This window comes from Medicago sativa, chromosome 5 (genome assembly GCF_051527215.1).
Source record: "Medicago sativa cultivar Bolivia chromosome 5, Bolivia_mono, whole genome shotgun sequence".
Taxonomy (NCBI): domain Eukaryota; kingdom Viridiplantae; phylum Streptophyta; class Magnoliopsida; order Fabales; family Fabaceae; genus Medicago; species Medicago sativa.
In genome coordinates this window covers 54,134,695-54,206,783 of record NC_140753.1, presented here as the reverse complement: position 1 = coordinate 54,206,783, position 72,089 = coordinate 54,134,695, and the positions used below count along the sequence as shown (strand labels likewise).

Sequence of the window (72,089 nt, the reverse complement as noted above, 5' to 3'; positions counted from 1 at the left end):
ACTTAAAAAAAAAAAGTGTAAAAACCATTAAAATGCATTGACCACCGTCCAAAAAACGTGTTCTTGAGTTCTAACAACCGGCCAACTTGCGCGAGTTAACTCGCGCAGAGGCTCAGTGGTGCGTGACTTAAGTCACGCAGAGCTTATAAGGTGCGTGAGTTAAGTCACGCTGTGTGACTTAACTCACGCTGGAGTATATTTGGAAATCATGCTGGACGCGAGTGGTTTATGCCGGGGGAAGAGCAGAATTCAACTTGTTTTTCTAATTGTCAATCATTTCCTTTGAAATGAATTGGGCTTTCTAGTTGTAAAGTTGTCTCTTTGAGGATGGTTTATAATTATAACCATCTACGACCTTACTCCTACAACTTTGTTTCTCTGTAATGCGGTGTAGCATTTCGTTTTACATCACGTAACTTCTTGATCTCAATGTTAATGTTTATTCATTTCAATCACAAGTAGATTGTCGTATTTAACCACCAGTATTCGACATGGACAGTAAAACATCAAAACATTTTTTAACTATCCTTTCAAAAGGCCTAATTTAGGTCGGTGATGACCGAGAAAACATTACCACGACTCTATTGCTGTTAATGGACAATACTAGTTCTTAATCTTAAATCTGGTTTTTTTTTTTTTTTTTTGAGTGAGTGTTGTTGAATGTTTGAAAAATACAATAATTGTTCACTTGGTTCCAAGTACACGCTGTGACAAGATAACACTTATTGCAACTCCCCGCTAGGTACAGGGAGTCTTCTACAAGTCCCATTACCTAGTTACGAACTATTACCCCTTATGTCACCATATACAAAAGCCCCTTTTGTACCTTTCCCATCTCTTTAAAAAAATCAATAGTATAATTAATTTGTATATAATATTACTAAATTATCTATCTTTAAACTTCTTAGGTAAACTGATAATATTAATAAGAATTTTGTTTGGAAAAATAATAACAAATATCTAATCTAATATTTTAGAAAGGTAGTTATAATTAAGGACGGAGGGAGTAATAAGTTTAGAGACTTGGTTATAACTTATTTTAATTTAAGAACTACTTCAAAATCATCGAGTAGATTAGAGACCTCCAAAGTAATTTATCAACACCACATTTCTTTTTTTTGAAGAGGTCAACACTACATTTCTATAATTGTACATGCATTAATTTCGAAAACTAAAGGTCTCCAAAGTTTCCTCTTAACATATGATGGCCACACTTCAAACTGTTCCCACTTAGCAAACCATTTGGCTTCACTATCTGAGCAAAAAGCAAAAGAAAAAAGGCACGACAATCAACAAAAGCATCCAAATATAAAATAGGGTCTTGCTAAGGGCACTTGTTAGCATTCCTTTTTATAATATACCAAATATAAAATACAAAGTACCAAAAAGAAACTATAATGATTAATGAAATGGTGAATTCTTAAACTATGATCAAAATACAAAGTAGCAAAAAACATCAAATGTTATATATATCCCCTAGTTATTAATTATTCTTTAGCTATTAAGAAGGCGCCAACTTTTATCGGACATGCCATCTACTAAAATGTCAAAATTTGATCAAATTTTGACAAAGAGACTAATCAACAGCACATTATGAGGGACGAAATAGAATTTTTAAGATTGTTTGAAACATATTTCTTCTTTCACTCGTTTTTACCTATAGATGCAACACTAGAGTATATGATGATATTGATGAGTATATTGATAAAGTGCTTATCAAATGTTGATGAATGATACTATTGTTGGGTCTTTACCATCTTGTGACATACATCATATGGAACAAGATGGAATTCGGAATTTGGACTCTCTGTTGTGCATAGGAGGTTGTAGATATGACAAATCTAAGGCAACATTTTGTGTTGGTTGGACATTTTCATGCTCAATAGTTTTGTGAACTTTACATGAGTAATAATATGTTGTGATGAAGATTTCATGTTCTCAGCCTGATTTTTGCCTAGACTATTTTGGAAAGAACACAGTAATTGATATTGGTTGTATTGTGTTTCTCTTGCTTGTGTTCTGAATGTTGTGGATAATAATGAACACATCATCAAAAGCCAAAGGGGACCCGTGCTTGTTTGGTTTAGCTTTTCAAAAACAATTCTCTTGTCCAAAAGCAATTTTCTTTGAAGTTAGAAATCCTAGCTTTTGAGTTTGGTAGAATCAATTCTACATTTAATTTTTATACTTTGGTTATTAGAGCTCATTACTTTCCAACATTGCCCTTCATCAATTCTTATTTCCTTCTTTTGCCTTTCACAAAGTCTATAATTTTTGTTGGGCAGCCGTGTTGAATAAAACGAGTCATATAGTCCAGCAATATGAACGCTAATTTTCTTGTGATTTTTTTTCTGGCCATTATTTAGCTAGTGGTTTAATGATCATATTTATTATTTTTAAATTAATATATAAAAAATTATTTATTAAAATAAATAATATATTTACATTTAGTATTAATCAACATACACATTTAACTATGTCCATTTATTTGTATTTAGCTATGTTCATTTTAATAATTATACATTCAAAAGCAATTTTGATCAAAACTATCCAAACAACATTTAGTTTGTTTAATCAAATCTACATTATTGTATCCAAACATAAATCAATCCTCTCAAAATCAATTATGTTAGAATCAATTCTGGCATAATCAATTCTATCCAAAGCTGAACCAAACACACATGATGTTGACAAAAGTCAAAAGGTACCCACCCCACCCCTTATAAAGAATCGGCTAAAATATGGTTTTAGTCCCTGCAAATATGCCTCGTTTTGGTTTTAGTCTTTGTAAAAATTTTTTGTAGTTTTTGGTCCCTGCAAAATTTTTTGTTTTTTAAAATAGTCCCTGACCCCATTTTTGTGATGATTTGCATACGTGGCACATGATGACTGCAACCATTTTGTAGTTTTTGGTCCCTGCAAAATATTTTGTTTCTTAAAAAGGTCCCTGCAAAATATTTTGTTTTTGTGAAAATAGTCCCTCCAGGGACTATTTTAAAAAACAAAAAATTTTTGCAGAGACCAAAAACTACAAAATTTATTTACAGGGACTAAAACCAAAATGAAACATATTTGTAGGTCTAAAACCATATTTTAGCCTAGAGAATTTATTTTCTCACTAGTGTAAAGTAGTCATTGAAATACTGCAAAACCATTACACTTTATCACTTTTTGCATCAACACAAACACAACATAACCTCTTTACCTTTAAACATCCTATCAAAACCATTGTTTTCTATACTCTCTATGGTGAAAATCTGGGTTGAAATATGCATAATATCAGCTCGAGGAGTAAGAGCATCACATTCACTATGGAAACGTCAATGGTATGCTACTGGTTGGATTGATCCAACCAACAAATACATAACCAAAGTTGATACTTCAACCAACACAAACCCTCTTTGGAGAACAAAATTTTCTATGCAAGTTGATAACTCTGATCCAAATCTTCATGATCTTGCATTGAACGTTGAAGTTTATAGCAGAGACCCTTTTTTCTTTTCAGAGAAACTTCATGGTTCTGCTACTGTTCGTCTCAAAGAGTTTCTTGCTAAAGGGTTGCTGAATGATGAGGGTTTAAGGCAAGGGAGTGAAGAAGTTGGAAGCTATCAGTTAAGGAAAAAGAAATCTTGTTTTTTTGTTTCTCTTATGTGAGTGAAGTTTTTATTCAATATGCTCTATTGGGTTCAACTATTTAGTGGAAAAATTGAAAACTTTGATTGAAGTTTAAGGTCCATTTGGATTGGATTATTGAGGCTTATCTGCTGACTGCTGACATAAACACTTGTGACTTTGTGAGTTATGAATCACGGACATAGACACTGAACACGACCTGGACTTATTGACCCTAGTAATAATTTGAGAAAATAGAATAGTTGAGTGTAACGACATGTGTCGTGTTGGTGTTGTACACGCTTTTAGTGAGACATGTTCGAAAGCTATTTTCAAGCTCTCTAAGATATCTTAGGGAAAAGCCTATAGGTTACACGAAAATAGTTTAACTTGATGTTATTTTTATCATAAAAATAGCTTATACATGAGCACTTTTATGATAAGCTTTTATTCTACGGTGTCTTTTAAGAGGTTTATCCAAATAGTCTAAATTTTTAGCTTTCAAAGAATATCAAGGTCATCTGAGGCACTTATGTGTGGTTGCTTATTATAATTTGAATGATGTTTATTTTGTGGTGTTTGTGTAATCTGTAGGTTCAACGGAGTTGAGTTTCTGATGAAGATGAAAGGAAAAAGTGTGATGTTTGTTGGTGATTCGTTAGGAAGGAACCAATGGCAGTCTTTGATTTATATGATATCTGCTGCAGCACCTCGTGTGGAGACAGAATTGGTTAGGGGAGATCCTCTCTCCACTTTCACATTCTTGGCGAGTATAGAAAAAATTCCTGAGCTTTAAGTTGATTGCTAACAAAAAGTTTTAAATTGTGGCTGTGATCATTGATATATTTGGAAGAATTGCGGTCAAATGTATCTGATGCGGCCTTGATTGCAGTTGCGTGTCTTACCAGTGCTAGTGTCTCTGATACTAACACCTGTGATTACATTTAATTATACCATTTTCTTAAATTATTGCCATTGTCTTGTATCGGTGTCGTGTCCGTGTGAGCGTGTTTACGTAGGTGCTTCATAGGTATAGATAAAATAAAATACTTTGTTGATAACTACCAAATACCAATACCCCATTTGGCATTTCACGATGTTTCTATTGCTAGTAAGATTTAAACCATAGTGCCACTACCCAAGTTTTTTTTTGAAGATTTAGATTTTGGTTCAAAAGGAAGAGGTAGATAAGAGCTAATAACTTGCAAATTTCCAGCAATAAAATAGTCGGTGTCAATTGAATCATTAGATTCAATTCACAAAGGGGTAGGGTCATATATTTTTGGTATAAGACAAAGAAGTTGAAAAAGTTTTTGTAAGACGGTGTCAGTTGAATCATTAGATAGATCCAATTAAATAGTTTGCATATGAGGGGATCCAAAATATTTTCAAGAATTTCGATACTTAGTTACATACTGCATACATCATTTCTATTATTTATCCTATAGAATGTTGACTATGCAAACAAGAAAAACATTTTAGTGATGTTAAAATTGGTTATGATATGATATATTCAGGACTATGGTGTGAACATTTCATTTCATAGAACTCCTTATTTAATAGATGTGGATGTGGTCCAAGGGAAAAAAATTTAAGGCTTGAAGAGGCAGATAAGAATGGTGACACATGGAAGAATGTTGATGTGTTCAACACAGGACATTGGTGGAGTCATCAAGGATCACTTCAAGGTTAGGCAAGTATAGTATCTTCTCTTTTTTAAGCTTATTCAAGAAAACACGGTAAGAAAATGACATTTTGAATTTGTACTTAAAATAATTGAGTTTTGAAAAAAAAATAATTTTTTGGGCTGATTTGTTGATTAATTGAGTGCAGATGGGATTATGTAGAATTAGGAGGGATTTTTTACCCTGATATGGATCGATTGGTAGCTTTGGAAAGAGGTATGAAAAGTAGAACCCATGTGTTACTTCAGGTAATTTCTCCCACATTACGAGTAAGGACTCTTCTATCTCTCTCTATTTTGTGCCAAATATGATCTTTTATATACTCTCTCTGTTCTAAAATAAATGTCATTAAGAAAAGCTATAATTTTTTTTTTTTTTTTTTTGACTAAGCTATTATTGATTATTAATAACCTGAAAATAGGGCAGTCAATATCTAGTCATTTAAAAATGGTTAAAGCTAACAAGTTATAATTTAATCAGACACTTGAAGCAAGATTCCAAATTAACTTTTTCCGTTAAGGCAAACTAAATTTTCATTTTTTTTTTTTTTCCATTTGCATTCATCTGATGAGTTGCTTCTAGATCTGGTAGTGGGACCTTTCTTTTGACTATCTTTGGCAAGTATGCCCATATCTTGTTGCAATTTGATTATTCTATTTCTATACTGAGGTTGAAATTTGTTGGCTTGTTTGTTGGTGCCATCTTGTCACAGAATTATGAATCCGCAGTTCAATATGCAGAGCTTACAAGAAAATATGTCAGCCTAGCTAGGGAAAATATTTTTTAATGATTTTTTAGTATAAACAAGTAGTATAGTAAATAAATTGGTTAGAAAAGAAAGTATGCTGAATAAATTTCTAGGCAATTAAGTTACATTTTTTACTAGCATCAATACGAGATTCTTACCAAAAAAAATATAATTATCAAAACTATGTCTTAATCTAATGAGCCAAGGTGGCAACGTCACACATGAAGATGTTCAATTATATAATACTGAATGAAAGATTCATCCCAATTGAGTATAAAGAAAACACTTGCTTCTTTACTTGTGGCATTAACTCACTGAGGCACTGACCTTAGCTAAAAATAGCTTCTTTAGCTTTTTTAGAATACAAGCATTGATATGTAATAAGGGCGTTTGGATTCATTTATTTACTGGGATAAACACTCATGAGAATGTTGGGAGAGCTTATGAAAACAACTTACGACATGCCCAATTGAGTTCCCAGCAGAGAGCTTACCCTGATCACTCAGCTGATTGTAGCCATTGGTGTCTTCCTGGTTTGCCTGATACTTGGAATCAACTACTCTATGTTGCTTTATTCTATTGGTTAATTCATTAGGTATTTTACACGGATTTAATCTACACAACATAATACTATATGATAACTGTGAAGTAGGTATTTTACACGGCTTAATGGTTAATCAGTAGTATATATGTTGAAGTTACTGATTAATCATATAGTGTATATACAACTTCACAAAGAAACTTTTTTTTGAAGTTACTGATTAATCAATAGTATATGCCTAATGAATTCACACAACATATTCCTAATGAAGTATTTTACACGGCTTTTTTATCATTAGGTATTCCTAAGAGTAGTTGCTTCATTTAATAACTGTGAAGTTGTATATGTACTATATGATAAAAAAAAAAGTTTCTTTGTTGCTTGATTAATTAATGTAAAGAGTAAATTATACCACTACAGTGTAAATTCCTCAAAAGGCATAGTAGCTATTGATTAATGTAACAAATAGTAGTTTCAGGATGAATTGGGACAACTTGTGATGAGCTCAAATTGGAAAAAGGACTTGCCTAGTTGATATTCCATTAGTGGCATTTTCATTACTTGAGGTTGTCTACAATTGTTTCTTGTTTTCAATTTGTATATTATCAGCTTGTTCCAATGGATCTTCTGAGTTAGATAATTAGTTAGGTCTGATCAGCTTGTTGGTCAAGTTAATTGGATATTTTTGTTATAACTAGCTTGTTACTACTTCGTAATGGGGTAGTATATAAGCTAATATATCCTTGTGAAATGACAGAGGTGTGACATTTCATAGAATCATTTTGATCAAGAGAGAAAATAGAGAGTACAACTGAGGGGGTTGAGATTTTCCTTTCCTAGAAAGTCTTGTACAAACTGTTGCTGCATTCAGCTTGATCATAGTGATCGGGTCAACCTCAGTGAGGATATAAGAGACAGTTTCTCCAAACCTCGATAATCTTTGTGCTTTCAAGCTTTTACTTTCTGCAATCTTTCATTCATAATAAGATTTGCTTAGCCGTTTTCTACTTCAACTTGTTTCATTAAAGAATTCTCAGTCTTGTTCAAAACTCGTCTATTGTTTCATAACATTATCTCGGTACAAGTGTTGTGAAACATTGTCTGGAAACTCAGAAAACCACAAACAAGTCAATGTCGCATGATTTTATCTCTGGTGCGCAAATCACCTAGGATATTACAGGCACATGCCAGCCAAGGTAAAGGTATTGGATAAATTAAATTATAATTTTCATGTGAGCATCAACAAATTTAAGCCAGCTCGGTGTGACAACAAAAGTTGCAACTGGTCCAATAAATAAAACTTAATGCAATTTGTATATAGGCAACACATTGCTTTGAAACCAAATCGATTAAGATAACAGTTCAAATTACAGAAATCAAAATGATACAAGATGCAATACTTATTTAAAGCCTTAATTATATTATATAGCATCATTTCATTGCCCCAGATAAAATAATACAGCAGGCAAATTCTTCATTCATGTTAATTATTATCATCGTTCTAGCGCAGTTGCTTCTTGCCACAGCTCAACTTAGCTCTGAATGGCAACCTCAATAGGAGAAGCTTCCAGTGGTATAATCTTCTCAAATTCTACAGTTTGGTTGACCAAGGTTTTCTGATTCTCACAAGCTGAATCATGAACTCCAAGTGCTGCTCTACCAGAAGGATCAAGGTTCTTGGACCAAGAAGCATCCCACTCAACAGCTTTTGCTGTGCTACATGCAACAGTTGGTCCTCCAGGAGCAGTTAGCCTTGCTGAGTTCTGCAAAACAATATAAAAAAACATCAATATTTGTATTAACCCTTGTTAAATTATGTTGTCTTATGGTCTATGAAGCATCAACACAAACACAAACACCAAATACAACCTGATACTGACACGTAAACACCAATAATGATTTAAGAATATAAAAGTGATTGAATGTAATCATATATGTCACCATCATGTGTCGAACACCAAACACACCTTCAATCTAAAGCATCAATGCTTATATGGTTACAACAAATTAAGAAGTGTTGATTGATTAACTTGCCTGAGGGAAGAACCTCTCAAAGATCATTCTATAGTAGTATGCTTCCTTGGTGTTTGGGGTGTTGTGGGGGTAGATATTGCCAGCATTAAGCATCATCCTATCAGTCACCTATTGGAAAATGTCAAGAACCAATTATAATAAACATAAATTTTGTGACAATAGAAAAATCCATCACTAAATTGTAGAGTAAAAAGGTTGGATTCAATACATGTTTTGCAGCATGAGCTTTAAGGCCGTCAATCCAACTATAACCAATACCATTACTGAATTGTTCCTTCTACCTGTATAAAACTAGTATTTCCACCCGTGCAACGCACGGGCGAACAAATATTTTTTGTGGCATTAACAAATTATTACTCTGAACGTACCATCAAAATAAAAACATATAATGCATTTGTTAGACAAATCGGATTATGTTGTCATCATCAGATTAAAGATGTCATCTTTTGACATATAATTCAATTTAATTTAAAGCAATTACATATCCCTGACCAATAATAATTAATGACAGCATATGTTATAAGTGACACAAAAAAGTAGTCGACACTTGGAAGAGAAATTAATCCAACAAAAAAAAAAATCCTTCTTGAAGATAGACGCATCATCGCTTGATAGCTCAAAAGTTATCTACAAAATTAAACAAAGGTTTTTGCGTGTGATTAATGTATATTGGATAATTCAAATTGACCATGAAGCTTAAATATACACATATTCATACCTAGCATGAAAATGAATGTTTCAATGTTAGTTTAGCAAACCAATTTTGCTACAAGGTCACAGTTCGAAACCGCGCACATGCTTTTCTTTATTTTTCAATTTCGGCCAAAATTTATTAAAAACAAATTTATTAAAAACATTTTTCAAAATTCAAAATGTGTCTTGGGCAGGAACTGAACCAGTGAAAAACGAAACCAGTGACCTTATTCATTTTTCCCATCCAGCTTGTATTACCACTAGATCAATCAACAAAGCTCCTATAAACTTACTTCACAACAAGTATTTAACCAATACATATTAACAACCTTCTAAATTTATTATTTTGGAAATATCTCTCACACTAGAAGTGATGGATGCAACCAATGATGAGTCCAAACCTTCAGGGTAGTAGAACACCAAAAGGCACATCAGTCATCAACCTCTTTATCACTGCTTGCAATCAGCGTCATTTGAAATCATGAAGAACTTTCCAATCCAAACAAATTGAGCATAAGTTGCTTTGGTAATTTAAAGTTCGGCCAAAAGGTAATTAAAATCTAACCAAAAATTGTTTCGGTCAGAAATTGAATTTGAGTACTCTCGACCAATACATTTTATCGTTTTTAGTCAAACAAGGTTTGACAACAAAATCAACTGACATAAACCAATCACCGGTGTTTTCACTAAAATCATGTATGACATGACACGCAAGATCAATCATGTAAACAATGCACCGTAAATCTAAACATGCACTTAGAGAAATTTCAATTCCAATTATGTTTTGAGACATTTATGAATCATACCTTCTCAAAGGCATGCCTCAAAGCTTGAGGATCATAAGGAGGAGATGGAATAGCCTCAGAGTACCAAGGAGGATTATACCATCTTATAAATCCACTATCTTTGCTAGAGTACAAATGACCAGGTGGAAAACACTCACAATCATCATTCAATGATTTCATTTCTGATGAAATCCAAACAGAACCTGAATCCATACATTCCAAAATATGTTCAAGTAAAAACTAAAAAAACCATAAATTATTAAATTCAAAGGGTGGATAAAATATAAAATTACCATCTAATCCCCAACCAATGTATATTACTCCTATAGCATCTCTAGCCACTATGTAACTGTCATCACGAGTATCCAATGGAACAAAGGAAAAGATACCATCCAACTTGTCCACAAAGTCTTCTCCATATTCCTCGTACTAATGAAAAGTTTAACACCAGTAACAAACAGTTCATAAGCACATGTTCAGTCATGAATCCAAATCAAATAATTCATTAGATCAAAGATGACTAACCAAGTGTGCAATAACATCACAATCACTTCCAATTCGGAATGTGTGATTAGATAGCTGTTTCCTGAGAGCTTCATGGTTGTAAATCTCTCCATTGACCTGATTTTCCAGTGTGACGCAATTTACTATCATTAAATCAGTAAACTACTAACATAATTATTACTGTTATGGACAAAAAACTAAGAGAACAACTACTTAAGCTAAAGAAACATCATGCCGGTGCTGGTGCAAGTAGGATCACAACCATATTCTATGAAACACTCACTTAGACATCAACATCAGATACGACAAAGACACAAACATATTTAACCATATTTTTTATAAATTACATTTTATATGAGTTGAGTTTGGACTTTATAATGTTGTAGCATATATTACGGACCAACTATTTGCACTAGAAAATCTTTATAAGATGAGTCACATAATTTTTTTTGAGAGGAGGATGAGTCACATAATTAGTAATTGAACCAATATTAGTTTGACAAAAAAAGTTTGAGGTTATGGAAAATGTAACTTTCAATAAATATATTCTATTCGAATAAGTATTAGCAAAAGGAAAAGAGAATATAGTTCTACAACCCATTTTTTGTTGTTCAATTGTCATTTCTTCTTTGAATTGTTAATAGTTTCCACTAAATTTTTTGCCAATAATTCCATTTTAAACTGGACCCCCACATACCACTTGTTGGTCCTAATTTTTTGACAAATATTTTATGTTCTCTATAATAATTCCCTCAAAAAAAAAAATGTTCTCTATAATAAATTAAAGAGTGACTTTTAAATAAAGTGGAGTGTTTTTTTTGGTACAAAAAGCTACTTATAGCGTTTCATTCATAATAAGAGTATAAATATAATCGGGTATATCAAAATGAACAATGAGACTAGCTGAATCACTGCCTTCACAAGCAAGAGCATGTGTTACCACGTTAACTTATCGCCGATTAAACTTCACCCTAGAGTTTGTGAAAGAGGAGGACAGAGTATTCTGACATGCTGCAATTATTTGGCCGAACTCAGTAACATCCACTCTGTTCGATAAGATAGCATATGCTGTAATTTTTGAATCGACTACAAAATCTACATTGTCAAACCACATGTCACATATCCATCGTAAAGCATGAAAAATAGCCAGTGCTTCCCTACGTTGACAGGTGTTATGATTACAACTGTTTAAGTTTTAATCATATTAAATATAAATAAATTATAAAATTAGTTAAAAATTTCAATCATTTCATTGGTTATTTTTAATTAATGAATATGACATGTCACTTGTTTTAGTATAAAATACAACTACGACGATTTTTTTGTTTTGTTGAAGAAGTACAACTATGACGATTGAAACGAGGAATATATGTGGATTAATAGATTATGTCACTTGTTTTAGTCTCTCAAAAAAAAATGGCACTTGTTTTAGTGTAAAAAACAACTGGTCCCACATTTATTCTTAATCATCATCCAAAATGACAAGATCATCACAACCTAAACAGAGTACCCCTGTCTTGCTATCCAAATCAGCCACTCTCAACAAGGAATTTGCTGCTGCAGTGCATATAGTAATATTCAGCACCAATTTGCAAATAGAAACAGCCAAAAAAAATAACGGTTGGATATAAATTTATTTACATCATCTAATATATTTAATTTAATAAGTAAAAGTCTTCCTGGTTGATATTAGAAAGTCCATAATAAAAAGATAAGTAAAAAATTAAGAAAGAACAATTCGATCTGCAAAATTAACAATTTTAATGTAAAATAAATTAAATATTCGTTCATCGGTCAATTTATTTTTGAAATTGTCGCGAATGACTAATGTGATCAAGAATTTTTCATTTGTGAATAGCAAACAAAATGAGTTTGCACGTCAAATCTAATTTGATCAAACTCCCTATAGATGGTCTAGTTGTAAGAGATTAGACAGCAAATGTAAGATTTTCGTATCATTGCCCCTGTATTAAAAAGTTAAATTTACCATAAATTAATTTTAATGCATGGTTAATGTATTACACCGTCAACTAATCACAAGATCATCATATGTATGAATTTGAGGTTAGATACGGTGAAAGTTATACTTTTATTACAGTTGACTAACAATGTAAAAAAAATAAAAATATTATACCCACTCGTGCATATAGATTGGTTGCAAAAGGAAAGTGAGAGGAAAGATAGTAAAAAGAAAGATTGTATGAGGAAAGAAAGTGAATGAAAAGTAAGAGGATTAATTTGGTTGTTTGGTATAAGAGAAAGTGGATAAGAAAGTGAAAGGAAAGAAACATGCATTTTTAGTAACTAGATCGTTGACCCGTGCGCCGCACGGGTCATATTGACTGTATAATACAGTTTGTATTGTATAAAATATGTCATAAAAATAAAATAAAAAGTTGATGTTAGATAAGGCCAGACAACAATTACCTAAGGTCTCCAATTTTTATTTTTATTTTTAAATTTTACTTGATTAAAAGTTCTCATTAATTTTGGTTAAATATAAAGGTCTCATATTTGAAAACTTCTGCTTTTCTGAAAGTCTATTCCACGTCTATCATTATACAATCAAACTTGTTATTTCTTTAATTTTTTTTTAATAAGACAACAAATAAATTCATTAAGTCAAGGCACAGTAATATGAGTCTAATGTATTATTTTAATATCATCAATCGTTGGTTATAAATATTGTTGAGATACAAATTAAACCAACGTCAAACCATGTTAAGTTATTCAACTTATCTAGCATATATCAAAGACATGCCTAAAATGATCATTTGAAGTTCTGCTCATTTAATATACTTCACTTTTTTTATAAAAACTATAAGGTTTTTTCTAGATTACCTTTGAAGATAGTTAATGTTCATTGGCTGAGGTAAATTACTCACCATTCTGTCATGGGTACCTAGTTGTCACCAAACTATAATCTTAACTTTAGCATAAAGAGTCCAAGAAGACAATAATCAAGTATGTAGCAGCATATGAACTGGAATATGTCACTAATATTAGTTATTAATAATGAGTGTCTCAATATGTCACTAAGATTAGTTATTAATGATGAGTGTCTCAAATTGCAATCGTTAGATTTCAAATTGTAGTATCTACCACAAAAAAAAAAAAAAAAAGATTTCAAATTTTAGTATAGAATAATTCATTCCAACATATTGGTAATCCAGGATGAGAATCCATCTTTCCATATTTACTTTAAAGTAATCAAGAAATTTATAAGAGAACGCCAGCTTTATTAACTGATTCAACACAATATGAAACTTATTACCTTTCCAAGATGATTGGTCCTATGATTCAAAATGACATAACACACATCAAAGACAACCAAAAAAAAATTATGTGAGACATACAGCTCCAAAAACCTAACACTGAAAGGTAACAATGATCTTTTAAGCTAGAAGTTCAAGAATAAACACGTGATCTGAACAATTTGGCCAAATATCATCTTTTTCATCATAAACATACTTATTCCAAAAGCATCTATTAAGCTTACTATACTTGAATACATGAAAATTTTGAATTTGTAGGAGTAATATAACATGAAGTCTACTGAGATATTGTTAGATCCTCCATGGCATTTGTGTGAGCCAATAGTCATAACATACTTCACATGAAAATTGGACCATACAGACACTGAAATGTAACGAAATAAAATCACAAAAATATACTTTTAAGTACACAACATCCTTATCCCGAAGGGACAAACCAAACCCACCTAAATTGAAAATACAACATGAAACAAATACAAATAGCCAGCTGAAACAAAAATTAAAATCATGTATGTACCAAAGCAATTGCAGAAAAAACAAAAAAAGAAGAACGGAAGTCATTCTACTTCAGCTGGATCATGCGGAGATGGATCAATTACAATGGATCAACTACAATGGACTTCTCTTTGCTAAATATGTTCCTGGATCATTCTCTTATATGTAGCTTGAAAATTTTGACTTCTCCTTGCTAAATATGTTCCTGGATCAACTACAATGGACTTGAATTTGTCCCTCCTGCATGTGCAATTGAATAAAAACATATGAAGACAATTTTCAAATTCTTCATCCAAAATTTCAACAGCAAGCAAAATCAAATGAAGGCAAGCCACCAAATTTATTCATCTATGTATCTATAGCAAGCAAAATATAACAAATCCTTAATCATTCATTACCTTAACTTCGTTTGATGCGGGATTCTCTTTTCGCTCTCCATCTCACAGTTCTTGCAGCGATTTCGGGTGAAGTGGCGGAATTAGAAATTGAACGGTGGAGAAGCAAGATTACCTATCACATACTTAGAGAAGTTTTTATTTTTGAAGAATATATTTATAGAAGTTAGAAACACTAAAACTTCAAAATAAGCTCAACTGTATAAAAGTTTAAAGTAAAACTTATCAACTCAACAATATAGCAGACAACTTAAGCATTATTACCTATTATATATTTAGAGAAGTTGGAACCTAACTCTAATGAAATTAAGATCAATACCTTTGCAAAATGATGTCCATATGCCTCTATATTCTATACTTTTTTTGTTAAAACATCATATTATATAACATGCCAACTGCATAAGCACATCAGAAACTACCAGATAACAGGACAACAATACAACCTGGTGCATACACATAGGCGCTCCACAACCTAAATGAAAAAACTGCACAAAACACGAGAAACTCGAACAAAAGAGCACTTAAAAACAGGACCGAAAACCAGACCAAAACAGCCTCTGCAGGTGCCAAAACCGCAACCAGCAGCACAAGCCTACACAGACAGGGTCAAAACAGCAGCGCAGCACGCCTAAACACAGCCCCTCATTGAGCATCCCAACCACAGTACCTCAATAAACATGTTTCTTCTTTTCAATGAAAATTGGTTAAAGAAAATATCACTTTAGACCTCAAACCAAAAACAATTGGAGTGAAACCTACAAAGTTGGAATATAAAGTAAGGCGTTTAAAAATTGTGCATAGACATAAATTTTATATTTCATTGAGCAATTTTTTGATTGATCAAGAAGTCTATGCATGTACTTATACAAATCTTTTCTTATATAGTTATATATGATTTCAATACTTTAATACATGAAAGTATGTACTAAACAACATTAGGGACTGATTAAATGAAACACATATTTACACCTGTATTCTTCCATTTGTGGTAAAAATTTGAATACTTTTGTGCTTCTTACCTTGTTACAATTACCAATCTAAGTAAAATTGAGATTAGTTCAGGGTCAGTTAATTATTTAGAAGCTAATTCTTGAAGCTGCAAAAGGATATATATATAAGGTCATAGAACAAAAAAAAACTTGCATAGATTGTAAGTCAACCTAAATTGAATTAAAAATATTTGTAGTCAAAATCACAGGCAGGGTGACAAAATTACAATTGAAATAATATCTTTGGAACATGAGTATTTGCAAGACAGAAACCGTTATCAGATTATCAACTTAGCAATATCATGACTTCGATTGATTCCAAAAAGCATGTATCATATCTCAAATGTCATATAATTTGTCCATATTGACAGATTGGACAATACAAAAAAAAAAAAAAAAAACAAACAATAGTGCTGAAAGTGAAATCCAATGAGACATTCAATCAAACATGTAATAGAGAAGTAATTAAAGGTAAAAAAAGGTAAAAACCATAAACAAAAGTGATTAATCAAAACTAAATATGCATGGAAGAAGAAGGAAACGACTCACTCTAGATCAAGATTTGAGCCACTGCCGACAATCACCACCACATAAACCGTCACCACGAGCAATCCAGAAAACTTTTTCGACAGCCTCAGCGAGCACTCAAATCGATTTCAACAATCACCACTGTAAAAATCATCATCACAAAGGAGGCGCATTGTCAGATCTCGGATCTTTGATTATCTGCTTGGGTGGAGGATCCTGAATTATGGCGAGAGAGGAGGAAGGTTGCTGCGGTGAAATTGGGTTGAAAACAGGGGAGTTGTATTCAATGGTGGCGAAGGAGAGAGGGGATGTAGGTGATGTTGCTGCCGAGGCATATACGGTTGATGAGAGTAGGGAGGAGATGAAAATGGAACAGATGATATGGCATGGGTCGGTTGAAATTAGAGAATGAATTAGGGATGAGTGACTTTGGAAAAAGAGGGAGGGTGGTGTAACAATAGCATCTGCATGGGAAACACGCAATTGTGTGCTGAGTGGAGAAATGTGCGGTTTTCAACGGGTATCACAATATAGACAATTAACTGCAGTGAGTTTTCTCTAGCATCCATTATTCGAAATTCAAAAACGCTAATGTATCACGTTTTACCACACTGATTGGTTATTGTATCTTTCCAAAAAAAAAAAAAATATCAAATTCAAATTGTGGAATTTAGAGGGAATTTTTTAGGGTTAACATTAACAGCAATTAATGCATTAGATTTAGAGGGAAATTTTTAGGGTTATCAATTGCTTAACGTAATAAGCTTTACAAGTAAGGGATTGACATATATAACCCTATATAAATATAATTGATTGGTGAAAAGAAAGATGTATATTCATAATTATATTTAGTTAATTACTTCTACATGTTTGTTTTGAAAAAAGTTAATTACAGTTACATATATTATTTAAATAAAAAAAATTATAATTTGAAGAGCATGGGTTTAATTGTAGCAGTTTTTAAAAAGATAAAACATGTAAGTAAGGGCTATATTGTCTTTTTAATCAAAAAAGTTTGCCACCCCCACTTTCTCCTCAAATTTGAACGGAAAGCATTTTTGACATGGGACCCATGTGTCTCATTCTTTCCTTGGTTAGTTTCACTTGTTCCAAACCATGGAAAATGCTTCTTTCCCTTGTCTTTCTTTCCCCCTCACTATCTTTCCATAGAAACAAACACACCCTAAATCCATGAAAATATCATGTGTGAAGCATGAAATTAAGAATACTAAATAGGAAGAGAATAATTGCCTGCATGAAAGCTCAAGGACACGAACCCTCTTAGTCTTAGCTCTAGTAGGATCAGAGCAACCAATCACAGCAAGTATACGTTTATATGTTTATATGATTATATGATTATGAAATCAAAGAGAGAAATAATTTAGAATAAGCTTAGAGAAAGAAGAAAAGATAAGTGAAGAACACAACCACATGTAGTAGTTGTAGTAATGGTTTTGAAATTGAAGGCTTAAAGGAATTTATAAGGCATAATATGAATGATAGACATAATGCTGACGGTGAAACGACGTCGCTTTTCTATCATTCAATCAATGTACTGTTATTGCTACTAGTTGGTCCATGACACTAGACATGGGCCCACATCTTGTCCCAAGTATATTATGCCATGTGGTGAAACGTGGTTCGTTCTTGGTATAGACTTTTTTTTTTTTTTTTGAAGGAAGGTATAGACTTTTTTTGTTATTTAATTTTTTTTAAGTGTAAAATAAACATATAGTATTATATCATTATTATATTTGGTTTTTTATTTTAGTTTGTGTTCACACTTTACAGACATACAACTACATGCTACAATTTTTTTTTTTTTTGAGGGACGCTACATTTTTGTTCGTTACCAATATACTATATGTTATTAATTAAATTTATTAGACAGCTCGTTGCTAACTTCATCTTTGACAATTAACTAATGAACGGTTTTTTTTTTTCTTTCAAAAGCTAATGAACCTTTTAAACCATGTTAGATTTTTTAATTTGATCCTTATGTTTTTGTTTTTTTGAATAAATCATTCAACAACTAAAAAAAATCATCATAGATTATTGTATTTATCAAATACTTGATTGTATGAGTAGGTCATCATACTTCACCACTCAATTGAATGGGCTAATCTTTTATGACATGAAGAATGAATTTTAAATTGTGTTTGGAAGTGGTCATATTTGTTGTTAACAAGAGCTTCAAAAATTATTATTTATCATGGAAGAAAATGTGAGAAAATGGATGACTTCAATAAATTAAGTCTTTATCGTGAATGAGATCGTTTACAGAGTCCTTCTCCTATTTAATATTATGCTAAAAAGGTGTCCTCAATGCGGCGTCAAATAATTTAGTGCGATAAAGATTGATGTTTTTATAGACACCATCTTTCCTATTATTTGTGGATCTAAATACACAAATAATTATAAATCTTTTTTTTGTTACAACAAATAATTATAAATCTCTTCCATTATTATATTATTTTAATATTAAAATAAAAAAAATAGATGCAAGTGTTCGTTTATTTTAGCAACATTGTATTTTCATTTTCATTCAAATACTGGGTTTGTTTTTCTTTACTACAACGTTGATGAGATGCAAGTTGTTATTTAAATTAAGTAATATCATTTTAAATTATTATTTTTGCTTTTTAATTATTTTTCAAATTATTAATAAATAGAAAAAAATAGTACAAATTTTTAAAATGGGTTAAATAGTGTTCACCACTTGTCATTTAAACGAAATTTAGTTTAAAATAATTTTTTATTAAATTGAAAAAAGTCTGATTTCATTTCAATATTATTCATATTATAATTAGAAAAGGGGAATACCAAAATAATATAGTGAGATAGCATGTATTAGGGACCAAAAGAAGTTAATCATCCCTTTTTTTTTTTTCTTTCATCTCAACTTATCAATATTTTCCCTCTATTAATCAATATTTCAAAACATATCGAAAGGACACTTATACCCCTAATGGTTTTCAGCGTTTCTTCGCGCCCAAAACACAAATCTCGATTAATCTTCTTCAACAAGCTTAACCGACTTGAACAAGCTTAACCGAATCAGTTACATTTTCTGTTAAATCTCTCTCTCTCTCTCTCTCTCTCTCTCTCTCTCTCTCTCTCTCTCCATTGAGCTCTGTTTCTAACAATGGAAGCTTCACATGAAAGCGATCGATGCTTCAGTCTTTTCCATCAACAACAAGAACCCACCATGTCATTTTCCATCAAAAACACTTCGAAGAAGCGAAAACGATGGACGAAGATTTTCCCTCTACAATCTTTCGCTAACCCTCGCTGTCCAATTTCACCGTCAGGTCCGTTCCGTGAAAACGTTCAACTTTTTCTTCAAGAAGCTGGTGAGCTTGAAGATTATACGGTTATGGGGAATTCTCATTGGTGCACGTTTCTGACTCATGAAAAGAAGAATCTAATGGTTCCTTTCTACACTCTTGAAGAAGTTTATAACACTTCTCATCCTTTCTGTGATCATTGCCGTTGTGTAGGTTCGTTTTCAAGTTCTGATTTTTATTTCTTCTTGTTGTTTTTTTACCGTTTCTTGATATGGGTATGTTTAGTTTTGCATGATTTTTATTTTTTTGTTTGTTTTCTGAATTGGGCATGATTTAGTTTTGCTTCTTTATCAGGTTCTCTTGAATTGGGTCGGTTTAATTTTGCAAAAAAAATAAATTGATTTTTCAGTTTGTTTTCTGAATTAGGGTATACTTGAAGAGTTCAACTTTGGGTCTTTTTCAGATTTTGGAAAAAATTGGTATTTTGTTGTCTTGATTAAGGTCTTTTGATAATAATGTGATTGTTTCCCAAATGCCAATTATGGATTATTGAGTTTGTTTCTGAATTCGGTATGCTTGAATTTTGAGTCTCATGCATGAATTTTATGCATATATGGAATTTTTACCAAATGCAAATTTTGGATTTTTTCCCTTTCTGTTATGATCTAGATTTAGCTTGTGATTTGTGAGTGAAAATGGTCCAAGAATTTTGATTTGTCATGAAAAGGGTTAGTTAATTAAAAGTGTATGATTTGTACTACTTTAACTTGGATTTGTTATTTGGATTTTTGGGTCTGTTATTAATTTAGAAACTGAAATGGATTTTTGCTGATATTGGTAGTGGTATATGATTTGATTATGTTTATGATTGATAGGCTGGAGCGAACATTTGGTATCAAAGAGAAGGTACCATTTTATAATCCCAATGGATGATGGGTGGCATAAACCCTTAAATGAAGAAGCTCTTGATGATCAGAGTCATCTATTACATGGTGTGATTCATTGCAATGGTTATGGCCATTTGGTATGTCTTAATGGCATTGAAGGTGGTTCCAAATTTCTTAGTGGGAGAGAAATCATGGATCTATGGGACAGAATTTGCACCAATCTTAGAGCAAGGTAATAAAAATAATTCATGCTAGTTATATCATATAGTATGTAGTATACAGTTGGGTTTCTGGTATTTATGAGTTGATGTTTATCTGGCTACTTTGTTTAATGTAGGTACATTGCAGTGGAAGATGCTTCAAGGAAAAGGTCAATGGATCTTCGCTTAATTCATGGAGTTGCTTATGGTCACTCTTGGTTTGGTAGGTGGGGTTATGGTGTTTGCCGTGGAAGCTTTGGTGTGGCAGAACAAAACTATAAAGAAGCTATTGAAACTCTTGGTTCATTAGTTCTTGATGATATTGTAAGAGATTTGAGTAAGACAAAGTACCACAAAGATGTCAAGCAAATGATTCGTTTCTATAGAGATATGAGTGAAACTCATATCATCACAATAAGGGAGCTTCTAAGATTCATGCTCACTGTCAAGTCTCGTCAATCAGTTTCGAAAATGACAGCCACTTGTTCTTCTCCTAATGCTGTTTCTGATACTGATTCACCTTGCTCTACTTCAGCATTTATGTCAAGAAATGCAACCAAATCTGTACTTTCAAGTAGCAGATCAAATTTCACAATGAAGGAAAAATCAGCTAGGTATAAGAAATTCAGCACTGCAGTAGCTGATATGGATAGTAGGTGGCCAATGAGGAGACTAGAGTTTGCAGCTCAAGTGATTGTCGAGGCATTAGCAAATGACAGAGCTGGGAACCCAGGCTCTAGTGGCATGACAAGAAAATACGTGAGGGAGGTTGCTAGACTTCGTATTGGTGATACTGGTTTACTTGATTATGTGCTCAATTCACTTAACAATGTGATTGTTGGAAACTATGTAGTTCGCAGCGTGGTTAACTCTTCCTCAAGGATCCTTGAATATACCATTGATGAGGTCAGACAAGGACTCCAAACACCTAAAATGGAACATGGTGTAGTGACAATTGCAGATGAACCTCAAGTCAATTCATCAACATCATCTGTGGTTAATGATGTTTACAGTGATGTAGTTTATCTTTACAAGAATGTGTTGTTGGGTTATCCAGATTCAGAGGCAGTGGAATTAGCAGTTCAAACAATTCTTGACTGCAGACACTTTGTGAAAGAGTGGAAATTGAGAGATGAAATGGAATTTAATTTCGTTGAGAATAAGTCTGATTTAAACGGGCCATCTTGTGGTGAGATTGTAACTGTTCCATTGTATGCAACAGTTAGAGACTTAAAGCAAACTGCTGAGGCTACATCAAGGGACACATATTGCATAGCTGAAAGACTCATAGTGACAGATATCAAAGAATTGATGGAAGATGAAGAAGTGAGTTTTGGACAGATTGAATCTGGTGTGAAGCTTTCTGTAAGGGGAATTGGCATTGATTTGTGTACTCCATTGCCAGGAAGGATTGAATCAAGGTGTTTGTTATCATCAATGGTTGATAACAGACCCTGTGAAGGAGGCCGGAGTAAGGAATTACCAGATATAAACCCAAAAATCATAGTATCCTTTGACAATGAGATGATGGTGACGACTACCGAACCTAGTTTCTGTAGTGTTGGTATATTTGGATTTCCAAATCCAGATGAACCAATAAATATAGGTAGTCATTATCCCATTTGGGAAGCTACCCTAAACATTGTAGTGAAGGGGCTTTGTTTTTTAATTGGACGCGATTACTTTCAGGTTATCAACCCCTATCTGGATTTATGTTCTGCTAGGGAAAGAGCTCCCCGGTTTCGAAACATGAAAGTAACAGTAGGTTATGACGCTTCTAGAGGTTTGTATAAGATGTTGGGATTAAGAAGGGAAAGGCTCGGAACACGAAGATTTATTTTTGATGTCGGTCTTGCAAGACAGTGGAGAACTAATGAAGGTGGTTCTTTTGTCCCAGTGCATATTTTAGAAGGACACTGGTTTTCTTACCCAGTGACTCAGATATGTTCTCCAAGCAGTATAGTATATTTCTTAACAAGGCGAGCATCAATGCCCTTTGAAGATGAAATACTGAGTTTTAACTTTGACACTGAGCAATTCAGTTTTCTCCCTCTTCCTCCTGCTGCTGCCAGTGCCAACAACAGAGTTCTTTGTATTGTTGAAAACAGGCTTTCAATTTCCTACAGTATACAAGATAATTTTAGGTTGCTGAGATGGGTGAATGGTACATGGGAATCGGTTTTTACCATAAATATTAACCTACTACATGAGAGAGTTAGGTTCCTTCCTATCCATTCACATGGTAATAAAGTGTTGGTGGCCTTCATCCCAGAACAGCTTGAAATGTTAGAGGTGGGGGAGTATGGCACAGGAGTGTTGGTTGATACTGAGACAGGCGCCGTTGATTTTGTTGAGAGTGACTTCAATGTGAATTGGTTCAGTGCCAAGTTTTATGTCCAGTCAAGAGAAGAATTGCCTGTATAAAATTTGCTTGTTAACTGTTTGAATTTGTGTAATACATATTGGTTTAGTGAATTGATTTTTTTTTTTTTTAAATTTGCTTGTAAGTTTGATTTTGTATAATACATTTTTTGCACTCTCATATATTACCTCCATAAACTCATATATTACCTCCACCTCATTATCCAACAATCAGTATTATTAATATTTGCAAATAGTATTATTATTATTTTTTATAATTCCACTACACGAAAACCATATAATATAATTACTACATTATATATTATTTTTTATTTAATGTCATTTAATACTAATATAATGATGGAAAATAAGCTCAAATAGGAAGGAAAAGAAAAGACAAACAGAAAGAAAAGAAAGAGCAATTACACACAAAAAAACACAACTCACTCCCTCATACACTTTGGTTTTGGTCTCTCTCTCTCTCTCTCTCTCTCTCTCTCTCTCTCTCTCTATATATATATATATATATATATATATATATATATATATATATATATATATATATATAGACACACACACACACACTGAGCACTGAATATCAGAGAGTGGTGGTGGGTTTAAGGCTTCAATTCCAAACAGTGTGAAGAAAACGATCCAGAATATCAAATAGATCACAGGGAATCACAGTGATGAAGATATCTATGCAATGCTTAAAGAATGCTCTATGGATCCCAATGAAACCACTCAGAAGCTTCTCCTTCAGGGCATAATCACTTCTCTCTTGATTTTAATACTTGTTTTCTTTGTGATCCATGTGTTTTCTCAAATAGGTTTTGTTTGAATTTGATTTTGTATGCTATAATGACTATTTACTGTTGATACACATTTGTTAGGCTATGATGGAAATTATTTTTAATGACCCTTTTGATTTATGAGATTTTTTGTAGCTTGGATTAATTAAAGTTTAGTTTTTTAGGTGGAATTATGAATTTATGAAACCCTAGAGGTGGTGGCATTCGGTTGTACCTGTTCGTAACTAGGACTAGAAGTCGAACCCTAGATTTGAAATTCGAGAATATGTTACATGACTGTAAGAGTAACCAAGTGATAGTACAGCATTGTGAGCAAAATAAAAGAATACATAGGTCTTGTTGCGGTCTTTAGGTGATCAATTTTGAATGTCGTGAACCTGATACACAAATCACGAATCAATAGATATTAGGTTGGTTCGAGTTTGACCTAAACGTGAATTTAAATTGAATCAGCTTAATTGATTTTGATTGGGTTTTCTAGTTGAACCAAACCAACTTACACCGTGAATAGCATATAACAGGGCAAAGCTACAATAACAAGAAATAAATGGAATGAAAACGCTTTAAAAAGTTTTAACAGAATACTTAACTGATGTTGTAGAGACAAAGAGTACACGAGTAACCCGAAAAAAGCGATCAAGGTTAACTAATTTTACCTAAGAATAGCAGTTAAAACTAATATCATATTTAACATAGTTATTACAAACTTAGATGACTGACAAAGAGGGATAGGTCTTTTGAAGAAGGACAACAATTGCAGAGACAACTGCATACAGAATTGCAGGCGACTGTACCTTACAGATTTACCTAGTTGGGTGCGGCACTGAATGAAGGGTTGAAGCCTGAAGGAGGGTCAAATTGATTCAAAATAAATTTATTGAGAAACCCTAAATTTGGGTTAAGAAAGCAAGATGTTAATTGTCTAATTTGGTGTATCCTATTTGTGAAGGTGGTTTACAGGGATTGTGATGATAAAATTAGGAATATGGCTCCTTGTAGTTAAAACAACCACAATGATCCTTATTGAGTCAGATTATATCCCTCAACTGCGGTGCTAGGTGCGACAACAGTTAAGTGCTCTGCAACAAACGTTTAGAAGAGGCCAAAGGCCGTGCTGCTACGCTATTGCATGAAGTAGCTTGGGGATTGTATTACTGTTTTCTGGGTTGTTGATTTAATATGTCATTCTTCTCTTGGGTTGTTGATTTAATGTCATTCTTCTCTTTAAAGCCTATCATTCATGAATGACTTCTATAGGCTCATTGGTTATGGACTTCTAATTTCAACTCCAGATGAATTTATTCTATGGTCTCTATTTTATCGTTCTTGCTACATTGGTGTCTGTCTAAACATAAACCACTTGTTTTGCAGACACATTTCATGAGGTCAAAAGAAAGAGGGACAAAAGAAAGGAGGTAAGATATTCATTGTAAGTGATTAGCTTCAATAATGTAATATTTACTGGTACTCTAGGTTATTTAGTCATTTTTTCCTTTTGTTCTTTTTGTTGACTAGGTTTAGTATGGCGTAATTTGATCCATGTAGCGACCCCACTTAGTGGGATAAGTCTTGGTTGTTGTTGTTGACTAGGTTTAGTACTTGACAATAAAGAGTACGCTGGAATTTTGTGTCTAATCATAGCACACAGGGATATTTGTGTGTATATATAAGGGAACTTTTTAGTAGTTCTAAGTCATGCTACTCGTTTAGCTATGTGACATGGTTCTTTATATCAACTTATGCTCTATTATTTTCAGAATTTGTGCCAATCTCTCAACATGGTTTACTAATTCTATTGTTTCTCCTTCCATTTGTTAATGTTTTTGCAGAATCTCAACAACAAAGAACATGTGGAACCACGCGGGAGACCTGGCCCCCACGGACGGGGGCCTAGGGGTGGTCGGGGAAGTTTTGCTTCTCATAATATATCTCATGGTGATTAACTGTTTTGAACTACAGCATATCTTCAATATATACCTGTTTATTTATCTATCTATCTATCTATTTAGTTTTCCCCGATTGGATATGCACATTCTTTTGTTGGCTATACTTGTTTTTGCTCTGACTACTTTAGGCTGTGTATCAAGCAGTTATAGAAGTAGATAGATGAACATGTTGTAGTAGTATCACCTAGCCGTTCTGTCATTTTTTTTTTTTCAAACCAAAGCTCTTGCAGCATATGTTGGACGCTAATACCTGGCTTTATAGATTTATACCTTGTAGCTTTGGGTGAAATATAACAGCTATAGCTGCCATTCTATTCTGGATTATTACTCAAAACTTAGATATTATGCTGGCTGGTCAAAGCACCTAAATTAATAATATATTTATTGACCTTCTCTCAGATACTAGTGGAAGAAATACTGCTGTTACAGGCAAAGAGAGTGGAGCTCATCTACCTTCGGAGAAAGTTGCACCACATTTATCAGCTTCTCAAGAAATGGTATCTGAAGGAAAAAGTTCCGGAACAAGGTGACTACTATATTATGTAATTTTTCTTGTTTTACTAAGGTCCTGTTCGGATTAATAGCTTAATTAATAAGTGCTTCTATAACAAAAGATAAACTAAAGTCCAACTATTTTCATATAAGCAATAAGTTTTTTTCATTAAATATCCTAGAGAGCTTATGTAAATAAGTTGAAAACAACTTATGGATGTGTCATAAGCTGTTTTCATAAGCTCTATAAACACTCACAAGTGCTTATGCCAATAGATAAGCTCAAATAAGTCAATCCAAACAGGCCCTAATTATCATTTTTATCTTCTACTCCCTCCGTCCCTTAATGTAACCCCCCTTTGCATTTTTCACATTTCTTAAGAAAGGTTGTCAGTGTAATTAATGTGTCTGTTTTATGTATTAATATTACTAAATTGTCCTTTGTTTGTATGTGTATTAAATTTGACTATTCATATTTGAAGACAAGTTAGTAGTATTAATTAAGGGTATGTTTAGGAAAAAAGTAATAAATGCATCTAGTAATTTGAAAAGGGGGTTACATTTAGGGACAAAAATAAAATCAAATGGGTGGTTACATTAAGGGACGGAGGGAGTATTTGTTACTGCAATTTGAATTTAAGTCCTTCTACGTGCTGCTTAAGTTTACACTACATAACTATTCATATGCCTATTCAGCTCAGCGCCCATTATTGCCAATGGTCCCACAAATGTGGCTTCTGGAACTATTAGTGGTGTGAGTCCTTCTGTTTTGTCTGCTGGGAATGGAGAGATAACGGTTCAATCTTCTGGCAATAATACTAATAATAATGTGGATAGTGCTTCACCTTCCGATAAATCAAATGAGGTTGCAACAGTTGCTTCTGAAACTGGGTCGGCATCGTCATCGGCTGCTCATTTCTCCTCCTCTGATCCAGTACTGGTTCCATCGGATAATTCATGGTTTCCTGGTGCTGTTGGTGCCATTAGACTTGAAATCGGAAATCAACATCAACCCTCTCTTGGGGAATCAAATGCTGTTAACTCAGCCAAGAACAAATTAACTGCCGGTTAGAATGTTCGAGATTATCTTACGTTTGTAGTTTGTGTTGTTTTAGTTTTACAGTGTAATTAACAAATATATTTCTTCACAATAACTTATGGCAGCTTCTGAGACTGGTAGCTCTTCTGTGCAAGGAAAGATTCAAGGTAAATCCCAGGGAGTGGCGAAGAATCATGTCAATGAGATACCATCTCCATCATCATCTGTAACTCATGGAAGCCCTTCAGTTAGTCGCCCTTCCTCTAATTACAATAACCGGTCTCAACAATTGATTGGCCCTCAGAAAGGTAATTTTGTGCAATTAATCAATTAAAATTGTCTCCTGCACACTCTTTATCACCTGGTGTTGCTTATTTCCTTGCACTTCCTACCTTTGCATGGAACTAATATAGATGTGTTGGGCATGCATACATTTTATGTGTGCCTTCTTTTCATTCTTCTCTTGCACAAGATTTATATTTATTTAGTTTCTGTTTTCAACAGCTGGTTCTACTAAGGAATGGAAGCCAAAGCCAACAAATACATGTGGTCAAAATTCTGGACTTGCTGCTGCATCTGAGTCTCCTCCCGTATCAGTCGAAGTAACTAGGCAGTTGCAGTCTGCATCTGGTGCCCTTGACACTGAAGAAGCTACTTCAAAACTGCAGAGGAAGCTGGAAGAATTGCATCTTCCACAGCGTCAACACGTTATACTTCCAAATCATATCATAGTACCTGATTCTGAGAAGAACAAATTTTGCTTTGGAAGTTTGGGAATCAATCTTGGAGTCAATGCAACAAGCTACGTTAGTGGCCCAGATAGTGAAAAGAGCTCCACACCACTTTCTGAAACATCCCAGGATATTGAAGAATCTGTGGAGGAGCAGAACTCAAGGTTTGTAATGTTCAACTAAATGCGTTGGGAATCTAGTTTGTGTAGGATTCAGAATCCCATTTTGATGAATTCTATTTAAAACTTGGGAAGAATATAATATAGAAGTACTTTTTGTATGTTAGGATGGAGAATAAATAATTTTTAATGTCCTTTCAATTAGTTATGTCTTTGACAATATTAATAGGTAATATAACTATCCTATTCCTATCTTATCAAGGTATGGTTTTTTATAACTTTTGAGAAATAAATATTTTCCCTGGGTAATAGTAGGGCCTGCAAGTGACCAGCCTAAATAAATATGATCTGAAAATGTGTTTATAATTAGGAGGCATCCTTCTCCTTACAAGCCGGTTTTGTACGGTTTGAGTTGAACCCAATCCAAATTTTAAGATGGTATTAAGTCTATTCAAGATACGCTGGTTGCTGGGCCGACCGTGATTGGGCCACTCACATCACGCTCCAAATGAGTAGTCTTGGGCATGAGAGTGTGTGTTGAGAGTCCCACATTGAGTGAAATTTGGCTTGCGAATGTGTTTATTTAAGTGGGAGCCCTCACCTGAAAAGCTGGTTTTACAGGGTTGAGTTGGACTCACCCAACTTGGAAGATTTATATTTTCTATTCTCATTTCTTACCACACATCTATTGTGTTATATACCATTGTTTTGTAAAAAACTTCTAACATAATTCCATGTGGTTTTCCAAAAATTTTTCCATCTGATGAGTCATGTCTTTTTAACAACAGTCAAAATGGTGCACTTACGTCTGAGGTGGAAGATTATCCTGACCATCCACAATCACCCAATAAAGTACCTGTGAATTTAGAATCGGGTGAGATTGACGGGTCATCTAGTGCTATTCAGGAGTATAATGAGTCTAAGCAAAACACTGCTTTGCCGTCCGAAGGTCATCAATACCCAGGCGTGCAAATTTCTCCAAATTACAGCTATGGTTTTGTGCCCCCAATGTTGGGTTCTCAGCTCCCACCATTTGAAAATTCTGAGTCTCAGACACGTGATATTTCTCGGCTTCCAAACTTTATTGTGAGCCCTGCCACTTATATGGTTTATGTTATTTTTTATTTTAGTTTTTTACTATGCGTTTTTTATGCTTAAAAAGTTAAATACGTTTGTTATCTTACTATAGGTCAATCCACAATATGATCCAGCTAGTTACTATGCCCAGCTTTACCGACCAGGTGCTGATAGTGACGGCCGTCTTTCTCCTTTTGCTTCTGCTGGGGCTACCACCAAGTACAATGGCAATGTTGCGGTGCCACCTGCTCCAAATGCTCAATCTCCTAAGAGGTTTGCATCGATACTGCATAATTTTATAACTGAAAATCTGTCTGCTGCATTTACTTTTTACCATTTAAAAATCATAACTTCTTGACTGCTACATAAAGAAACTTCAAAATTAATTTTAACAACAGCTGGTAAAATAATCATATTCTATTTATTGGTTGAATAGTCTGTTTCATAATTTTTCTACAACATCAATTTATTCTGTGCCTAGGGGTCTTTTTGCCTTAAGCTAAGAAGTCAGAACCTTAGTAAGTAGTATATATATATATATATATATATATATATATATATATATATATATATGTATGTATGTATGTATGTATGTATGTATGTATGTATGTATATAGGGGCATATCAAGAGAGAATGACTTTCTTATGTGAGAATGTTAAGAATAACTCTCAACCATCAGATCTAAATAAAGTGCTAAGATTTAATAAGGGTACATTTTAATTAAGTCACTTGAGTTTTGTTCCGCTGTTTCGTCTCTGCCTTTTTATCTCCTACCTGGTTCAGTGCGACGGTGCCAAAGTAGTTCTCCGCCGCCTCTTTGTCCCAGAAATCATCAGATGAATTTGCTTATTTAGAACGGGCACTAAAACAAATCAACATTGTAAACGAAAAAAAAAACTCAATTTGAAATGCATTGATTTTGCTTCGTTAAGAGATTAGGAGGGGTTTTGAAAAATGCATCCAATTTGCTTGATCTGAGACTCAATTACAAAATAAATGGAGCCTGAAAGCACAAAAGAAAATTGCCATTACAGACCCAGCAAGTTTTATGAAAATCAGATGAATTATAAACTCAACGTGGACATCAATTAATTCTTGAAGTTCCATTTTATATATATGAACGAAATGGTCCAAATAGATAGTGGCGAAGTTCGATGGTGTCAAGGTGAATGACGGTGCCTGTGGTTGCAATTGGAAAGACGAGATCTGAAACAGTTTTGGGGGATTGATAGAATAGGAAGAGAGACAAGTGTTCTTTAGAATGAGTCTTTTAATCTTAGCCATTTATTTAGATCTAATGGTTGAAAGTTATTCTTATCATTCTCAGCTAAGAAAGTCATTCGCACTTGATATGCCCTATATATAATCATTGATGTTGAGCTTGACTCATTTAAATAATCCAGTTCAATCACAAGCATGAGTCTGTTTATTTAATTAAACAAGTTTGGTCGAGCATTTAACAAGTTTGGTCGAGCATTTAACAAGTCAAGTCTGAGTAGCTCACAAATAGTTGAACTCCCCTACTTCCATTGTTCTTAAATCTTAGATGAACTCATTCACATGCGTTCTCCTTTTTGTATGTGATATTTTTTCCCTAGTGTACCTATACTGGCAAGAACTGACTTAAAAAAATACTTTTAATGATAATGTTTTTCTTGATGTGAAATTGTAATCATTTTGGGAATCATGTGAGGAGGAGATTCAATCGATAAATAACTTCCATGTTTTGTATAATTATTTAACAACAGGTTGCGCATAAACACGAGTTTTTGAAAAATTTACGCCACTATATGCTTATTTTTGCAGGGAGGTATCTTGTCCACAGTAGGTCAAACACCTGTTGCGACTCAAGCTGCAGGACTGATGCAAAGCTCAATACCTGTTACCCAGCAACCTGCCCCTGTCTTCCGGCCAAGTAGAGTTCATGTACCCCCTTACCCTCCAAACTACATTCCTTATGGTCACTATTTTTCACCATTTTATGTCCCACATCCAGCAATGCACCAATTTTTGGGTAATGGTGCATTTCCTCAACAACCTCAGGGAAGCACTATATATCCACCACCTCCAAATGTGGCAGCCCCAGGAATCAAATATGCTCTTCCACAATACAAACCTGGAACAGATGCAGAAAACCCGACTCACCATGTAATGCCAAATGCTTTTGGACTATATGGCTCCTCTCCAGATGGTTATAATCATAATTCTGCAGCGACTACCGGGAATTCGAACTCTCATGAGGATCTTGGTTCTTCCCAATTCAAGGAAAATAACGTATATATCAGCGGACAACAGGTTTGTAACGTTTGTTCCATTTGGTTTGTGTCATCAGTATGTTAATTTTGTTAATAAATGACCTTGTGTTTGAACGATAAAAAAAACTAAATTCACCGATTCTCATGTTTGAGTTCAATTAAGGCTTTGTTTGGATAAACAATTTAGTTAAGCGCTTATCATGTAAGTGAATATGCTTAAGTTATTTCTATAACAAAAGTTATAACAAATTCAGACTGTTTTCGTAGTGTTTTCATAAGCTATCTTGGAGAGCTTACGGAAATAAGGTTGAAACAAGTTGACATGTCATAAGTTGTTTCCTCTCGGTCAAGATAATTATGAAAAAGCACATGCCATAACTTTTTATGCTTTACTAACTGTTCATATTTTTTTTTCGGTATCAGAAAACTTGTGTTTAACTTGATAATTTTGTCATTTATTTTCATTGCAGAGTGAAGGTTCAGCGATGTGGGTGGCTGCACCTGGCCGAGACATGACTAATTTGCCCACTACTTCATTCTACAACCTTCCACCTCAGGGTCAGCATATGACTTTCGCCCCGACTCAGGCTTCCCACGGAACTTATGCAAGCATCTACCTCCCCGCACAAGCAGTGACAGCTGCAGCAGTCCATCCTTTGCTACAGCAATCTCAAACATTGGCAGGACCTGGAGGAAATGTTTATCAACAGCCTTAGCATGTACAGATGAATTGGCCAAACAATTACTAGGCGCAGTATATTAGATTATTGAGTCGTATCTAAGGAAATTTTTTGAGAAATTCCAAAATATAGTTGGATTTCCATGATGTAAGAATGGCTTCGTTTTGATTGTAAAAAGCTGGAAAATTCGCCATTATAATCTTCTGATTGCTTGGATTGAGGATATGAAAGGTAGGATACGTGTAATGGATATTGACAATTGATTAAAGTTAGACAAGGTAGAAACATATGCAGGCCTTTTCTTTTATTTCTTTACTCCTGCTATTGTGTTTTTTAGCATTAATACCTTTTCATAGCTTTATTGAGGTCGGTGGTGGGGAAAGCTTTTCTATTGACCCTCATCTTACATGTAAAGTGAATTTTGATAGTAAGAAAATTAATTTCTTAAGCTGTTGTTTTGCTATGGGCAGAAAAAGTAAAATGCCTGTCTAATTGCTTTCACCAAATGTAAATAATGCATCCATTGCTTTTCACGGTTTACAGGTTAGGGATGAAGAATGATTCTAACTGTGGATGATCCAGGAATTTTATTTATTTCTTGGCTTTTGATTCCAAATCTCATCATTTTTATTCCTAATAGTGTTGTTTGTGATGATTGGATTCTATGTTGGAAGTAATATTTCATCCCTTAGCCGTTTTTTTATTTTATTTTTATCATTAAGGCACCAAGAACGATGGTGTTTATTTGTATGAATCAGATATCTCCACTCGTAATTGTGGTGGACTAACTCATTGAGTCGGATAGAATCATATTGACAACAAAAGTGTCATGATTAGATTCGAATTTAAGGCCACTTATTAGTCACAAAGAGACTCGTTATTTCATCCTTACAACTTGGACATATGCTTGTAATGTGTGGTGTTATACAATAAAATTATACACAATATGCAAAGTAACTTGAAAATGTGATGGAAGATTGATTCTTTTTCTTGATAACAAACTTTATTTAAGTTGGATGTTAGGAATTCACAGGGGTAAGAAAAAACTACAATGCACCCAAAGTGTTTACCAAAGTACTTGCATGTTGGTGGCTTGTATTTTACAGTTCAATTGAATTTTATCATGTTTCTCCAACACCAAATTGCATTTCATATTTTGACCATTTGCAGGAATAGTCCCTGCAGTTAATTGATGCGGATGGCGGAATTTTGATGCGATATTGCCACATAGACATTTTAATTGATGTGACGTCTGAGTTGGATATTTATAATATTCGTTTAATTTGATTTATTTATTCTAATTTTAAAACTCATAATTTCAAAATAAAAAAAAAAAAAAATCTAATTTGCTTCATAAAAAAACCTTAAATCACAAAACTCTACCTGCCTCATCCCCTCCTTCCCCCATTTTTTAGTCTCCACCCAGCTACATTCTTCACATTTTTGAACAGACATTCTTCACATTAATAATGAATATTGATTTTTCACATTGCATACAAAGTTTTTTCATAAATTTGTACAACAGATCTATGAATGATATTGAAAAAAAAAAAAAAAAAGGATCGAAAGGTGAAGATGATTGAATATTGGTTAATGAGCAAAACACTTAAATAAGGTTTTAAACGAAATTGACGTTAAAATAGGGTGGCTTCGTGAAAGTTAATTCAAGTCCCTCACCATTAGAACACATAAATGTTATTGTTAAATTTACCTCACGATTAAGATTTATTAAAATCGTCAGACCAAAAATATTGTAAATATTACAATGAAATATGATGAAATGAAAAAAAATAAAATTAATGATACCTATCGATAATGTCTCAAATTTTATCTAATAAATAAATAAATACAAATTCGAGTTGGCATTCCTCTATGTCGTGTTTTCCTTCTATAAGTTGTGGATTTCCTTACCATGATGTATTTTGATTCCTCTTGTTATAACACTACCAATTGTTCATAAGTCTCACACTATGTTGCTCAGCATGTTGTAGATGGTATCATTTACTTCTAACAAATCTAGGCTATTGATTAATTCTACATGTCTGATTTATGCATTTCACTATTGAAGGATGTAATTTAACCCTCACCCGACATGCCACCTTAAAAGAGTAAACATGTCTCTACTGGAATAGTTTAGAAATTAGGCATCATCAATATATAATTCGAATATAGACATAAAGAGGTAGATCCTTTCCCATGTTTGCGGAAGACGGAGTCTTGTGATTTTTTTTAATGAAAGATTAGTATGAAATATACGTGATTTGAATATGTTGATGTTGTTGGATGATGAGCTTTTTAACAGGCGATTGAACTTAAATAGTTAGTAAACTCGATTAAATTATTTAATTTGTTTATTGATGAGCATTCTTCGATTTTTTTAGAAGAGTTTTTAATGATGTTGTCATTTCCTTAGATTTCAACAAGTGCATCTAATGTTGTTGTTTGACGAAGGTTCTCCAAAGGATTATTTAAAGAACCCAAGGAGTATAAATATTACAAATACAATTGTTTAAATAAAAGACATAATTGAAAGAAAGAATACTACAATTTCAAATTAGACTTTTTTAACAAACAGTTTAATTAAGTGTTTATAGCATAAGTGTTTATCATATAAGTGCTTATGCATAAGCTATTTGTATAACAAAAGATAAAATAAAGTCAATTTTTTTTTTTTTTATACAAATTAGAAGTTGTTTCCATAAGCCGACCGGAGATCTTATGTGAATAAGCTGAAAATAACTATGAACATCTCAGAAACAGTTTCCATAAGCTATCTCAAACAGTATCACAAGTGTTTATGTTAGTAAACAAACTCAAATAAGTCAATCAATGGTACCAAAATCAACATAACTAATTATTTCCTTAAAAAAAGAAAAAACTCCATTAACTAAAACAAAATGGATATGGATGGATATGTAGTTTATAACTATGAAACAAAAATGCAAACATTAGACACGACATCAACATTTCCATTCTCTTAACTTCAACATCATCATTAACAATTTCATTCTTATCATTCCATCCTAAAAGGGTCCTAACTGGTCTCTCTGGAGCATCATCATCCTTTTTAGGTACTACACAGCTTCAGAAACATTGTTGTTTTCTTTTTCCCCATGTCTAAAAATCTTGCATAAATCCCTATTCTAAAATCTAAATCAACATGTACAGACTGAACTGAATCCTCTGGCAGTTTCCTTTTTTAAATGGAGCAGTAGAAGCTACTACAGTGAATTCGGTCTAACCAATAATGTCTCAGCAAACATTGACATCGTCGTAGGTTTAACCTCTTAGATTCTACACAATCATAGCTCATTTAGATATATGGACTTTGAATGCAATTCACAATTGTCTCGTGACATGTGCCTTTTACCACCTTACTGAAATAGTGAAATTTATACGGGTGGTTGGTGCTAATAATCTATGGCAGAAGCTCCAAGGATACCAGCGTTATGTGTATTGGTGGCTGGCGTGAATGCTATTGTTTATTGTCATGATTTTTAAATAAAGGTTTGATCGAATTATGCTTTTGTTGACTACAACTGTATTGATCGAATCTAACTATGATTCTTTCTACGACTGAGATTGTATTGATCGAATTCAACTATGATTCTTCATAATATCAAAGATCTTTACGTGACTATGACCACGACTACTATTTAAAACCACAATCAAATTATTGGTATAATAAGACAATTCTCACGTTCCAATGTATACTACCACAATACTAGATACTTTCATGTACCTTAATAAAATCAGTCAAAATCTAAACATCAATATTTTAGCTTGTCCAATTTTAGAGTATGACGTCACAGGTTACAAGCATGTCAACATTGCATGCAAACCACAATCAAATTATTGGTATAATAAGACAATTCGCAAGGGCGGAAATTGTGCAAACTCTGTATCATTAGTTTTCAACTCTCAACATCTTCACAAAGGAGAAGCAGGCAGCCAACGTTATATTATTCTTGATTGTGTGTTGTCGCCTATATGAATCTACCCGATTCCATGAATTAATCTTTGCAGTAACACACAAGTGATGCACAATTCATAGCCAAATAAATAAATAAATCATAGATCCTAGTGCATTAATGATACAATGAAAACAAGTTACACCATCATACACAACGGCTAAAGGATGAAATTGAAATGTAACTTCCAGCTTAGAATTCAATCTCATAATATGATAACAAACATTTTCAGAACTAACATTTGGAATCAAAAACCCAAGAAACAAATGAAATTCCAGGGATTGACAATTAAAGTCGATCTCACAAGTGTTCCCATGTTTTAACCTGTAAACCATGACGAGAAATGTGGATGGATGCATTATTTAGTTGCAAGCAATTGGTCAGACATTTTACTTTTTTTCCCATACGAAAACAACAGCAGCATAAGCAAATAATTTTCTTGCTATCAAAATTTACTTTACATGTAAGACAAGGGACAATAGAAAAGCTTTCCCCACCAACCTAAATCCTTCCAAACCCTATAATAAACTCAACTAAAAACAAAGAATGGACATTTCTCATCACTCAACAATACTCTAATAGAGTTCAATGACCTCAATAGAGCTATGAAAAGGTATTAATGCTAAAAAAACACAAAATAGCAGGAATAAAAAAAACAAAAGAAAAGGCCTGCATATGTTTCTACCTTGTCTAACTTCAATTGTCAATATCGGTTACATGTGCCCTCCCCAAGCAATCAGAAGATTATAATGGCAAATTTTCCAACTTTTTACACTCAAAACGTAGCCAATTGCCACATTTTTCATCATGGAAATCCAACTATATTTTGGATTTCCCAAAAAATAAGACTCAATTATCTAATATAAGCAGCCTAGTAATTGCTTGGCCAATTCATCTGTGCATGTTGAGGTTGCTGATAAACATTTCCACCTGGTCCTACCATATCAACTGCTCCGGCCATTGTCTGAGATTGCTGTAACAGCGGATGGACTGTTGCAGCTGTCACTCCTTGTGCAGGGTGATAGATGCTTGTAAAAGGGCCGTGGCCAGCCTGAGTTGGGGCGAAAGTCATGTGCTGACCTTGAGGTGGAAGGTTGTAGAATGAACTAGTGGGCAGGTTATTCATGTCTCGGCCAGGTGCAGCCACCCACACTGCTGAACCTTCGCTCTGCATCGGAAATAAATGAAATAATTATCATCAAACGTAAATTTTCTGATACCAAAATATACATGAAAGTAAAGGAAAAAAGTTATGGTGTGTGCTTTTTTGCAACTGTCATGAAGGAGCAGGAGTTAAATCTGCTAAATTTAATTGAACTCCAACAAGTGAATTGGTGAATATGGTTTTTGTTTGACCATTAAAATAAGAGACTTAGAGTTTAGGGGTGCAAGACCCATACCAGTGATCTAAAATCAAGTTTCTTGATTTTTAAAAATGTTAAATCAGTTTGGTTTAGTTTGGGTTTTCTCTTCTAAAAACCAAATTAAACTGATCTGTTACATCCCTACTAGAGTCAAAAGGAATAAACAATACAAACCTGCTGTCCACTTATGTATACATTATTTTCCTTGAATTGAGAAGAACCAAGATCCTCGTTAGAGGCTGAATTCCCGGCAGTTGTTGCAGAATTATGATTATAACCAGCTGGAGAGGAACCATATATTCCAAAAGTGTTTGGCATAACAAGGTGTGTAGGGTTTGCTGCATTTGTTCCAGGTTTGAATGGTGGAAGAGGATATTTCATTCCCGGGGCTGCCACAGCTGGGGGAGCTGGATATACAGTGCTGGCCTGAGGTTGTTGAGGAAATGCACCATTACCCAAATATTGGTGCATTGCTGGAGGTTGGACATAAAATGGTGAAAAATAGTGACCATAAGGAATGTAGTTTGGAGGGTAATGAGATAAATGAACCCCCGGCCGATAGACAGGGAGGGGCTGCTGCGTAACAGGTATTGAGCTTTGCATTAGTCCTGCTGCTTGAGTCGCAATTGGTGTTTGACCTGCGTTGGACAAAATACCTCCCTGCAAATATACATATAATGGCATAAATTTTTTGAAAACTCGTCTTGTTCCAACCTGGTGTTAAAAAACTATATAAAACACAAAAGTTACTTAACGATTGAGTCTCTTCCTCACATGATTCCCAAAATGATTACAATTTTAGTTCAAGAAAAACATTACCATTAACGGCATGTGCTTAGACATACTACATTTAGAAAAAAAGAAAAGAAAAGAAAAAACCAAGTTGAACGAGAGTACAATAATGGAAGTATGGGTATAAATGAGTTCAGCTATTCATGATCTTCTCGGACGTTAAATGCTTGATCAAGCTTGGTTAATCAAATAGATAGACTCGAGCTTGGTATTAAGCTCGAATATTTAAATAAGTCTAGCTCAAGCCTTACAAGCTCAACACTATGAGCTTGTTAATAATTCAATTATATAAACCTATATACTACTCTCTCCCGTCCTTTATACAAGAAACAAAAAACATAAAACATCAAGACCAAGGAAATACATTGAAAATAGTCATCTTCGTTTAATATACCTCTACATTTATTTATTTTCCATGAATACCCCTAAATTAATTACTCTTTATTCCACCAACTCACTTTTAATTTTCTCTCATAATAAATAAGGGCACAAATGAAATTTAATTTCAAACATACTTAAAACTTGGTCAACGTTTCTAATAAAAAGGACCAAAAAAATTCACACTTTTGTTTCTAATAAGAAGGACCGGAGGAGTAATTACTAAGGTTCTGACTTAGTTCAAGACAAAAAAGGACCCCTAGGCGCAAAATAAATTAATATGGAAAACATTTTGAAGGAGACTATTTAACCAATAAATTGAGTATGATTATTTTACTAGCTGTTATTATTTATATTATGAAGATATGTAAAACTTCTGAGACATGAGAGTTTAAAATTAATATTGAAGTTTCTTTTTGTAGTCAAGATTTTATGAATTTTTTGTTTGTTAATAGTCTAGAATAACTTAAGCAAATTTTTAGTTAGGTTCATTTATATAAATGAGCCAAGCTCAACTCAGCTTTTTTTTTCACAAGTAAAACTCAAACTAGTAAGTGCTCAACTCAGCTTGTTTACACCCCTAAATGGAAGCACCATTTTTTTGTGTACCATAGCTTCCCATGATAAATGATTTCTTTAATCAACTGTCTATCTCTGATCTACTAAATAACTCTCCCAAAGGGCAAAGCTCAAGTTGTCAGGTCAAGTGGGGGTTGATCAATGGCATTATAAAAATATACGGTCCCTTTGGGCTGCAAAACATAATGCTTAGATTGACTCTATCTAGACTACTTTGATCATACAGTCTACGATAATACACGAGCGGAGTTCAATATTTTAGGGGTCTTGGTAGTTAATGGGGTGAGGTCACACCGAATGGCATTGCTCAAATACAGTGTCAAGCACCAAAGCTCCAAAAAGCTCAAGCTTAGTGGAGATTCGTGAAAGACTCTGCCTCACTTCCAATTTCACTCCTAAGTCTATGATCAATTCCACCTAACACGGAATTTTAAAGTGACAGTTTGCAAGAATTTCCATGTCACTCTTGCATTTTGTTATAGTCCAGGGCCTACATCACATTATCAATTTTCTTTCCACTATTAAAAATATTCCCAACTGCATCCCTTTGCCTACGACAAATTTAACAAATGCAAAAATGAATTTAAATTATGGAAAGAAACAAGTAAATGTGTGGCTTAGTATAAGAGCATCCTAGAAAACCCAAATGAGTCAAATTGAGATGCACACATAATTTTAACCATTGCTAAACCTACAAAAGATATCCTTTCAGAAATAACATTCTTTGTAATTTGTATCAAATTTTAAGAAATCAAACTATGCTGCCAATATTCACAATACAAATCCATGATTAGAAATCAAAAAGTAAATGCACTTGATAGATTTTTCAACTTTGAAACAACATTATATTGTATAGATGCAAACCTCTTGAGGAGTTTGAGAATTCGGTGTAGGCAGCACCGCAACATTGCTGTTGTACTTGGTGGTAGCCCCAGCAGAAGCAAACGGAGAAACACGACCATCACTATCAGCACCCGGCCGGTAAAATTGGGCATAATAACTAGGATCCACTTGTGGTTGGACCTATAGTAAGATAACAAACATACTTTAACTTTTTAAGCAACAAAAATGCATAATAAACTAAACAACAAACAAAAACGATATAAGTGGCAGGGCTCACAATAAAGCTTGGAAGCCGAGAAACATCACGTGTCTGAGACTCAGAATTGTCAAATGATGTGAGCTGAGTACCCGACATTGGGGGCACAAAACCAAAACCATAGTTTGGAGAAACATGCATGCCCGGGTATTGATGACCTTCAGGCGGCAAAGCAGTGTCTTGCTTAGACTCATTAAACTCCTGAGTAGCACTGGATGACCCATCAACCTCACTCGATTCTAAATTCACAGGTACGTTGCTGGGTGATTGTGGGTGGTCAGGATAGTCTCCCACCTCAGACGTAACCACACCATTTTGACTGTTGAGTTAAGAGACATGATTCATCAGGAGGACAAAATGGAAAAGCACAAGGAATTAAGTAAAATGTATTTCACAAAACAATGGTATAGAACACAAGATATATGCTGTATGAAATGGGAATCGAAAATACAAGTTAAAGATTATTAAACAAAGTGATTTTGGCATTAAATAATTTAGTCATGATTTTCACGAAAAGCATAAGCTATTTTGTGTTTGTTTACCATGATGAAAATCACTTTTTTTTTCATAAAAAATACAAATAAATATATCATCATCTATCAAAATTAATTTTCAAGAAGACCTAATCAATAGCTTTCCATTTTAACCATCTTTGATAAAAAAAATTCAGATTCCCAATTCTTTTAGAAGTTGCAACAAATGGATTGAAACTCTTAAAAGTTATTATTTTTCAAAAGAAGTGTTTATTCTAAAGAAACTGTAAAAGGCATTTACACAAACTAGATTCTCAAAGCATGTAGTTGAACAACATTACAAACCTCGGGTGCTGCTCCTCCACAGTTTCTTCAATATCCTGAGATGTTTCAGAAAATGGTGTGGAGCTCTTTTCACTATCTGGGCCACTAACATCGGTTGTTGTATTAACTCCAAAATTGACTCCCAAACTTCCAAAGCAAAACTTGTTCTTCTCAGAATCAGGTACTATGATATGATTTGGAAGTATAACATGTTGACGCTGTGGAATATGAAAATCCTCCAGCTTCTTCTGCAGTTTTGAAGTTGCTTCTTCAGTGTCAAGGGCACTTGACACGGACTGTAACTGCCTAGTCACTTCAGCTGAAACAGGAGGAGCTTCTGATACAATAGCAGGTCCAGAATTCTGATTAGATGTATTGGTTGGCTTCGGTTTCCATTCCTTATTAGAACCAACTGTTGAAAACAGAAACTAATTATAAATCTTGTGCAAGTTATGGGAAATCTCTATATATGCAACTAAACCATTATAATATCATGATGAAACTTAATAACAGCAAAGCAACAACCAAGCGGTGTGGTGCAATATCAAGGTGTAATTTGATCACTCCTCAAGTGTATGTGTGTGTGTGTGTAAGGAATCTTCTATAATGAAAACAAAAAATAAAAACATATATGAAAAGAGGAAATATTGAAAGATCTGTTCAACAATTAATCCTTCTGGATGAAAGTTTATGTCTTCATTCTTCACAAAATACTTATTACTGAAAAAGAACCTGCTCGTGTACACAAAAGTTTGACAAAAAGAGGAGGGGAGGGACACAAACAGCGTCAGAAGAATGAAAATAAGACACAACATATTCATGCCCGACACATATGTATCAGTGTCATGTAAAGGTAGTATGTGCGAGGAAATAAGTAACACCAGGTGATAGAGGACAGAATTGTCCTTGTCGAGTTGCAGAAAATTACCTTTCTGAGAGCCAACTTGCTGTTGTGACCGGTTATTATAATTAGAGGAAGGGCGACTAACTGAAGGGCTTCCATGAGTTACTGGTGTTGATGGAGAGGGTATCTCATTGCCATGATTCTTTGCCACTCCCTGGGATTTATCTTGAATCTTTCCTTGCACAGCAGAGCTGCCAGTCTCAGAAGCTGCTATACAGTTATGATGGAGAAATACATTTGTTAATTACATTGTAAAACTTTAAAACAAAATAAACTATAAATGTAAGATAATGTCAAACATTCTAACCATCAGTTAATTTGTTCTTGGTCGAATTAACAGCATTTGATTCCCCAAGAGAGTGTTGACTTCCCACTTCGCGTCTAATTGCACCAGCAGCACCGGGAAACCATGAATTATCAGATGGAACCAATACTGGATCAGAAGAGGAGAAGTGAACAGCCGATGACGATGCCGGCCCAGTTCCAGAAGCATCTGTTGCAACTTGATTTGATTTATTGGAAGGTGAAGCACTATGCACATCATTGTTATTGTTATTGCCAGAAGATTGAACCATTATGTCTCCATTTCCAGTAGATGAAGGGGAAGGACCCACACCACTAACAGTTCCAGAAGCCACATTTGTGGGACCATTAGCAATAATGGGCGCAGAGCTGAAAAAGATAGAGACTGTTAAACAACATGCAGAAGGACTTAAATTCATATTACAAGTAACATAAAAGATAGAAGAGAACAATGGCACTTAGAGCCTGTTTGGATTGAATCATTTGAGTTTATCTATTGGCATAAGCAATTGTGAGACTGATAGAGAGAGCTTATGGTAACAACATATGACCTGCCCGTAAAATGTTTTCAGCTTATATACATAAGCTATCCATGATGGCTTATGAAAACAGTTTGTAGCTTATTGAAAATAGTTGACTTTATTTTAATCTTGTCAGAAAAAGAACTTGTATATAAGCACTTACATGGTAAGCTCTTATGCTATAAGCACTTAACTGAATTTTTTATCAAAACAGAGCCTAACACAAATTACATAATATAGCATTCACCTTGTTCCAAAACTTTTCCCTTTAGATACTATCTCTTGAGAAGCTGATGAATGCGGCGCAACTTTCTCAGAGGGTAGAAGAGCTCCACTATCTTTCCCTGTCACAGAAGTTTTTCTTCCAGTCGTATCTGAGAGAAGGTCCATAAATAAATTAGGCGCTTCGACTAGGCAACATAATATCTTAGTTAATAATCTACACTAGAATACAAATATGACTGCTATACTACTACATCATGTTCATCTGTCTACTTCTATAACTGCTCGAAATGCTCAGAGCAAAAAAAAAAAATTAACCAACAAAAGAAGGGACTTATTAAACAGGGGGAAAATGAATGAATAAACAAATAAACAATCAAACAGTCAAATATGTAGTATTTCAGAACAGTTAGTTACCATGAGGTGAAAAATTTCCCCGACCACCCCTAGGCCCCCGTCCGTGAGTGCCAGGTCTCCCACGTGGTTCCACATGTTCTCTGTTGTTGAGAATCTGTAAAATCATTAACAAATGAAAAGAGAAACAAGAACCCGATTAGGAAACTATGTTGAGAGATTAGCACAAATTTTGAAAGTATGTTGAGCATAAGTTGATGCTAAGAGCCATGTCATATAACCAAGCAAGTGGCACGACTTCTTAGAACTCCTAGACACAAAATTCCAGCATACTCTCTATAGTTAAGGATTAAAATTTAGCCAACAAAAATAACAATAGAAAAAATGGGTAACCAACCGAGAGAGACAATTTATTTTACACTATTGAAGTTCATCACTTACAAATTACAAAAAATATCTTACCTCCTTTTTTCTGTCCTTCTTTCTTTTGACCTCATGGAATGTGTCTGTAAAACAAGTAAATTATGTTTAGACATCAATGCAGGAAGGAGAATAAAATAGAGAATAAGGCATAAATTCATTTAGAGTTTAAGTCAGAAGTTCAGAACCAGTGAGCCCATAGAAATCATTCATGAATGATGGGCTTCAAAAAGAGAAGAATGAAATATTAACTAACGACCCAAGCTGCTCAAAATGTCAGTATAATGGATCCTTATGTGCAAATATGATGATAACTTAAAAGATAATGAAAAAGGAGAGCGATTGAAAGATAATGAAAATGATTACCATAGAGCATCTTAACACACATCTAAGGCCACACAAATAATGTAAAATTAACAATACATAAGAGTTAAAACTGACAAATAATAGTTTGGAACAAAAACCCGTTGATTTAAATTCACCCAATTAGCAAAAAGAACAAAACTAGCATGATTTGGATAAAAATGTGACAAAACATTTGGTTCACAATAGAACTTCAAAATTCATCCACCAATAGATTATTCCATTGGAATCAAATGCTTATTACAATATCAGAAAATCTCAAGGATACTACTACAGGCAACAGCATAGTACCATTGCCATTGGCCACTTCTAAATGCCTGTTGCAGAGCACTTCACTGTTGTGGCGTGCAGACTGCAATTATCGTCCATCAACACAAGAAATAATAATTTAGAGATCAAAAACTACTTCTCCAAGCAACAAGCATAGCATCTTGCTTTGTTGATCCAAATTAAGGTTTCTCATTAAATTTGCTCTAGCCTCCGACTCTTCATTCGCGACAGCATCTAACTAGGAAAATTTGTTATTCATGCAACTCTATTTCCTTCAACCTATAAGATAAGGTAAAAGATGCAGCTTTGTAAAGCAGTTGTCTTGGCACTTGTTCTCCTTTTTCAAAAGATCTGTCTCTCTTCCTATTCATGCCTCATTATTATCAGTCATCTGAGTCTGTAATTACTATGTTAAATATTATTTTCGTTTCAACTGCTATTATTAAGATAAATTAGTTAACCTTGATCACTTTTTTCAAGTAACTACTGTACTTTTATTCACTATTATATCAATCCCTTGCTACTAAACTGCTTTCTTCCAATTGGTATAAAGTCATAAAACAAAATGGATTATCAACTATACGTCCTGTTAAATTTTTAAATGCTTTCATTCCACTCTCTTTTTTTTTTACTGTAGCTTTCCTGTTATATTCAGGGTTCAAGTTGGTTTGGTTCAACCAGAAAATCAGTTTCAAACCAATTAAGTTAAAAAGGCAGCCCGGTGCACTAAAGCTCCCACATACGCAGGGTCCGGGAAGGGGTCCCACCATTTTGGTGTATTCTACGCAGCCTTACCTTGTTTTTTACACAAGAGGCTGTTTCCAGCATGTGACAACAACTTTACCCTTAAAAAGAAAAAGAAAGTTGGTTCAAATTTTATTCATGTTGGGGTCAAACTTGAGCCAGCGCAACCTCTATTGGTTTGGATATTAGGTTCATGACATTCAAAACTAATCACCCGGTACTCGAATGAAATCAAAAAAAAATTCCCATCTTTTATTTTACTTACAATGATCTGTTATCACTTGGTTACTATTTTGAAAAACTGCAGAACATGTATGTTCTTGAATATCAAATCTAGGGTTTCACTTGCAGTCCAGACGATGTGCATGTACTATCAGATGCCACCACTGTTACCTACAAACGGCGTTGCATACACCACAGGGTGTGTCCTCTGGTTCAGCGGCCACCTCAGTCCCCTGTTGTGCTCCCCACCGCCACTCTCAGTTGCGTTGTGTTCATAGTTGCCAACATTACATTTTTTAAAACAGGTTAATTAATTTTGGAAAACAACTGACCCGATTGAACCGAACTGCCATTTTTTACCGGTTTGAGTTTTTTCTCCCTAAAATCAAACCAAACTGATCAATTATACCCTATGTGCTGTGCCACTATTAACTTTGAATTTTCCTTATTATTTAATAAATTTCAGACATGCATGCAGAAAAGGAAAAACTTGACCTAGTTTAATAAATGAACCAACAAACTAAACTCCATGCAATCATAAGAGCATCAAACAAACCCATATCTCAAATGAACAGAAATTCAGTGAGCGAGAAGGCTTAAAAACAAAAGCAGCTCGGGTATTTTTTTACTAATTAAAGTGACACTAATCTCCATTTTACAACCATCCCTGAGGAAATTCGAACTCAGTATGCTAAGCTCTAACCGCTGAGTTAGCACCTCAGTGTAAAGCAGCTCAAGTTATGTATACAAATAAATAAACAATCAAAATATGGAAGCTAAGCATGAATGAAACAATGAACCATTCTGACACAATGAGCCAAGTCCATAACCTAAATTAATCAAACTCTCGTACACTCATAATTTCATCCAAAAAACTAAACTTTAATTGAACCAAACTACAGAAAGGCTCTCTGAAACCAAAAAGGGTACTAAAAACAATTTCCATCAAACCCAATAAAACTGTATCAACCAGTATATGAAAGTAGACACTCATAAATTCATGATTTCATCCGAAAAAAAAAACTAAACTTTAATTAAACCATACTACACAAAGGCTCTCTGAAACCAAAAGGGGTACTAAAAACAATTTCCATCAAACCCTAACAAAACTGTATCAACGAGTGTATGAAAGTAGACACTCTCATAAATTCATAATTTTATCTAAAAAACTAAACTTTAATTAAATCAATCCACAAAAAGTCTCAAAAACCAAAAGGGGTATTAAAAACATTCCATCTAAGCCCAACCAAAAGGAGTCATTATAGCAAACATAATCATTCAAAGGCCCTACTAAGGAAAAAGGGTAACAAAATCAAATTCAAACCAAACCAAAAGAAACCCTTTGGAGAAAACACATGGATCACAAGCATTAAGATCAAGATCAAACAAAAGGGTAAACTAAATTAGCAGAGAAAAGTGATTATACCCTGAAGGAGAAGCTTCTGAGTAGTTTCATTGGGATCCATAGAGCATTCTTTAAGCATTGCATAGATATCTTCATCACTGTGATTCCCTGTGATCTCTTTGATATTCTGGATCGTTTTCTTCACACTGTTTGGAATTGAAGCCCTAAACCCACTACCACTCATCTTCAAAAACAATAAAGTCGCAAACTTTCAGACAAAAAAAATTGTGGGCTATGAAGAAAAAGGAGGATTTGTGAAGAAGGAGTAGAGGGGTTAGAGATTGATCGGTGAAAATGGAAAAATAGGGTTAGAGAAACATGAAGGAAAAAAAAAATGGTGGATTTTGAATTGATCTATTCTTCTCAATCTCAATTCTTAGGTATATATATAATGGGGAAAAGAGAGAGAAGAAAGAAAGAGCAAAACCAAAAACCAAACCAAAGTGTGTGAGTGTGTTTGTTTGTACTAGCATTTCCACCCGTGCAACGCACGGGCTAGAAAAGATTTATTGTGGCTTAAATCAAATACTTATAGCCTCCCATGTTTTTTGAGGAATATGAAATTGTAGACTTAATTAAATAGAAACTTAATTGAAACACATGTAACTCGATGTTTTAAAGGAATATGAAACTTTGGACATTTAATAGAAATTTAAATCAAATACTTTATAGCCTCCCGTGATGCATAAAATGATAAGTAAAAAGTGGCAAAATATAATGATGGATAAAAACAAATAGATTTTCTCATGCTACTAATGCCTTGTGTCTAATTGGAAATAGTCAAGAGGGGAACTTGATAATGCACCAAACTTAGAAACATTTTTAAAGTTTTGTAGTTACAGAAAGGAATATATTTTTTTATGTTACAGAAATATATATAAAGTAATATTAATGTATAAGATTTGCCAAAGAAAAATTGTAAATGAAAAAAATTAGTAAGTAACATCTTTCTAATGCAGGGCATAACATTGGCTCAATTGTCTATTTTTAATTTAAATAATATTAAATTGCTCTATAGTGTATCCAGTATATATCAAGAACATGATTTCTATTTAAATAATTTAAATAAGAATCGAAAGCACAATTATTGTTAGCCTCCCGTGATTTAGGGGCGGATTTAGAAATTATCATAAAGAATGGCTAAACAATATTAAGCTATAGAGCAACGTAGAAAATAAAAAAGCAAAGTAGAAAATAAAAAACCAAAATAAATCTCATAGAAGACTGTATCTCCAAATCTATTAATTTCCCTGTTGCAACAGTTCTTAAATGGAAGACAATGACGATAATTTACGTCCTAGTATTTTTGTAGTTCATGATTTTTTTTATTTTTTTTTTGCATTGATTCATATTTCATATCAATTGATAATTTCATTCCTATCTATTCTCTTGTCTCTTTCCTTTTTAATAAAGGTAAACTATACTAAAAGACACAAAGCAAAAATTAAGTAACATCGGTTACATCACAACTATTACATCACTAATAAAAAAAAATTAGGCCTCAAAATATAAGTCCAAAAACTACTTAAGTTGTTTGACATGGACTCTGCTGAAGATGTGGTGATTGTGATAGATTTCCATCCTAGTAATTATTCCATAAAAGATGAAGACCTTGAAGAATCATATGAAGGAACATGCCTCCTCTTAGGAGACCCCATAAGTTGTCCAACTTTATAGCTATAATTTGAAAACACAGACCTGGATGAATGTTTTTATAATATGGTTGATGAATCAAAGTAGGATAAACAAAAAAGAACAAAAAGTTTCTTTCAAAAAAAAAACAAAAGTTGGCAATTATTCAATCTATAATCAGAGAGGGAAATTTATTCTTCAAAAAGACTAAGGAAGGGAGTGAGACTTATTCATATACACAAAATATGACAGCAATTTATTTCATCAAGTAAAGTAGAACCCAAAATAAGCTAGCAAACATTTAGACTATTTTACACATTAAACTTTTTTAGAATTTTCTATTATGCACTGGCTCAAATTAAAGTAAATTTCACTTTATAAAATAAATGAAATGTGACCTAACAGGTGGTGCTGATGCAATGAAGTAATAATTTCATAAAAGGGATCTCATATTAGATTTCTTCACATTGCTTCATGGACTACACTACACCTTACTCATGAAAGAAAATTCAGAACATCATAAGCCTTCTGAAAAAAGGAGACCACAATGAAAAAAGGAGACCACTTGGAATTCCTTTATTTCCTCAAATATTGAGACATTAATTTATATTTTCGGCCATATATGTCCCCCCATTCATAATTATAGTGAAGTTCAGTGAATTCCAAGCTTTTTAAAACTTATTCTTTTCAATAAAGAAGAACAAAATACATAAGATCTAAAGATTTACCATACAAAGAGGGGCCTTCTGAATTCCAAGGCTAGTATTTAACTGTTCTTAATAGTTCAGTCACCCTCCATTTGCTTTCCATTTACCCATTGAGAAAATCCTTGTACAAAAGAAACAAAATATTCAAATAAATTAAAAGAAAGCAGTAAAAATCTACATGACGGTTACTATCCTGCAATCAAAATCTAAATAAAAAAACAAATAAGCAAATGTGCAAGAGGCAGGATATAACATTTAACAAAATAATAAATATCATTCAAATTGTATGATATAACATTTAACTAAATTGATACCTTTTTGCAAGAGGCATACACAGAGAAAACAAATCATGCACATACATATAAAAAACACAAATATAACAATGAAAACTCATGAAAGTTACCCAAATAGTATGAAACCTTCATGTAGTTACCCAAATAGTATGAAAGTTACCCAAATATAAATTACAGCTCTCATTCTTCCGAGTTCGTAATGAACAAAACAAAAGGTCGTATTAGACTACTATGCCTATGACAGATATACACTACAAATAGAGTTGCTAGTAAACTTTATTTCATGGTGATATCTTTAGAATAAAACCCCAATACAGATAATGAACAACTATATTGAATTAATTATCAAGTTGATTCAATTTAAACTCCAAAACTTCAAAATTACATTTGAGTGAACAATTTAAAAATAAATACTAATTTCAATAATTGGTTCTAATTGATAATATGTCATTGATATGTATCTTTCAATGATTGAAAACAATAAAATAGTCCAAACATTATATCATTGCACTCAAATAAAAACATAGTCTATCACCAAATACAAAGACTCTAAATTTTCATTACTGCACAGATATCATTGCACTATTCAATAGAGCAGTAAACTAATTTTATTGTAATAATTTTTAGTTTACCTTATTGTGCACTAATTTTTGGTTAACCCAATTATAAATGATGAGATCCTTCATTATTTCTTCCTGAGTTGACCATATACATCATCCAATGTAGTATCTGCAAATAGATCATTGTATGAAAATAATTAAAACTCAATCTCATGGCAACCGAATACAAAACTATAAATAATGAACATGGAAAGAACAATAAGTTTAATTGTTCAACAATAGTGAGGTTGAGATGCTGAATCTGACACAACACCTTCAAATTAAAAAGCACAAATGAAAACACACAAACCAAAAAGTTAAAACCTTTCACAACACAAATTCATAAAAAAAAAAAATTGAATCGGAAAATCCATTACCTTTAGTCCTTAAACCAAACCATCTTCTTCTCAGTCTACAAACCGATTACATCAAAATGTGGATGAAATAGAAATCTGAAAATTTAGATGGAAAGAAAGATAAAAAACGGTGAGTCAGAGATTTAAAGGAATTCTTCAAATATATGGCAAAAAAATCACAAAAATGAACAAAAGAATATCAACAACACAAATCCAAAACAAAATCAATATCAAAACTAACATTCTTTTTACTGTGACATTTTCTCAAACACTTGGTGAGTGCTAAATTTCACCATAAATAAATCAAATCAAATACAGAACTAAAATAAATTCAACACCATTTTCAGAATTAGACCAACTTCAATCAACAAACCCAATATTCTAAAATATAAATCCGAAATAAAAAATTGAATTATTATCGAGTATAAACGGTACCTTGAAAATATCCAAACTGAAGAAGCTTTCGTAGTTTCCATACTGTAACAACAACAGAGAGAGAGAGAGAGAGAGAGAGAGAGAGAGAGAGAGAGAGAGAGAGGATTTTAATATCTTGAACATGAACACAAATCATGAATTCAAAGGGAAAAAAAATTAAAATTCTTACCTCTCGCGCCGTTCGCGTGCTTTTCCGTAAAATCGATCTTCAACCGATAACTGCGATTTCATTCCCTCTTTGGATTTCTTACCTCTGAATCGAAAAAATGATTTCTATTTGGTGAAATTGGAATCGGTTGATTTAGAATTGAGAATTGTATTTGGTGAAATTGCAGTTGAGAAAAAATGAAAGAAAAGAGGAGAGAAGACGGAAATGAGAGAATGAAATCCAAGAGAGAGAGAGCGAAAATTTTAAGGGGAGAATTCAAATTTCGAATTTGAATTTGAATTGAGATGTGCAGAATTTGTGTTAATGGTGTTTGTCTGATAATGAAGGTTGTTCACGCGCAGAAGAGGGGAAAAGCAACGCTTTTGTGTTTTTTGCATTTAATGTCTGCAAAAAAATCTGATAAAGTATACTTTATTGTTGGGCTGGGTGCATTGGGCCTGATTTCAAATTCAACATTTGTTTTTTTCTTATTAATACACCTGAAAATGATGTTTGTTGGAGGGAAATAAATACTTTCAAAATTTTATGGTCTAAAATGAATTTTGATGCTTTTTTAATTGTTAAAAAATGTGGATTACATCATTTTCAGCTCCTACTTACTATTTTTGATGATAAAATGAGCTTTATAAAATGTGATAAAGACTTGTAGATGGCTTAAGCTTGTGACACATTGGATTGAGTATGTGCCACATTGGATTGGTGTAAAAAAAGTTGCTATTTGTTGCTTCATGTTTGTATATTATTAAGATGTTGTGTTTTTCGTGTGTATTTGCTCTCTCTTTTCCTCGTGCTTGTCTTTTCATTTACTTCCTTTTAACTTTTTTTTATTTTATTTTTTTTTTATAAAAAAACACTTTTAGATAAAAAACTTCTCTCAAAACTTTCTAGCGAGAGAAACTTCAACTTCTCTCTAAACTTTCTTTCCCCTTCGTTCATCGATTGAGGGGTGGTTTTAGGTCATTTTTTGACCTAGAATCACCCCCTCTACATCTTTTTTCTCTTTTCTTTCAATTTAAATAAGTGGTTTTCACATAGATCAAGTTTCTTCTTTTGTGTTTTTTTGTGATTTCGTCGTCTAATTGCGGCGTTGTGTTGTTCGTCGTCTTGTGCGGCGTTTGATTTCGCGTCTTGTCGCGGTGTTCGTTTAGTTCCTATTGAAAGATCGGCATCAGTCAATTACAAATTCAACAAATGATTTGGGCGTCAACGTTGCAGATTCGGAAGCATGTGAATTTCGGTGACTTAGGTTTTATCATATTTTTTGTAGGCATTTTGCCGTTTTATGCTATTAACTTGGGTGTTGTGAGTTTGTTCGCAGATTCACCTTTTACGTTTTTAGCGATGTTTGTATCTGATGTACTCTATCGATTTGAATGAATGAATATCGTTTTGTTTTTGTCAAAAAAAAACACTTTTAGATGAATTGAACTCAAGAAGCGGACCTCGTGGTTTAAAGAACGTTAACAAATGTTATTTGTAGATCATTTGTAAAAAAAAATAGATAAAATGACAATTATCATTGAAAATTTACATCATAAGTGAAGAAGTTAGAGTTCGAACCGCGATCACAACGTTTGCCCCAACAATTTCGACATTTTATCGATTAAGTTGAGGAAACCAACAATACTCATTCATCATCATCATCATCATTATTATCGTTATCAGTTCTAAGATAATAAGAATGAGTTTGGTTCTTGTAAAAAAAAAAGTTTAGATAAAGTGCGTCTTTGAGATACTTTAATAACAGAAAATATTATGTATTGAAAATTATATCAATTTATTTTTTAAAATTATGAAAATTATTCTTTCTCGAAAGTGAAAAAGTTAAAAACTGTATTTAAAAGAACAATTTGTAATGTTGTGTTCGGTATTAAAATTTTCAAAAATGTGTTTTAGTTTACTTAGTTAAACCACTCTCTTTATCTTTGCAAGGTTATAAATTCAACCAATATAAAAAATTACAATTTATTTATTTAATGATAATAATTTAAATAATACTGGTTGAAAGTGGTATTTGTCACATGTGGTGGTAGATAGTTGTTGGAGTGTCCATGTGAGTTTAACTCAGTTGGTATGTACAATGCATAATATATGCAGAGGTTGGGGTTCGAACCCTGAATATCTCACTTCTCCACATTTAAAATGTGTGAGCTCCAACCACTAAACTGCCGAAAAAGGGAAGAAAAAAAAAGATAGTTGTTGGAGTGATGATCGACCGACAATGCAACTGATGGGGTAATGGTCAGAGTGGTGGTCACTAGTTAGAGGTGACTTTATTGGTGGACAAAGTAGTGATTTGTAATGATCGTTGTGGTGGTTCAAGTGGTGATCGACATATAGATGGTCACAACAATCATAGTTAAGATTAGTAGTGGTCGGAATGGTGTTCGACGATGGTCAATGGCAGTACTAGTGGCAGTGGTGGTGGTGGCCGACGACGGTTAAAGTAGTGGCCGATTTTGGTTGGAGGTGACTAGAGTGGTTTTCGACGGTTATCAATGTTGTGGTTATTTCAAAGTGACAATCAACGAACAAGTAGTTGCAACTCAGAACAGTCGGATGCCGAGGTTGAGGTGGTGGTTGGTGGTGGTTAAATATGGTTGAGGTAATGTTCGACGATAGATAGAGTAATGGTTAATGGTAGTCGATGATAGTCATAGTGATGGTCGTTGTTGTAACTGACCAACAGATGGTCGAAACGATTGGAGGCGGCGTTGGAGTGGTAGTTGTTGGTGGTGAAAGTGGTGGTTGTGGTCATTTTGACCGACTAACATGTCTAAATGTTAAAGGGGCGCTCCTTAAAAAATTGAACAAGCGTCTAGAAACTCATCTCTTAAAAAGGATTAATGGATGTTTGAGGTTCGAACATCAACCCCTATATATCATAATAAATTGTTCTTGTCAATTCAGTTAAGCTCACACCTACATTATATTTGATTCTTTACTAAGTATTTGATCCGATGTTTGAATCTTAGCATTTGCATTGCGTTAAGGTTAGGGGACTTGTTAGAGCACTTGTTACTATTTTTATCGAAAAAAAATAAAGGCTTAATAGCAGTTTTAGACCCCTAACTTTTCCAAAGTTGTGATTTTGGCCCCCTAAGAAAAAAACTACAAAACCGCCCCCTAAGTTTTGCACATGTGGCAGTTTTGGCCCCCAATGCCAATTTTGACTCGGTCTACGCTGACGTGGCACCATAAGTGAGGTGCCACGTGTTATTTTTTTTATTTTAAATTCATGCAGGTGCAAAAAAATTGGCTTTAGGGGACCAAAATTGTTACAGTTGCAAAACTTAGGAGCCAATTTTGTAGTTTTTTTTCTTAGGGAGTTAAAATCGCAACTTCGTAAAAATTAGAGGGCGAAAACTGCTATTAAACAAAAATAAATTGTTGCTGCGGCATTAATTTTTGGAGGCGGTGATTTTGTTGTTTTTGACAGTTTTATTCTTTTTGGGTCGCAAGACAGCTTGATTGTTTGAATTTTTTTATTTTAAAATACCTCGATTGTTTGAATTTTGGATAATGAAAAATTAAATTTAAATACTATATATCATGACGGTTACACGTTCATTCAATTATTTATACTTATATATGGATATTTGTAATTGTAACTGCACATGTACTTTAAGAAAAAAAGTTATAATATGACAATACTCCAAAATATGATATGATTAGATATTAGTTTAAAAATATTACGCAAAGTTCGAATAAATGCTTACCTAAAAGTGGACAAGTTTTTTTTTATTACATTTCTCGTTTTAATCAAGATTCAGTTTTCTTCAATTAATATTAAATATATTGATATGTTTCTGGCGCATGTTTGAAATAAATAAATATTTGTAGACAATATATATGTTTTTGTACCCTCAAAAAAATATATATGTTTTTGTCAAAAAACATATATATAACTTTTTTGTAAAAATATTTAAGTTATTAAAGCTATATTTAATGTAGTAATATATATTATAGGGTTTTTGTTTGGTATTCTTTCTTTCAATTATGTCTTTCATTTAAACAACTGTATTTGCAATATTATACTCTTTGGTTCTTCAAATAATCCTTCGGAGAACCCTCGATCAAACAACAATGTTAAACGCACTTGTCAGAGATCTAACGAAATAACAACATCGTTAAAAAAAACTCCACAAAAAAAAATAATCAAAGAATGCTCATCCAATAAACGAATTCGAGTTCTTTCTAAATAATTAATCAAGTTCACTAACTATTCAAGTTCAATCACTTGTTAAATAGCTCTTCATCCAACAACATCAACATATTTAAATCACTTATATTTCACACTAATCTTTCATAAAAAAAAAAAAAAAATCACACGAATCCATCTTCCGCAAACATGGGAAAGGATCTATGATCTATCTTTTTCTTTATGTCTTAATTCGAATTATATATTGATGATGCCTATTTTCTAAATATTCTAGTAGAGACATGTTTACTCTTTTAAGGTGGCATGTAGGGTGAGGGTTAAATTACATCCTTCCAATGGCGGAGCTACTCTTATGTGAGGGGATTCAAGTGAATCCCCTGGATTTAAATCTTTACACCTATAAATCTACTTTTTCACATGTTGAACCCCTCAATATTTCCCAATGAACCTGTTTTTTCATTCTGTACCGTTAAAACGTGGTGCAATGTTACTTTGTTTTAGTTATTTGTGCTATCATAACATATTATTATCATTATTATTGGAACAAAAATGAAAGGGATCTCATGTCATGTTAATTTGTTGGGTTAATTAAGTTTTTAGTCCCTATAAATATTCACAGTTTTGTTTTTAGTCCGTACAAAATAAAATCACACTTTTTAGTCCCTACAAAATTTTACATCAGCATTTTTAGTCCCTATAAATTTTTCCATCAACACTTTTAGTCCCTGTAAAAAATTTCCATCAATAGTTTTGGTCCCTAAAATGCTCAAGGAAAATGTCACAGGGACTAAAAAGTGTGATTTTATTTTATAGGGACTAAAAACATAACTGTGAATATTTACGGGGACTAAAAACTTAATTAACCCTAATTTGATGCTTGTTAAAAGTAATATATCAATAGGCTGGCACATCATTTGATTGTATCTTCGGAAAGTTATTACATATATACATGATTTTGGTTAAAGATTTTATATTTATTTGGTAAACTTGCTTTAAAATTTATATAATAATATGAAATTGCTTATACTTAAAATTATATATTTTAATAAAATTAAATTGATATGATCTAAAAATTTATTCACATCACGTAACAACCTAAGTTTAACTTATGTTACCACTTACCAATGTAAGAACTTTATTGGTGGATAATTTGTAAGTACATTGATCAGCGCTTCTTGATCATCATGAGTTTGTGGTACTCAACTCACTTAAATTGTCCTTTCTACTATGAAGTTGTGTAGTAATCAAATAGGAGATGAAAAAAAATGTAGAATATATATATATATATATATATATATATATAGTACAATGTAATTTTTTGAATATACATTATTTTTATTGCATATTATTATAATTATTAATTAAAGTTCAAAAGTTTGAACCCCCTGATCCAGGGTCCTGACAACGCCACTGCATCCTTCATTAGTGAAATGCATAAATCAATCAGACATATAGAATTAATCAATAGCCTAGATTTGTTAGAAATAAATTGTACCATCTACAACATGCTGAGTAACATCCGTGAGAGACTTATGAACAATTGGTAGTGTTATAACAGGAGGAATCAAAATACATCATGGTAAGGAAATCCACAACTTATAGAAGGAAAACACAACAACATAGAGGAATGCCAACTCGAATTTATTTATATTTTTATTTATTAGATAAAATTTGAGACATTATCGATAGGTATCATCAATTTTTTTCATTTCATCATATTTCATTGTAATATTTACAATATTTTTTGTAACACCCACAACGTGACTTTCGATATCCCGCCAGTTGGATACGAAAGGTTCCCGCCAGTTGGAACGGACACTATCCGTAAGGATGACCCCACGTTAATAAGAGAAAACGAATCACATCGGAATGAGAGGGATCCGGAGGCCGTGTAGGTATGGGACTACATGGTTAAAGGAAAGCTTATAAGAATTGTTAGGTACTACCCATATCAACAAGATGCATCTTCTTTTCGGTAGCCCATTCCATAAGAACTCCACAGTTAAACGTGTTGGCTTGGAGTAGTACTAGGATGAGTGACCTACTGGGAAGTTTCCCGGTAAGCATGTGAGTGAGGACAAAGCATGCTGAAAAGACTCGTGTTGGTTTGTGGGGTTAGTCGGCAATCCTGAAAGCAGTCTGGAATGTTACATTTTTGGTCTGACGATTTTAATAAATCTTAATCGTGAGTTAAATTTAACAATAACATTTATGTGTTCTAACGGTGAGAAATTTAAATGAGCTTTCACGAAGCCAACCTATTTTAATGTCAATTTTGTTTAAAACCTTATTTAAGTGTTTTGCTCATTAACAATGTTAACCAATATCCAATCATCTTCACCTTTCGATCCTTTGTTAAAAACCTTTGTATGTAATATGAATAGTCATTAGTCATTATTCATGTGAAGAAGGTAGCTGGGTGGCGACTAAGAAAGGGGGAAGGAGGGGATGAGGCAGATACAGTTTTGTGATTAAGGTTTTTTTATGAAGCAAATTAGATTTTTATTTTATTTTGAAATTATGAGTTTAAATTAGAATAAATAAATTAAATTAATTATGAATATTAGAAAATATTTGACTCGCTTACCACATGAACGTCACATCAATTAAAATGTCTATGTGGCAATATGAGATTCATACTGGTGTTGGAGAAACATGATAAGACTCAATTGTAAAATCCAACTTAGTGTCATCTATCATGGACAAGTTTAAGACTTGACTGTGGTAAAAGCCATCGACATGCAAGTACTTTGGTTAACACTTTTTGAGCATTGTAGTTTTCTCTTACCATTTTGTTAATTCCCAAGATCCACCTCAACTAAACATTGTTATCAACAAAAAGAATCAATCTTCTATCACATTCTCAAGTAATTTTGCATATTGTGTAATTTTATTGTATAACACCACACATTACAAGCATATGTCCAAGTCCTAAGGATGAAATAATGAGTCTCATTGAGACTAATAAGTGGTCTTAAATTCGAATCTAATCATGACACTGTTAAAAGCTCTTGATTCAGAATTTTGTTGTCAATATGATTCTATCCGATTCGATGAATTAGTCCACCACATTTACACGTGGAGATATCTGATTCATACAAAGAAACACCGTCGTTCTAGGTGCCTTAATGATAAAAAAAAAACACACACACACACACAGAGCTAAGGGATGAAATGTTACTTCCAACATAGAATCCAATCATCACAGACACTATCAGGAATAAAAATGATGAGATTCCAAGAAACAAATAAAATTCCTGGGATCATCCCCCAATTATAATCAATCTTCATTCCTAACCTGTAAACCGTGAAAAGCAATATGGATGGATGCATTATTTATATTTAGTGAAAGCAATTAGACAGACATTTTACTTTTTTTGCCCATAGCAAAACAACAGCTTAAGAAATTAATTTTCTTACTATCAAAATTCACTTTACATGTAAGATGAGGGTCAATAGAAAAGCTTTCCCCACCACCGACCTCAATAAAGCTATGAAAAGGTATTAATGCTAAAAAACACAATAGCAGGAGTAAAGAAATAAAAGAAAAGGCCTGCATATGTTTCTACCTTGTCTAACTTTAATCAATTGTCAATATCCATTACACGTATCCTACCTTTCATATCCTCAATCCAAGCAATCAGAAGATTATAATGACGAATTTTCCAGCTTTTTACAATCAAAACGGAGCCAATCGCCACTTCTTTCATCATGGAAATCCAACTATATTTTGGAATTTCTCAAAAAAATTCCTTAGATACGACTCAATCATTTAATATACTGCGCCTAGTAATTGCTTGGCCAATTCATCTGTGCATGCTGAGGCTGTTGATAAACATTTCCTCCAGGTCCTGCCATTGTTTGAGATTGTTGTAGCAACGGATGGACTGCTGCAGCTGTCACTGCTTGTGCGGGGTGGTAGATGCTTGCATAAGTTCCGTGGGCAGCCTGAGTCGGGGCGAAAGTCATATGCTGACCCTGAGGTGGAAGGTTGTAGAATGAAGTAGTGGGCAAATTAGTCATGTCTCGGCCAGGTGCAGCCACCCACATCGCTGAACCTTCACTCTGCAATGAAAATAAATGACATAATTATCATCAAACACAAGTTTTCTGATACCGAAAAAAATATATAAACAGTTAGTAAAGCTTAAAAAGTTATGGCATGTGCTTTTTCATAATTATCTTGATTGAGAGGAAGTTAAAACTGATGAACTTGGGGCATGTTTTGATTGGTTTCATTGTGTTTATCTACTTATGTAAACACCTGTGATACTAATTGGGAGAGCATATGGAAACAACTTATGACATGTCAACTTGTTTCAACCTTATTTCCGTAAGCTCTCCAAGATAGCTTATGAAAACAGTCTGAATTTGTTATAACTTTTGTTATAGAAATAACTTATGCATATTCACTTACATGATAAGCGCTTAACTAAATTGTTTATCCAAACAAAGCCTTAATTGAACTCAAACACGAGAATCGGTGAATTTAGTTTTTTTTTTATCGTTCAAACACAAGGTCATTTATTAACCAAATTAACATACTGATGACACAAACCAAAAGGAACAAACGTTACAAACCTGTTGTCCGCTGATATATACGTTATTTTCCTTGAATTGGGAAGAACCGAGATCCTCATGAGAGTTCGAATTCCCGGTAGTCGCTGCAGAATTATGATTATAACCAGCTGGAGAGGAGCCATATAGTCCAAAAGCATTTGGCATTACATGGTGAGTCAGGTTTTCTGCATTTGTTCCAGGTTTGTATTGTGGAAGAGGATATTTGATTCCTGGGGCTGACACATTTGGAGGTGGTGGATATATAGTGCTTCCCTGAGGTTGTTGAGGAAATGCACCATTACCCAAAAATTGGTGCATTGCTGGAGGTGGGACATAAAATGGTGAAAAATAGTGACCATAAGGAATGTAGTTTGGAGGGTAAGGGGGTACATGAACTCCACTTGGCCGGAAGACAGGGGCAGGTTGCTGGGTAACAGGTATTGAGCTTTGCATCAGTCCTGCAGCTTGAGTCGCAACTGGTGTTTGACCTACTGTGGACAAGATACCTCCCTGCAAAAATAAGCATATAATGGTGTAAATTTTTCAAAAACTCGTGTTTACGTGCAACCTGTTGTTAAATAATTATACAAAACATGGAAGTTATTTAAAGATTGAATCTCCTCCTCACATGATTCCCAAAATGATTACAATTTCACATCAAGAAAAACATTATCATTAACAGTATTTTTTAAGTCAGTTCTTGCCAGTATAGGTACACTAGGGAAAAAATATCACATACAAAAAGGAGAACGCATGTAAATGAGTTCATCTAAGATTTAAGAACAATGGAAGTAGGGGTGTAAATGAGTTCAACTATTTGTGAGCTACTCAGACTTGACTTGTTAAATGCTCGACCAAACTTGTTTAATTAAATAAATAGACTCATGCTTGTGATTGAACTGGATTATTTAAATGAGTCAAGCTCAACATCAAGGGTTTGTGAATGATTATATATATTACATGTAGGGCATATCAAGTGAGAATGACTTTCTTAGGTGAGAATGATAAGAATACTCTCAACCATTAGATCTAAATAAATGGCTAAGATTAAAAGACTCATTCTAAAGAACACGTGTCTCTCTTCCTATTCTATCAATCCCCAAAAACTGTTTCAGATCTCGTCTTTCCAATTGCAACCACAGGCACCGTCATTCCCCTTGACACCATCGAACTTCGCCACCATCTATTTGGACCATTTCGTTCATATATATAAAATGGAACTTCAAGAATTAATTGATGTCCACGTTGAGTTTATAATTCATCTGATTTTCATAAAACTTGTTGGGTCTGTAATGGCAATTTTCTTTTGTGCTTTCAGGCTCCATTTATTTTGTAATTGAGTCTCGGATCAAGCAAATTGGATGCATTTTTCAAAACCCCTCCTAATCTCTAACGAAGCAAAATCGATGCGTTTCAAATTGAGTTTTTTTTCATTTACAATGTTGATTTGTTTTAGTGCCCGTTCTAAATAAGAAACAATGTTGATTTGTTTTAGTGCCCGTTCTAAATAAGAAAATTCATCTGATGATTTCTGGGACAGAGGTGGCGGAGAACTACTTTGGCACCGTCGCACTGAACCAAAAAGGCAGAGACGAAACAGCGGAACAAAACTCAAGTGACTTAATTAAAATGTACCCTTATTAAATCTTAGCCACCTCTATACTACTTACTAAGGTTCTGACTTCTTAGCTTAAGGCAAAAAGACCCCTAGGCACAGAATAAATTGATGTTGTAGAAAAATTATGAAACAGACTATTCAACCAATAAATAGAATATGATTATTTTGCCAGCTGTTATTATTTATATCATGGACATATATAAAACTTTATTGAGGCTTGAGTGTTAAAATTAATTTTGAAGTTTCTTTATGTAGTAGTCAAGAAGTTATGATTTTTAAAGGGTAAAAAGTAAATGCAGCAGACAGATTTTCAGTTATAAAATTATGCAGTATCAATGCAAACCTCTTGAGGAGATTGAGCATTTGGAGCAGGTGGCACCGCAACATTGCCATTGTACTTGGTGGTAGCCCCAGCAGAAGCAAAAGGAGAAAGACGGCCGTCACTATCAGCACCTGGTCGGTAAAGCTGGGCATAGTAACCAGCTGGATCATATTGTGGATTGACCTATAGTAAGATAACAAACGTATTTAACTTTTTAAGCATAAAAAACGCATAGTAAAAAACTAAAATAAAAAATAACATAAACCAGATAAGTGGCAGGGCTCACAATAAAGTTTGGAAGCCGAGAAATATCACGTGTCTGAGACTCAGAATTTTCAAATGGTGGGAGCTGAGAACCCGGGAGCTGAGAACCCAACATTGGGGGCACAAAACCATAGCTGTAATTTGGAGAAATTTGCACGCCTGGGTATTGATGACCTTCGGATGGCAAAGCAGTGTTTTGCTTAGACTCATTATACTCCTGAATAGCACTAGATGACCCGTCAATCTCACTCGATTCTAAATTCACAGGTACTTTATTGGGTGATTGTGGATGGTCAGGATAATCTTCCACCTCAGACGTAAGTGCACCATTTTGACTGTTGTTAAAAAGACATGACTCATCAGAAGGAAAAAAATTTGGAAAACCACATGGAATTATGTTAGAAGTTTTTCACAAAACAATGGTATATAACACAATAGATGTGTGGTAAGAAATGAGAATAGAAAATATAAATCTTCCAAGTTGGGTGAGTCCAACTCAACCCTGTAAAACCAGCTTTTCAGATGAGGGATGCCTCCCACTTAAATAAACACATTCGCAAGCCAAATTTCACTCAATGTGGGACTCTCAACACACACTCTCACGCCCAAGACTACTCATTTGGAGCGTGATGTGAGTGGCCCAATCACGGTCGGCCCAGCAACCAGCGTATCTTAAATAGACTTAATACCATCTTAAAATTTGGATTGGGTTCAACTCAAACCGTACAAAACCGGCTTGTAAGGAGAAGGATGCCTCCTAATTATAAACACATGTTCAGATCATATCGTATCCGATATGTGATTCTCAACAATAAGATACTTATTGCAGAAAAAGCACTGCATAATGGGTCAAGAGTAGTGTATAGGTTCGGGGCAAACAACATTATGCCACACAGTAAACGGAAGGAAAATAAAATTTATTTAGGCTGGTCACTTGCAGGCCCTACTATTATGCCACCTTGATAGGATAGGAATAGGATAGTTATATTACCTATTAATACTGTCAAAGACATAACTAGTTGAAAGGACATTAAAAATTGTTTATTCTCCCCCCTAACTTACAAAAAGTACTATTATATTCTTCCCAAGTTTTAAATAGAATTCATCAAAATGGGATTCTGAATCCTACACAAACTAGATTCCCAACGCATTTAGTTGAACATTACAAACCTTGAGTTCTGCTCCTCCACAGATTCTTCAATATCCTGGGATGTTTCAGAAAGTGGTGTGGAGCTCTTTTCACTATCTGGGCCACTAACGTAGCTTGTTGCATTGACTCCAAAATTGACTCCCAAACTTCCAAAGCAAAATTTGTTCTTCTCAGAATCAGGTACTATGATATGATTTGGAAGTATAACGTGTTGACGCTGTGGAAGATGCAATTCTTCCAGCTTCCTCTGCAGTTTTGAAGTAGCTTCTTCAGTGTCAAGGGCACCAGACGCAGACTGTAACTGCCTAGTTACTTCGACTGATACGGGAGGAGACTCAGATGCAGCAGGAAGTCCAGAATTTTGACCACATGTATTTGTTGGCTTTGGCTTCCATTCCTTAGTAGAACCAGCTGTTGAAAACAGAAACTAAATAAATATAAATCTTGTGCAAGAGAAGAATGAAAAGAAGGCACACATAAAATGTATGCAAGCCCAACACATCTATATTAGTTCCATGCAAAGGTAGGAAGTGCAAGGAAATAAGCAACACCAGGTGATAAAAACTGTGCAGGAGACAATTTTAATTGCTTAATTGCTCAAAAATTACCTTTCTGAGGGCCAATCAATTGTTGAGACCGGTTATTGTAATTAGAGGAAGGGCGACTAACTGAAGGGCTTCCATGAGTTACTGATGATGATGGAGATGGTATCTCATTGACATGATTCTTTGCCACTCCCTGGGATTTACCTTGAATCTTTCCTTGCACAGAAGAGCTACCAGTCTCAGAAGCTGCCATAAGTTATTGTGAAGAAATATATTTGTTAATTACATTGTAAAACTAAAACAACACAAACTACAAACGTAAGATAATCTCGAACATTCTAACCGGCAGTTAATTTGTTCTTGGCTGAGCTAACAGCATTTGATTCCCCAAGAGAGGGTTGATGTTGATTTCCGATTTCGCGTCTAATGGCACCAACAGCACCAGGAAACCATGAATTATCCGATGGAACCAGTACTGGATCAGAGGAGGAGAAATGAGCAGCCGATGACGATGCCGACCCAGTTTCAGAAGCAACTGTTGCAACCTCATTTGATTTATCGGAAGGTGAAGCACTATCCACATTATTATTAGTATTATTGCCAGAAGATTGAACCGTTATCTCTCCATTCCCAGCAGACGAAAGAGAAGGACTCACACCACTAATAGTTCCAGAAGCAACATTTGTGGGACCATTGGCAATAATGGGCGCAGAGCTGAATAGGCATATGAATAGTTATGTAGTGTAAACTTAAGCAGCACGTAGAAGGACTTAAATTCAAATTGCAGTAACAAAACAGATAGAAGATAAAAATGATAATTAGGGCCTGTTTGGATTGACTTATTTGAGCTTATCTATTGGCATAAGCACTTGTGAGTGTTTATAGAGCTTATGAAAACAGCTTATGACACGTCCATAAATTGTTTTCAACTTATTTACATAAGCTCTCTAGGATATCTAATGAAAAAAACTTATTGCTTATATGAAATTGGACTTTAGTTTATCTTTTGTTATAGAAGCACTTATTAATTAAGCTATTAATCCGAACAGGACCTTAGTAAAACAAGAAAAATTACATAATATAGTAGTCACCTTGTTCCGGAACTTTTTCCTTCAGATACTATTTCTTGAGAAGCTGATAAATGTGGTGCAACTTTCTCCGAAGGTAGATGAGCTCCACTCTCTTTGCCTGTAACAGCAGTATTTCTTCCACTAGTATCTGAGAGAAGGTCAATAAATATATTATTAATTTAGGTGCTTTGACCAGCCAGCATAATATCTAAGTTTTGAGTAATAATCCAGAATAGAATGGCAGCTATAGCTGTTATATTTCACCCAAGCTACAAGGTATAAATCTATAAAGCCAGGTATTAGCGTCCAACATATGCTGCAAGGGCTTTGGTTTGAAAAAAAAAAAATGACAGAGAACGGCTAGGTGATACTACTACAACATGTTCATCTATCTACTTCTATAACTGCTCGATACACAGCCTAAAGTAGTCAGAGCAAAAACAAGTATAGCCAACAAAAGAATGTGCATATCCAATCGGGGAAAACTAAATAGATAGATAGATAGATAGATAGATAAATAAACAGGTATATATTGAAGATATGTTGTAGTTCAAAACAGTTAATCACCATGAGATATATTATGAGAAGCAAAACTTCCCCGACCACCCCTAGGCCCCCGTCCGTGGGGGCCAGGTCTCCCGCGTGGTTCCACATGTTCTTTGTTGTTGAGATTCTGCAAAAACATTAACAAATGGAAGGAGAAACAATAGAATTAGTAAACCATGTTGAGAGATTGGCACAAATTCTGAAAATAATAGAACATAAGTTGATATAAAGAACCATGTCACATAGCTAAATGAGTAGCATGACTTAGAACTCCTAAAAAGTTCCCTTATATATACACACAAATATCCCTGTGTGCTATGATTAGACACAAAATTCCAGCATACTCTTTATTGTCAAGTACTAAACCTAGTCAACAACAACAACCAAGACTTATCCCACTAAGTGGGGTCGCTACATGGATCAAATTACGCCATACTAAACCTAGTCAACAAAAAGAACAAAAGAAAAAATGACTACATAACCTAGAGTACCAGTTAAATATTACATTATTGAAGCTAATCACTTACAATAAATATCTTACCTCCTTTCTTTTGTCCCTCTTTCTTTTGACCTCATGAAATGTGTCTGCAAAACAAGTGGTTTATGTTTAGACAGACACCAATGTAGCAACTTAGCAAGAACGATAAAATAGAGACCATAGCATAAATTCATCTGGAGTTGAAATTAGAAGTCCATAACCAATGAGCCTATAGAAGTCATTCATGAATGATAGGCTTTAAAAAGAGAAGAATGACATTAAATCAACAACCCAAGAGAAGAATGACATATTAAATCAACAACCCAGAAAACAGTAATACAATCCCCAAGCTGCTTCAACATGTCGTTATAATGTATAAATAGCAATATGATGGATCCTTATGTGCAAAAATAACGACAACTTGAAACTTAACGATACAACCAATGACTTAAAAGGGAAAACAGAAAAAGATAATGAAAATGATTGCCAAAAACCAAATGACCACACCTCTAAGGCCACTCAAATGCATATAAAATTGACCGCACAAGAGTAAAACTGACAACTAAAGATTTGGAACAAAAATTCATTTATTTAAATTCAACCAATTAGCAAAAAGAAAAAAGAAAAAAAAACTAGCAAGATTCTAATCAAAATGTCACAAAATATTTGGTGCACAGTAAAACTTCAAACTTCATGCACCAATAGATTATTCCTCTTGATTCAAATGCTTTCTACAACATCAGAAAATCTAAAGGATACAACTACATGCAATAGCGTAGCAGCATGGCCTTTGGCCACTTCTAAATGTTTGTTGCAGAGTACTTAAATGCTGTTGCACCTAGCACCGCAGTTGAGGGCTATAGTCTGATTCAATACGGACCATAGTGGTTGTTTTAACTACAAGGAGCCATATTCCTAATTTTATCATCACAATCCCAGTAACCCACCTTCACAAATGGGATACACCAAATTAGACAATTAGCAATTTAGCATCTTGCTTACTTAACCCAAATTCTCAATAAATTTATTTTGAATCAATTTCACCCTCCTTCAGGCTTCAACCCTTCATTCAGTACTGCACCCAACTAGGTAAATCGATAAGGTACAGTCACCTGCAATTTTGTATGCAGTTGTTCTCCTTCTTTTTCGAAAGACCTATCTCTCTTTGTCAGACATCTAAGTTTGTAATAACTATGTTAAATATTATATTAATTTTAACTGCTATTCTTATGTAAAATTAGTTAACCTTGATCACTTTTTCAGGTTACTCGTGTACTCTTCGTCTCTACAACATCAATCCCTTGTTACTAAACTGCTTGTTTCCGATTGGTCTAAAGTCCTAAAACAAAGAATTATCAATTAAGTATTCTGTTAAAACTTTTTACAGCGTTTTCATTCCATTCTTATCTTGTTATTGTAGCTTTGCCCTGTTATATGCTATTCATGGTGTACGTTTGTTTGGTTCAACTAGAAAACCTAATCAAAACCAATTAATCTGATTCAATTTATATTCACGTTTGGGTCAAACCCGAACCAACCTAATCTCTATTGATTTGCAATTCGTGTATCAGGTTCACGACATTCAAAATTGATCACCTAAAGACCGCTACAAAACCTATGTATTCTTTTACTTTGCTCACAATGCTGTACTATCCCTTAGTTACTCTTACAGTCATATAACATATTCTCGAATTTTAAATCTCGGGTTCGACATCTAGTCCTGGTGACGAACAGGTACAATCGAATGCCACCACCTAGGGTTTCATAAATTCATAATTCCACCTAAAAAACTAAACTTTAATTAATCCAAGCTACAAAAAATCAGTCATGTAACATATTCTTGAATTTCAAATCTAGGGTTCGATTTCTAGACCTACCGACCCGACAAACAGGTACAGCCGAATGCCACCACCTCTAGGGTTTCATAAATTCATAATTCCACCTAAAAAACTAAACTTCAATTAATCCAAGCTACAAAAAATCTCATAAATCAAAAGGGTCATTAAAAACAATTTCCATCTTAGCCTAACAAATGTGTATCAACAGTAAATAGTCATTATAGCATACAAAATTAAATTCAAACAAAACCCTTTTGAGAAAACACATGAATCACAAAGAAAACAAGAAATAAGATCAAGAGAGAAGTGATTATACCCTGAAGGAGAAGCTTCTGAGTGGTTTCATTGGGATCCATAGAGCATTCTTTAAGCATTGCATAGATATCTTCATCACTATGATTCCCTGTGATCTCTTTGATATTCTGGATCGTTTTCTTCACACTGTTTGGAATTGAAGCCCTAAACCCACTACTACTCATCTTCAAAAACAATAAAGTCGCAAACTTTCGCACATAAAAATTGTGGGCTATGAAAAAAATAGGGTATTTGATCGGTGAAAATGGAAAAAAAAGGGTTAGAGAAATATAAGAGTTGAATGAAATTTTGGTAGGGAAAAAAATGATATATTTTGAATTTATTTATACTATCTCAATGAGAGAGAGAGAGAGACCAAAACCAAAGTGTGTGAGTGAGTGAGTTTGTTGTGTTTTTTGATGTGTAATTGCTCTTTCTTTTCTTTTTGTTTGTCTTTTCTTTTCCTTCCTATTTGAGGTAATTTTCCATTATTATATTAGTATTAAATGACATTAATTAAAATTCCAACCGTGATACTTTATTACTTATTCTAAGATAATAAAAATTAGGGTGGTTTTGACCAAAAAAATTGTGGTAAAATTTTAGGTCGACTTATTTAACTCGCTATTTTAGGCGAACTGTCTAGAAATTTTGAAATCGACCTTTTAAAAAGTAGGTGGGGTGGCTACTGGCTTGTCGATTAGTTTAAAAAAAATTGTCATTTTTTATCGAGAAATCATGTGAATTATTACACTAATTATTAGTTTGTTGTTGTTAGTTATGTTGATGAAGAGTTTCTTTTGTAACAATAGCAACAAAATCATGTGAACGACTAATTTTTTTTTTATAACAACATCAAATTAAGAGCTTTTATGATTTTTGTGAATGAAAAATAAAATGAAATTTGTTTGACGGGCTGACACGCTAACCGTCGGCCATCCAAGTGGTGGGCGAGTGATAGTTTGAACTCAATCGATTAAGTTTCACAAAGCAAGTTCCGTTTTCAAAGGATTAAAGCAGAGCAAAACTAAACATTAATTTGTCATCCGTGATAAAAATAGGTTTTGCTATCAAAGAGGTTGTGTCTATCTCTAATAGAATTACCTCCAATTGAAAGTATCTATAAAAGAAAAAAAAAATCTTGCTAAAATGTGCTCTTAAGACCCTTATCAAAAAAATAAAAATTACATATTTATGAAAACAATTTTGAACTTTGAAAGAAATTGAATTTACCTGCCTTAAAAAAAATTGCAAAATTTTCAATTTTTATTTTTTTGCATACAATCTTTTGGATTGAGCTAATTATATTTGAGGTGTGTTAAACATTAAATATAAGCATTTTTATCAAATAAAATTTAAACATGAATCCCCACAATCAAGATATGCTCCATTTATTGGAAACTTCAGCTATCCAATCCCTCTCATGAATATTTGACATGTGATAGTTAAGATTTTCAATGACCCAAATTAAAAGGTTTATAATCAATATTTGTCAAATGAATAAAACGGATTAAAAAGAGAAACAATCCATTTGACAGTAGATGACTATGTTTCTATGAGCTTCTTCAATTAGATATTTGGCTACATGAATGAGTAATGATGCATCGGGGAATACATTGAGAGAAATTGAGAAACTAAGGCTTTGTTTGCGAGTTTTGAGGGAAAGGAAAGGAAAGGATTAGGAGGGGAAGGGAAGGAAAGGGAGGGAAGGGAGAAAGGAGGAAAACCTTCCCCTTGTTTGGGAGTTAAAACACCAACAAGGAAAGGAAATGGAGGGCTTATGTTATAATTTTACTATTTTACCCTTTTATCTCTTAAAAACAATACATTGTGTTATACTTTTTAATTTATCTTGAAATTTATTCAAAACAACTTATCTCATTAAAAGTAAATTATTACGATCTATTTTTAAAAAACAACTTATTTATAAAAAAAAAATAACTTATTCAAAACAGCTTATTTATACAAATCAGCTTAATACGATCTCTTTTTCAAAAACAACTTATTCAAAACAGCTTATTTATACAAAACTGCTTAATAAGATCTCTTTTTCAAAAACAACTTATTCAAAACAACTTATTTATACAAAACTGCTTAAAAAGATCTCTTTTTCAAAAACAACTTTTTAAACTAGCTTATTTATACAAAACTGCTTAATAAGATCTCTTTTTCAAAAACAACTTATTCAATACAACTTATTTATACAAAACAACTTATTACAACCTCTTTTCGAAAAACAGCTTATTCAAAACAGCTTATTTATGCAAAACAGCTTAATAAGATCTCTTTTTCAAAAACAACTTATTCAAAACAACTTATTTATACAAAACTGCTTAATAAGATCTCTTTTTCAAAAACAACTTATTCAAAACAGCTTATTTATCCAAAACAGCTTATTACAACCTCTTTTCATAAAACAACTTATTCAAAAGAGCTTATTTATACAAAACAGCTTATTACGACCTCTTTTCAAAAAATAGCTTATTCAAAACAGCTTATTTATGCAAAACAGCTTATTACCACATCTTTTTCAAAAACACCTTATTCAAAACAACTTATTTATCCAAAACAGCTTATTACAACCTCTTTTCAAAAAATAGCTTATTCAAAACAGCTTATTTATGCAAAACAGCTTATTACCACGTCGTTTTGCATAAATAAGCTGTTTTGAATAAGCTATTTTTTGAAAAGAGGTCGTAATAAGCTGTTTTGGATAAATAAGCTGTTTTGAATAAGTTGTTTTTGAAAAAGAGATTGTATTAAGCTGTTTTGGATGAATAAGCTGTTTTCAATAATTTGTTTTTAAAAAAGAGATCGTAATAAGCTGTTTTTTGATGAATAAGCTGTTTTGAATAAGCTGATTTTGAAAAAGAGGTCGTTAAAAGCTGATTTGCATAAATAAGCTGTTTTGAATAAGCTGTTTTTAAAAAAGACGTGGTAATAAGCTGTTTTGCATAAATAAGCTGTTTTGAATAAGCTATTTTTTTAAAAGAGGTCGTAATAAGCTGTTTTGGATAAATAAGCTGTTCTGAATAAGTTGTTTTTGAAAAAGAGATTGTAATAAGTTGTTTTGGATGAATAAGCTGTTTTTTATAAGTTGTTTTTGAAAAAGAGTTCGTCATAAGCTGTTTTGAACAAGTTGATTTTGAAAAAGAGGTCGTTAAAAGCTAATTTGCATAAATAAGTTGTTTTTTGAAAAGAGTTTGTAATAAGCTGTTTTTGATAAATAAAGCTGTTTAGAAAAAGTTGTTTTGAAAAGAGATCGTAATAATTAGGTGATATCTAAAATTGTCAATTTGAATTATTATGAGGGCAAAATTGTCAATTTGTATGCTTAACCCCCCAAAACCCCCCAATTTGGGGGAACTTTAAAATTGAACAAATGAAGCCCTTCTAAACCCCCCAAAACCTTTCCCTTGTTTTTTAAAACTCGCAAACAAGGGTTTGCCTCTCCATAAGTCTTTCCTTCCCCTCCCTTCCCCTCCAAAACCCAACTCGCAAACAAAGCCTAAGAGAGAATATATTGTTGGTGGTGAATACATGGAGAGAAATACAACAACAACAACCAAATCTTAATTAACCCGTTAGGTTGGGTTGACCTTATAGAGAGGTAATGTCGAGAATAAAAGATAAGGTTAGAGAAATTAACATCTTGATAAATCATACAATTAGTGGATGAGATCATGATAACGTCCTATTTTCAATACCATGATGAGATTCCAGTTGCATCGTAAGCCTTTATATTGCAATATTATTATTTTTCTTGTATACATTCTTATCTAATTTTTTTTTTTGACAGAAAATAACTATCCCATTTCATTAATAAGAACATCTTGAATACAATCAGGTAATATAGTGAAATATTGGATACTAGCATACAACGTGGCCGCCCTAGCAAGTCTAGGAGCAACCTCATTTGCTTGTCTCTTAATAAACTCTACCCTTGAGTTTGTGAAAAAGGATGAGAATGTATACATTCTTATCTAATTGAATTCATATATATATTATTGTTTATAGCACATTATCCATACACCAAGAACTTTATGGTTTTCTCCGAAACAAAAAAGGATACTTCGTGAAAAGGGTGCAACGGTGATCAAAATAGTGACTGTGATTGATTGCGGAAAAATGCAGACAAATATGGCCGATGAGCCACATTTTTATATCACGGC

At 33.5% G+C, this 72,089-nt stretch overlaps 4 protein-coding genes, 2 long non-coding RNA genes and 2 pseudogenes across 9 annotated transcripts; 3 read left to right on the top strand and 5 right to left on the bottom strand.

The window, feature by feature from the left end:
- Positions 1-3,126: 3,126 nt before the first annotated feature.
- On the top strand, positions 3,127-9,026 carry LOC146923069 (uncharacterized). Its single transcript, XM_085715814.1, has 3 exons — positions 3,127-3,650; positions 4,207-5,300; positions 5,446-9,026. The coding sequence occupies exons 1-2, from the start codon at positions 3,247-3,249 to the stop codon at positions 4,406-4,408; spliced, it is 606 nt and encodes a 201-aa protein (XP_085571940.1). The 5' UTR covers positions 3,127-3,246; the 3' UTR covers positions 4,409-5,300; positions 5,446-9,026.
- On the bottom strand, positions 7,969-11,843 carry LOC146923068 (asparagine synthetase, root [glutamine-hydrolyzing]-like; annotated as a pseudogene). Its single transcript, XR_015011164.1, has 6 exons — positions 10,624-11,843; positions 10,392-10,527; positions 10,120-10,301; positions 8,829-8,978; positions 8,621-8,728; positions 7,969-8,349 (listed from the first exon to the last, which is right to left on the bottom strand). The product of XR_015011164.1 is annotated as an asparagine synthetase, root [glutamine-hydrolyzing]-like (transcript).
- A 2,632-nt stretch (positions 11,844-14,475) lies between these two features.
- On the bottom strand, positions 14,476-16,436 carry LOC146923067 (uncharacterized). Of its 2 annotated transcripts, none has more exons than XR_015012700.1 (3): positions 16,306-16,436; positions 14,771-14,882; positions 14,476-14,612 (listed from the first exon to the last, which is right to left on the bottom strand). It is a non-coding gene; the product is annotated as an uncharacterized LOC146923067 (long non-coding RNA). The 2 variants fall into 2 exon arrangements; XR_015012699.1 differs by lacking the exon at positions 16,306-16,436 and adding an exon at positions 15,032-15,059.
- Positions 16,437-20,459: 4,023 nt separating this feature from the next.
- On the top strand, positions 20,460-23,202 carry LOC146923066 (PHD finger protein MALE MEIOCYTE DEATH 1-like). Its single transcript, XM_085710872.1, has 2 exons — positions 20,460-20,690; positions 20,796-23,202. Exons 1-2 carry the CDS (start codon positions 20,497-20,499, stop codon positions 23,080-23,082), a joined length of 2,481 nt encoding a protein of 826 aa, XP_085566998.1. The 5' UTR covers positions 20,460-20,496; the 3' UTR covers positions 23,083-23,202.
- Positions 23,203-23,379: 177 nt separating this feature from the next.
- Positions 23,380-32,380, top strand: LOC146923065 (uncharacterized; annotated as a pseudogene). The gene is made up of 12 exons (XR_015011163.1): positions 23,380-23,390; positions 23,626-23,783; positions 25,203-25,246; positions 25,661-25,766; positions 26,177-26,303; positions 26,966-27,336; positions 27,434-27,616; positions 27,813-28,203; positions 28,947-29,244; positions 29,348-29,501; positions 31,035-31,531; positions 31,962-32,380. The product of XR_015011163.1 is annotated as an uncharacterized LOC146923065 (transcript).
- A 4,185-nt stretch (positions 32,381-36,565) lies between these two features.
- LOC146923064 (uncharacterized) lies at positions 36,566-47,345 on the bottom strand. The gene is made up of 11 exons (XM_085715809.1): positions 46,901-47,345; positions 43,918-43,961; positions 43,519-43,612; positions 43,127-43,253; positions 42,363-42,727; positions 42,080-42,262; positions 41,173-41,563; positions 40,376-40,673; positions 40,120-40,278; positions 37,681-38,166; positions 36,566-37,310 (listed from the first exon to the last, which is right to left on the bottom strand). The coding sequence occupies exons 1-11, from the start codon at positions 47,061-47,063 to the stop codon at positions 37,014-37,016; spliced, it is 2,607 nt and encodes an 868-aa protein (XP_085571935.1). The 5' UTR covers positions 47,064-47,345; the 3' UTR covers positions 36,566-37,013.
- Positions 47,346-48,091: 746 nt separating this feature from the next.
- LOC146923063 (uncharacterized) lies at positions 48,092-51,456 on the bottom strand. Its single transcript, XR_015012698.1, has 6 exons — positions 51,071-51,456; positions 50,902-50,943; positions 50,488-50,562; positions 50,144-50,240; positions 49,240-49,339; positions 48,092-48,577 (listed from the first exon to the last, which is right to left on the bottom strand). It is a non-coding gene; the product is annotated as an uncharacterized LOC146923063 (long non-coding RNA).
- Positions 51,457-58,764: 7,308 nt separating this feature from the next.
- Positions 58,765-68,231, bottom strand: LOC146923062 (uncharacterized). The gene is made up of 11 exons (XM_085715808.1): positions 67,940-68,231; positions 65,849-65,892; positions 65,329-65,434; positions 64,783-64,909; positions 64,035-64,405; positions 63,755-63,937; positions 63,167-63,557; positions 62,019-62,331; positions 61,754-61,915; positions 59,814-60,302; positions 58,765-59,297 (listed from the first exon to the last, which is right to left on the bottom strand). The coding sequence occupies exons 1-11, from the start codon at positions 68,100-68,102 to the stop codon at positions 59,019-59,021; spliced, it is 2,628 nt and encodes an 875-aa protein (XP_085571934.1). The 5' UTR covers positions 68,103-68,231; the 3' UTR covers positions 58,765-59,018.
- Between the last annotated feature and the right edge of the window lie 3,858 nt (positions 68,232-72,089).

Excerpts from the sequence above, each read along its gene's own strand:
- LOC146923069 (XM_085715814.1), top strand. The coding sequence starts at position 3,247 with ATGGTGAAAATCTGGGTTGAAATATGCATAATATCAGCTCGAGGAGTA. Across the intron at positions 3,651-4,206 it reads TGTTTTTTTGTTTCTCTTAT|GTTCAACGGAGTTGAGTTTC; the intron begins GTGAGTGAAGTT and ends TGTAATCTGTAG.
- LOC146923066 (XM_085710872.1), top strand. The coding sequence starts at position 20,497 with ATGGATGATGGGTGGCATAAACCCTTAAATGAAGAAGCTCTTGATGAT. Across the intron at positions 20,691-20,795 it reads TGCACCAATCTTAGAGCAAG|GTACATTGCAGTGGAAGATG; the intron begins GTAATAAAAATA and ends TGTTTAATGTAG.
- LOC146923064 (XM_085715809.1), bottom strand. The coding sequence starts at position 47,063 with ATGAGTGGTAGTGGGTTTAGGGCTTCAATTCCAAACAGTGTGAAGAAA. Across the intron at positions 43,962-46,900 it reads TCAGAAGCTTCTCCTTCAGG|ACACATTCCATGAGGTCAAA; the intron begins GTATAATCACTT and ends CTTGTTTTACAG. Across the intron at positions 43,613-43,917 it reads AGAAGGACAGAAAAAAGGAG|ATTCTCAACAACAGAGAACA; the intron begins GTAAGATATTTT and ends ATGATTTTACAG.
- LOC146923062 (XM_085715808.1), bottom strand. The coding sequence starts at position 68,102 with ATGAGTAGTAGTGGGTTTAGGGCTTCAATTCCAAACAGTGTGAAGAAA. Across the intron at positions 65,893-67,939 it reads TCAGAAGCTTCTCCTTCAGG|ACACATTTCATGAGGTCAAA; the intron begins GTATAATCACTT and ends CTTGTTTTGCAG. Across the intron at positions 63,938-64,034 it reads CAAGAACAAATTAACTGCCG|CTTCTGAGACTGGTAGCTCT; the intron begins GTTAGAATGTTC and ends AACTTATGGCAG.